Raw genomic sequence first — 72,089 nt, forward strand, 5'->3', positions numbered from 1 at the left:
AAATAAGCATTAGACTCCTTCCATATGTTAATATTTTGAAAGTTGAAAAACATCACTGATCAAAATGAATTGGACGAAAGCATTAAAACTGATCAAGGTGTATATTTGAATAGCGGTTCATAATGGTGAGTACTAAGAGTTTTGCCGCTAAAGTGAAAACTATATCACTAAAAATGGGCATAAAATTATGCATATTTGCTGCAAAGTTTATTATAACTTGATGGGGAATAGCCAAAAGCAAATTTTCACAAAGTTTGTATTCCTTAAAATGATTTATTAAAGAAAAGTAATTGTGAAAAAAATGATTATTTTAGCGGCTAAACTCGATCTTAATACCCACCTTAACTTCTTGAAATTCAATTCACAAAAGTTCTATAATACATCTTCGGAAGGTTTTTTTTTTTTTTGGTAGAGCATTTAAATTTCGATTTTTTGGTGCTTTTTGGCCTTGGGGAGTTGGCAACACTGATCTGGTGGCTGCCAAACATATACACACTCACATAGATATGCGCTCGCATTACTACAAGAACAATAACAATGAGATGAAATGAGAATAACAAAGCAAAGGGGTTGTTATCAAAGAGAGTGAGAACTTACATTTCGATATGAAAATAAGCAAACAAAAGAACATAAAAGAAATTCAGGAAAGTACTAGAAAATGAATAGATGATTCCAACAAGTTATAACGAAATTTTATCGTTACAATTTGAAATTTAAATTAACGGAAACTAATTTAAATAAACTTAAATCTATAATTATCAAATTCGTAACACTGCCTCCCGCTTAAGCCTGTTCGTCCCGAACAGGCACCGAACCTGTTCCGTATGGAGCCAATCGTTCCAGATGTACAACTTTCATCTTTGATCTAGGGCTGTCGTCCTTCTGAATCCGGTATACAACATCATTGATCTTCTTGATGACTTTGTATGGGCCTTCCCACTGTGTTTGCAGTTTGGGACACAATCCTTTCTTTCGTTGCGGGTTAAATAGCAGAACCAATTCTTCTTCTTGGAAGCCCTTAGTATTTACAGCACGATCGTATCTCGCCTTCATTCTGTTGCTGACCATTTTTATTTTGTTGCGCACTGATTCGTGAACTTCTCCGAAAGTGTTTGGGATGTCGTTTCTGTTTTCTTCCATGGCGAGCTCATTAGGTTTAGCGCCGAATATCAGATCTCCAGGCAACTTCAACTCAGTTCCGAATAGAACATTGGCCGGTGTTCGAGAGGTGGAATCATGATTGGCAGATCTATAGGACAGCAAAAACTTTGGAATATGCTCGTCCCAGTCCCTCTGGCCGTTGTCCACCACTTTTCGAAGATGTTCCTCCAGGGTGCGATTAAACCTTTCTACCATGCCATCGGATTGTGGATGTAATGGCGTAGTCCTCGTTTTCTTGATACCAAGGGATTCACACATCTCTTTGAATATGGCCGATTCAAAATTTCTTCCCTGGTCTGAGTGAATCTCGGACGGCACACTGTAGCGACATATCCAGTTTTTGTTGACCACATCCACAATCGTTTTTGCCTCTTGGTTTGGAATTGCATACACCTCCGGCCATTTGCTGAAGTAATCCATGACCACAAGGACATAACGGTTTCCAGAATCACTTACTGGGAAAGGGCCTGCCACGTCCATTGCTATTCTTTCAAACGGGGCTCCAGGTCTATATTCTTGCATAGGACCTCGACTTTTCCTTTTTGGACCTTTCGCCTTCATGCACTTCTCGCAATTGGCTACCCATTCAGCAATTGATTTCTGGCATCCAACCCAGTAGAATCGTTGCTTCACTTTCTCGGCGGTTTTGGTTATTCCCAGATGACCTCCACTGGGACCATTATGGAACTCCGCCAAAACGTCTCTTATTTTGGAATCCGGAACGATGATCAAATTTCGGCATCGCACCATGTCATTACACGACGCTTCATATCCAGATTGAGCCCAAAAGCAATCATGAAATCCGCTCCAATTATAACTTCGTCTACTATATCGGCCACTATGAAATCATAAGTAACGGATTTGTTAGCAATAGTTAATTTTACGGCGACCTTTCCATATACGGTTGCGGGATCCCCTGTAGCCGTGCGTAGCTTGACTCCAATCAGTGGTGTAACTTTTCCTTTTACTAAATCAGATCTAATGGTCGACTTTGATGCACCAGTATCCAACGTCAAAGTACGCTTGTCGCCATTAATAACACCCGCAATAGTTAAATTGTTATTTTTCTGTTGAACTATTGCTATGGAGATGGTGGGGCCATCGTCTGTGGGAGCCAGCTCTTGCCCCGCTGAACTAGCTCGATTTAGTTTAAAGGTGACTCACTTGACTGTGGGGTCACCTTCTTATGGCTATTGTTTAATGGAGATGGTGATGTGGATCTTGACCGTTTGCGTCGTGCTTTGCATTCTCGAGCTAGATGTCCCGGCTTATCACAGTTATAACATTTGATCCGGGATTTATTTGCCTCTTGCTTCATTTCTTGCATTGCCTGCTTCATGGCCTCTTTCATCGACTCAATAACGGACTTTGATTCGTCACACTCTGTCTCTACTTTACGTACCTTGTGAATTTGAGGCCGCGCTAGCAATCTCGCAGTCTCCTGTGCAAGTGCGAATATTACTGTTTCAGCGAATGTAGCCTTTTGTGACGCATATGTCGCACATTTTATATCTGGGTCTCGAATTCCATTGACGAAGGTTTCAATCTTTATGCGGTCCACAAGAGGATGACTTTCACCTGGGTATGTCAAAAGCACTAGCCGCTCAACTTCTGTTGCGAAATCTTGTAGGGTTTCATTCGATTTCTGGATTCTTCCTCTCAATTCCATTCTGAAGATGTACTGCTTGTGCTCTCCACCATACTTGCGTTGAAGTGCCGCTATTACTTCATTATAGTTATTTCTAGAAGAAGCGGGAATGCTTTGTATCACATCAGTAACATTGCCCTTTAATGCCAATAGAAGTTCAATTGCTTTATCATCGTCATTCCACAAATTTCTACAAGCAACCATTTCGAATTGGAATTTGAAGACATCAAATGACGTTGAGCCATCGAAAACAGGAGTTTTGATTTTTGAGCCCTCGATGACGCTGGACCACCTTTAATTTCCAGCTCTGACATTTTTTTCTCGATGCGCAGAAACTTCTCATCATGAACCATAATTTTCTCATCCACGGAAAGAACTTTCTTATCCAATTCTATAATTTGACCTTCTATATGGTCCATACGTTTCTCCATGCTTTCAGAAATTTCTTGAAGTTTTTCATTGAGAATTCTAGAATTTTCGTCCATCTTTTTTGAATTTTCGTCGAATTTTTCTTCCAATTTTCTAGAATTTGCTTCAATTTTTAGAGCATTTATTTCGAGAAGTTTTCTTGAATTTTCTTCCATTTTTAGAGAATTTGCTACCAGTTTTCTAGAATTTTCTTCCATTTTTCTAGAATTCTCATCCATGATTTTTCTAGAGTTTTCCTCCATCATTTTGCTCAAAACACTGAGCATTGATGTGTAATCCACAACACTCGAAGCCACAGACGGAGTTTCTACACTGCTGGTGTAGATATAATCAAACTCATGCGTCGCAATGTCCATATTACGCCGTTCAAACTCTTCCAGTAGACGCTTTTGAAGCTGGGCCTTATTGCCTGTTGTCGGCAGCTCCAGTTTACTCAATTCCTTTTTTAAGTCTTCCACACGAAGCTCATTAAACTTCATTGTAGATTTTTTTTTCGTTATTTCACTTCCGACACCAATTGTTACGTTTTTATATTTAGGCGTTTTTAATTACCCGACAATTAAAACACAGTTCTTTTAAATAACGACAATCTACAATTTATTTACTATGACTTCACACTTTACAATTCGTTCACACTGAAGCTATTCGTTTGACGCTTTAATTAAGACTGACTCGTTAGCAATTCAATTCAATTCAATTTATTTCCATCTTCAATTATTTAAATTAATTATTACATAAAAACTTATGTGCTAATTTCATACATACGTACAAACAAAATAACTCTAGCATACGTTAGTATTTATATAGAGATACAGTATCGAATTAGAAAATATATGAATTTGGTAGGCCAGCCAAACCCATATGTGGAAATTATTATCTCATCTTGCCTGAGACCTATTGCTCCTATTTTAAATAATTAAATTTTCTGGTAAAAATGGAAAAAATCCAGAATCTATTTATCGTGTTTTTGTTATTTTAATAATATAATATAAAATTCTACTTACATACTAATTGAACAAAAAAAAGGATAAGGTATTTACAAAAATTAGAAACTTAAAAAGGGTAAAACAAAAATAATAACGTATTTACAAAACAAAACCTAAAATACAATTCCCATAAAGGTTTATTAATGATATTTTATGTATATACTAAGTCATTAATATCAAAGGAGCCGAAGCGCCTATGGTAAAATAGCAAACTGCCGTTATTATCATATAATATTCCTTTATTATTTAGATTAATTATCGATGCAGGAGGCAAATATCCACCCGATATCATCACCCTATCAAATATTTGTGGTTCCATTTCACATTCTCTCACTAATCCATTCACATGGGTAGGATATCTAGTAACATGATCGATGGCAGTCCTCATCATATGATGGTCTATACACTCCAGCTCACTCCGCTCATAAATCAACCTGTTAGAAGGCCTTGTCCAAACCCCGTTTTCGTCTTGTGTATTCCTTAGCTCAAGGCAATACTTCAAGATTTTTCTCTCCAAAATCATGACTCTTTCCATTTGTTTAGACGAGACAGAGAACCATATAGGGAAAGCATATGTCATTGTTGGTCTTATAATTTGCACATATACACTCTTAGAAAAATATGTTTTTCATATGTTCCGATATAAACAAAATGTGTTTCGGGCACAATTTTAAAACACAATATATTTAAGTGCAAACATGTAATGTTCCTAAACTAACACTAAATGTTTGGGACATCTATGTTAATATGTTAGAATATATTATGTTTGGGGCATGAATGTTTCATAAAAATCATATGTGTGAATGCAAACATGTATAAATTTACAAATTTCGACTAAACATACATATGTTGTGATATTTTATTCAAAGCGACAGAGAGAGTATAGAGAAAGAAATAGAGATGGAAACCGGGAGAGTTGACAAAAGATATCAACATAACACAGCGAAAGAATCAAAAGAGAACAATTTCTGTGAAACCGCTTGTATGTTGTTTCAGAAAACTGTTTTCTGATAAGGCAAAAAATTTGATATGCTTAACTTTAAATATTATTTAATTTGAATAAAGAGAATGGACATTCGGAACCAAAAGAATAGACATTTGAAAAAAAGCCTGTGTTTTCGCCTTGAGAGCAGCATTTTATGTATGTGTGGACATGTGTTTTGTTTATCATTTTGGCATTATGGGCACAATTTTTTTCTTGGTGCGTTAAAAGAAATGAGGGGTCTTCATAAAAATAACGAAAGGATACTATACTCTTTTTAGAGTTGGGACAGTAAAATGAAATAAGGAGGAAATAGTGAAAAATTACACAGTAAAATGTATAAAAACAAAGTTTAGTTCCTAAAATGTATAAAAACAAAGTTTAGTTCCACCTTCAAATATAAAAGCGGGCATTAAGTTCGAGTTTTGCAGCTAAAATAATTTAAAAATTGTATTTTCTTTAAAATGAATTATTAAAAAAAATAAAAGGCATTTTAGACCGATGGTGTTAAATGCTAGTAAAAAACTGCTCACGCCTAAATAAATTTATATTATAAAATTATTTATGTATGTTTATACTCGACTCCACGTTCTGCTTTTGTTAGTTTTTGAATTCCTTCCAAATTTTAAAGTTTTGTACCAAAAACAGTTTTTTGTTACAAAATTGTTATTTTTGCAATAAAAAATAATATTTTATCCAAAAATCAGTCAATTTCGTTTATATCAAGCACTGTTACTGACTATAAATCTTTAATAACCCACATTTCGAAGTTTTATTATAAAAATTTAATATAGTATATATATAAATGTGTAAATAAAAAAAAAAAATAAAAAAAAAGTGTTCGGTCGGAGCAGGGATTGAACCCACGACCCTTTGCATGCAAGGCAGAGATGCTAGCCACTGCTCCACGTGGCAAACAAATGTATGTTTCTGTTAAATAATGTTATGTTTGCATGGGCTCGTGGGCGCTGCAAACTATGCTATATAAATGTAACTTATAACGATAATTATCTGCTGGTGACCATAACAGCTACGTAGCCCAGTGGATAGTGTGTTGGCTTACAAACTGTATGGTACTCGGTTCGATTCTCCGTGCAGGCGAAAGGTAAAACTTAAAAAAAATAAAAAAGTGAATAATTTCTTCAACATTATTTGTATTACAGAAAAAGGTGCCAAGAATTAAAATATTTCGTGGAAGTGAAAATAACGAGTATGTTAGGGAATGAGCACAATCGTCTTTGGGAAAAATTCTTCCAAGCATATAATATTTTTGGGCTCAAAATGTTTCCAAACATATAATATGTTCACATAAAACAAACATATTAATGTTTCGGCAGTATCCAATAATATATGTGCTTCCTGCAAAATATGTTTGGAACATATGTTAAAGAGGCGATTTTTTTTGAGGGTGTAGAGCCAATTTCACTGTCTTATCCAAGTCCCTTTTTTTCGATAAGCACATATGTAGTGACTGGAAAGCCGCCCTGCGATTATTTACCACTTGATCTATATGTTTTGAGAAAGTCATATCCTCCTGAAAGACCACCCCCAAGTATTTTATTGTGCTAGAGTTCTGTATAATGTTTCTACCAATTGTTATCCTAGGTACGTATGTCCTGGCGTTTCTATAGAGCCTACCATGTCTACCCTTGAAAATAATTGCCTTGCATTTGTCAATATTCAATTTCATTCTCCATTCCTCAAAATATTGACGAAGTACTTCCAAATAGTCCACAAGCCTCCTTTCAGCGATCCTAGTTCGAGCATGAGTAGATGTCACCAGTATATCATCAGCATATACTAATAAAAGTTCTCCTGTTGTCGGCTGTGGAAGATCCGCCAGATACAAATTATACAAAGCAGGGCCAAGTACTGATCCCTGTGGCACTCCAGCTCGAACTATTCTAGGTTCAGATGAAGATTCTTGGACTCTCACCGAGAATGATCTACCTTCTAGATAGGATTTCAATATTCTAATGATTCCCGGGGAAAATCCAAAATTCCCCATTTTCCCCAACAGTCCTTGCTGCCAAACACTATCAAAAGCCTTGCTAAAGTCAAGACTTACCGCAATTGTAGCACTCCTATCATTCAGTCCCCTAGTAATTCTGTCCGTCAAAACCGTTAGAGCGTGTTCTGTCGATGTCTCTTTTCTAAAGCCAAATTGGCAGTCCAATAGTATATTATTGTCCTCAATGTGGTCATTCAGTCGCTCTAAAATCGCTATTTCAAACAATTTACCCATGCTGCACAGCAATGAAATTGGTCGGTAGCAGTTCGGGTCTGTAGGGTCCTTGCCCGGTTTCAATATCGGCACTATAATAGATTTCCTCCAGCTGTGTGGAAAATAACCCATATTAAAACAGTGATTAAAAATCACTGTCAAAATTTCAGCCAAATGCCCACCAGCACGCTTAAGAACTCCTTTTATTATTAAGCCTCCTTAGGTAATTCTCCATTTCACCGGTCTTTATCAGTCTCAATGGTATATTTGGAGAATCATGAATAATCGTTCCATCAGCAAAATATCCCTGTCCAAATGTAACTAACGGTGTACTAAAGTCAGTAATGTTCTCATTTATCTGGCCATCAATGTCTGAGACACCCCGTTGTACATTTAAAAATCCGTCCGCTAGCAGTTCTACCTTTTCCTGATCTGCGACAATAGTTTCACCCTGTCCATTGATTAATACATTAATTTCACCATTATTATCAGACCTGCCAATAATAGCCTTTATTTTCTTATGCATATATCTATCCCTCGAGATACCTTGGAGTTTACCTAGGAGATGTCTATTTTCAAAAATTCTAATTCGGTCCTGAATAATTTTGGTCATATTCCCAATTACAGCCTTAAGCGTGCGGTATACCGTCTCGTCCATTGTCCTGTACAATCGTCTTCTCATTCTCTTTTTTTGTCGTATGAGGTCCATAATGTCCGCAGGTAGATCAGGAAATCCATCACCTCTGGGATGAAATTTCCTGATTGTCTCGTCCATGACTGTCCTAAAGGCACCCGTCAATCTAACAACAGCACCATCGATTTCCCGAATAGAAACATTACGATCGGTAGGTAATATTTCATTGCCAATTTCCTCAGCCAACCTCCTTTTAAATCTTGTAATGTTCATTCGGGAAAAATCGAATACTTCTATCTCATTGTTAGATTGAAGGGCACCCCTGTCTGTTTCTAAAAGGACAGCCATATGGTCCGATTCATAGTCCAATGTCCGTAATCCTGTTCCCATTGTCAGTGGTCTAATTCCTAATGAGGTGATGAACATATCTATATATGATCTTGATGTTGCCGTACACCTTGCCGGTCCATTCGTAGGACGTATCATTAGTGAAGGACTCATATCCAACCACTGCCTCAATACTCTGCCACTTGTGTTAATTACGTCACCACCCCAGTCAGTATGTTTTGCGTTAAGGTCAGCACCTATCACCGCCTCATCATTACCCACTAGCATTTCTATAGCATTTAAGCTATTAGAAGTTAGTGTTTCTGATGGCCTAAGGTACAGTGACATGAAAATAATATGTCCCATATTTCGTCTAACCCTAATTGCAGTGGCCTCAATACCACCAAAATCCACCTGCAACCTCTCTCCCTTCCATTTTTCCGATAAACAAATAGCCGTTCCCCCTCCAGCACGATCGGCACGCCGATCTTGTCTAAAGACTTTATAACCAGGCAATGTCAGAATGTGCCTATTTGATAGCTTCGTTTCTGCTATCAAAAGTACATCAGGTTTATAATTTTTTAAAAATAACATCAAATAGCGTCTCCTGTCAAGAGACACTATCGAGTTTGCATTTACGAAAATACATTTGAGCCTAGTCATAAAGTCTTAGGCTGAGAAGTAGGCCAAAAGTGCCCTGTAGTCTTTCATCGTCTGTCTTAAAGTGTTTGTAGGTGTCTACAAAAGAATTTATCCGTTTCATGCAAGTCACAAAGTCTTTTCCTATAAGTCGTTTCAATTCTCCATCAAACCAGCCCATAGCCGTTTCAGCCTGTTTCTTATAATTCAAACTAGCCTCAGGCGTAACCCTCATTTCATCAATTCTAGATGGTTTCATCATCGTCCCTTTAGTCATATCCGCGTATGTCGCCCCGTCACGTACATATGCAATATTGTTTTCCGCCCGTTCTCTAATATTCACACTATTTGCAATACTAGTAGTCTTTCTATTCTCAATTCGTTTCAAGATTTCAATTCTTTTGGGGCAGTCCTTAGAACTGGCTACATGACCCTCCACATTACAGTTTGCACAACGAACCGGAATTCCTACTCTCTTCTTAATTTCCCCAGTAATGGGATCCTTTTCTACGGTTTCCTGTAAATTCTCCTCTTTCGAAGGAATTTTACAATTCCCAGCCCCATGTGACTGAGCACATTTAACGCACCTATATGGCATGCCGCAGTTTGTCGAAACATGACCAAATCTTTGACAATTCCTGCATTGGACAAGACCCTTGCGTTTATGTTTGCCTATTTTTACCCTATTATTAAGTATGTAGCGGAGCTGTTTAAAGACCTTCGCGTCCGACCGTCCATTCAATTGGATTATCCATCGATCATGTCCTATCTTTAACACATTTTTAACAGAAACACCGGGCAAATTTTTCTCCATTTCCCTGTCAAAATCTTCACGATCCCATGTATCTGACAATACCCTTACTATTACCGAATAGGGCTTCGACTCCTTTGGTGTATAGGTGAAGTATGATACCTTGGTATCATCTAAATACTTTCTAATTATTTCATAGTCCTTCATTGTACTCAACCTAAGACTAACTAGATTTTTATTTATAATGTTTATAGTAAATAAATTATTTCCTATTCTATCCCTAATACATCTGGTCAAGACTTTTACACTCATATTGTAAATTTTAATTTGGGGTAGGCTGGCCTTACCTTTGTTATTGATCCTCACTGACTCAATTTCAGCTTCTTCTTCTTCTTCTTCCTCTTCCATAGCTACATCTTGTTGACTCTTTTGTTGTTGTTTACCATTTGAATGTTGTTGTTGTTGTTCATATCTATCTTGTTGTAGTTGTTGTTGATATTCATTTCTTTGTTGATTTTCAATTTGTTGTTGATGTCCTTCTTGCAGAGTTTTTATTTTTGCAATAGCTCCCTTATTAATCGCCGGCTTTGCGATTACTTCCTTCTCCATCGCCATACCGAGCCCTCCGGCTGTCTCGGTAGCCAAATTATTTTCATTAGATTCTACTTTTTTATTTAACTCATTATACGCTTTAACTAATTGGTCAATTCGTTCCAAGGCTAAATCATATTGTTGCTTCATTAATTAATTAATTCAAGCTGTCTAGATAAATGATCAGCAGCAGCTTTTGTCTTCATTAGTTCATAACCATCAGGAGAATTAACATCTTTTCTTTTTCTAGTTTTCCTTTGTTTCATCATCACCTTTTGGTCATCCATATTTATACTTGATGTATCACCATCATTAAATTGATTTTCACATATTATAGTTTCATCGCTTAATATGTCGAATCTGCCTCCATTTTGCTGGGTGCCTATAGCACCTCCGCTTTCGTCTCCCATTTCTTCACTACCGCTCGTTAAAACTTTTTCAATTAGGGGTTGATTTCTCGTTCAAACTTTATTTTTCTTTTCTTTTTATATATAACTTAAACTGTTTTTGCAATTTCACACTGTTTAAGAGAATGTTCACTATTCACAATCGCACATTTTATATCTGGGTCTCGAATTCCATTGACAAAGGTTTCAATCTTTATGCGGTCCACAAGAGGATGACTTTTACCTGGGTATGTCAAAAGCACTAGCCGCTCAACTTCTGTTGCGAAATCTTGTAGGGTTTCTTTCGATTTCTGGATTCTTCTTCTCAATTCCATTCTGAAGATGTACTGCTTGTGCTCTCCACCATACTTGCGTTGAAGTGCCGCTATTACTTCATTATAGTTATTTCTAGAAGAAGCGGGAATGCTTTGTATCACATCAGCAACATTGCCCTTTAATGCCAATAGAAGTTCAATTGCTTTATCATCGTCATTCCACAAATTTCTACAAGCAACCATTTCGAATTGGAATTTGAAGACATCAAATGACGTTGAGCCATCGAAAACAGGAGTTTTGATTTTTGAGCCCTCGATGACGCTGGACCACCTTTAATTTCCAGCTCTGACATTTTTTTCTCGATGTGCAGAAACTTCTCATCATGAACCATAATTTTCTCATCCACGGAAAGAACTTTCTTATCCAATTCTATAATTTGACCTTCTATATGGTCCATACGTTTCTCCATGCTTTCAGAAATTTCTTGAAGTTTTTCATTGAGAATTCTAGAATTTTCGTCCATCTTTTTTGAATTTTCGTCGAATTTTTCTTCCAATTTTCTAGAATTTGCTCCAATTTTTAGAGCATTTATTTCGAGAAGTTTTCTTGAATTTTCTTCCATTTTTAGAGAATTTGCTACCAGTTTTCTAGAATTTTCTTCCATTTTTCTAGAATTCTCATCCATGATTTTTCTAGAGTTTTCCTCCATCATTTTGCTCAAAACACTGAGCATTGATGTGTAATCCACAACACTCGAAGCCACAGACGGAGTTTCTACACTGCTGGTGTAGATATAATCAAACTCATGCGTCGCAATGTCCATATTACGCCGTTCAAACTCTTCCAGTAGACGCTTTTGAAGCTGGGCCTTATTGCCTGTTGTCGGCAGCTCCAGTTTACTCAATTCCTTTTTTAAGTCTTCCACACGAAGCTCATTAAACTTCATTGTAGATTTTTTTTTCGTTATTTCACTTCCGACACCAATTGTTACGTTTTTATATTTAGGCGTTTTTAATTACCCGACAATTAAAACACAGTTCTTTTAAATAACGACAATCTACAATTTATTTACTATGACTTCACACTTTACAATTCGTTCACACTGAAGCTATTCGTTTGACGCTTTAATTAAGACTGACTCGTTAGCAGCATGCGAGCGCGTTTATATATGACGGTGTGGCAATACGAGAACATTCTGGTAGCACTACAATATTCTGGCAACGCCAGAACATTCTTAGACAATGCTAGAAGGATCTACGACCATTAAGTCATTCATCTGGTGGCTGCCAAACACATACACACTCACATAGATATGCGCTCGCATTACTACACGAACAATAACAATGAGATGAAATGAGAATAACAAAGCAAAGGGGTTGTTATCAAAGAGAGTGAGAACATACATTTCGATATGAAAATAAGCAAACAAAAGAACATAAAAGAAATTCAGGAAAGAACTGGCTACATGACCCTCCACATTACAGTTTGCACAACGAACCGGAATTCCTACTCTCTTCTTAATTTCCCCAGTAATGGGATCCTTTTCTACGGTTTCCTGTAAATTCTCCTCCTTCGAAGGAATTTTACAATTCCCAGCCCCATGTGACTGAGCACATTTAACGCACCTATATGGCATGCCGCAGTTTGTCGAAACATGACCAAATCTTTGACAATTCCTGCATTGGACAAGACCCTTGCGTTTATGTTTGCCTATTTTTACCCTATTATTAAGTATGTAGCGGAGCTGTTTAAAGACCTTCGCGTCCGACCGTCCATTCAATTGGATTATCCATCGATCATGTCCTATCTTTAACACATTTTTAACAGAAACACCGGGCAAATTTTTCTCCATTTCCCTGTCAAAATCTTCACGATCCCATGTATCTGACAATACCCTTACTATTACCGAATAGGGCTTCGACTCCTTTGGTGTATAGGTGAAGTATGATACCTTGGTATCATCTAAATACTTTCTAATTATTTCATAGTCCTTCATTGTACTCAACCTAAGACTAACTAGATTTTTATTTATAATGTTTATAGTAAATAAATTATTTCCTATTCTATCCCTAATACATCTGGTCAAGACTTTTACACTCATATTGTAAATTTTAATTTGGGGTAGGCTGGCCTTACCTTTGTTATTGATCCTCACTGACTCAATTTCAGCTTCTTCTTCTTCTTCTTCCTCTTCCATAGCTACATCTTGTTGACTCTTTTGTTGTTGTTTACCATTTGAATGTTGTTGTTGTTGTTCATATCTATCTTGTTGTAGTTGTTGTTGATATTCATTTCTTTGTTGATTTTCAATTTGTTGTTGATGTCCTTCTTGCAGAGTTTTTATTTTTGCAATAGCTCCCTTATTAATCGCCGGCTTTGCGATTACTTCCTTCTCCATCGCCATACCGAGCCCTCCGGCTGTCTCGGTAGCCAAATTATTTTCATTAGATTCTACTTTTTTATTTAACTCATTATACGCTTTAACTAATTGGTCAATTCGTTCCAAGGCTAAATCATATTGTTGCTTCATTAATTCAAGCTGTCTAGATAAATGATCAGCAGCAGCTTTTGCCTTCATTAGTTCATAACCATCAGGAGAATTAACATCTTTTCTTTTTCTAGTTTTCCTTTGTTTCATCATCACCTTTTGGTCATCCATATTTATACTTGATGTATCACCATCATTAAATTGATTTTCACATATTATAGTTTCATCGCTTAATATGTCGAATCTGCCTCCATTTTGCTGGGTGCCTATAGCACCTCCGCTTTCGTCTCCCATTTCTTCACTACCCCTCGTTAAAACTTTTTCAATTAGGGGTTGATTTCTCGTTCAAACTTTATTTTTCTTTTCTTTTTATATATAACTTAAACTGTTTTTGCAATTTCACACTGTTTAAGAGAATGTTCACTATTCACAATCGCACATTTTATATCTGGGTCTCGAATTCCATTGACGAAGGTTTCAATCTTTATGCGGTCCACAAGAGGATGACTTTCACCTGGGTATGTCAAAAGCACTAGCCGCTCAACTTCTGTTGCGAAATCTTGTAGGGTTTCTTTCGATTTCTGGATTCTTCTTCTCAATTCCATTCTGAAGATGTACTGCTTGTGCTCTCCACCATACTTGCGCTGAAGTGCCGCTATTACTTCATTATAGTTATTTCTAGAAGAAGCGGGAATGCTTTGTATCACATCAGCAACATTGCCCTTTAATGCCAATAGAAGTTCAATTGCTTTATCATCGTCATTCCACAAATTTCTACAAGCAACCATTTCGAATTGGAATTTGAAGACATCAAATGACGTTGAGCCATCGAAAACAGGAGTTTTGATTTTTGAGCCCTCGATGACGCTGGACCACCTTTAATTTCCAGCTCTGACATTTTTTTCTCGATGTGCAGAAACTTCTCATCATGAACCATAATTTTCTCATCCACGGAAAGAACTTTCTTATCCAATTCTATAATTTGACCTTCTATATGGTCCATACGTTTCTCCATGCTTTCAGAAATTTCTTGAAGTTTTTCATTGAGAATTCTAGAATTTTCGTCCATCTTTTTTGAATTTTCGTCGAATTTTTCTTCCAATTTTCTAGAATTTGCTTCAATTTTTAGAGCATTTATTTCGAGAAGTTTTCTTGAATTTTCTTCCATTTTTAGAGAATTTGCTACCAGTTTTCTAGAATTTTCTTCCATTTTTCTAGAATTCTCATCCATTATTTTTCTAGAGTTTTCCTCCATCATTTTGCTCAAAACACTGAGCATTGATGTGTAATCCACAACACTCGAAGCCACAGACGGAGTTTCTACACTGCTGGTGTAGATATAATCAAACTCATGCGTCGCAATGTCCATATTACGCCGTTCAAACTCTTCCAGTAGACGCTTTTGAAGCTGGGCCTTATTGCCTGTTGTCGGCAGCTCCAGTTTACTCAATTCCTTTTTTAAGTCTTCCACACGAAGCTCATTAAACTTCATTGTAGATTTTTTTTTTCGTTATTTCACTTCCGACACCAATTGTTACGTTTTTATATTTAGGCGTTTTTAATTACCCGACAATTAAAACACAGTTCTTTTAAATAACGACAATCTACAATTTATTTACTATGACTTCACACTTTACAATTCGTTCACACTGAAGCTATTCGTTTGACGCTTTAATTAAGACTGACTCGTTAGCAGCATGCGAGCGCGTTTATATATGACGGTGTGGCAATACGAGAACATTCTGGTAGCACTACAATATTCTGGCAACGCCAGAACATTCTTAGACAATGCTAGAAGGATCTACGACCATTCCCAATAAACACAGGATGAGCGTTTTTCAAATGCAACAACTTTTCAGTTTGAGGGTAAATATAATTTTCAACATAAATTCAACTTGACTTGAAATAGCTCATCTTCAATACATCTTCAAATTGTTTGCGAATTACTTCCAATTTGTCAAAATGTTGACGAAATCTTTGAAAAGGTGTTGAAGATAATATGAGAAAACTTTGACAAAACACTACCCTAAAATGCAACGAAAAAACCATGTGGTTTTCAATACTTATTTGTGCAACGAAGTTCGTGGTCAATTGCAAGAAATAAAAAAATGGAAAATTTTAGACAACCAAATAGTTTATAAAAATAGGTAAGTGAAAATAAAAAATGAAATAAAACTTTAAGGAAGTCACTAAATGTATACCTCCTTGCAGAAAACTAAAATTATGGATTCTACGTTCTTGAAAACATTAAAAAGCTGACCAATGAAAAAATGGTGGACAATTAACTGGAACTGCTTCAAATAGTTTATAATAATTGGTACGTCAATATGAAAAATTAAATCAACACTTTAAAGAAGTCACTAAATTTAAATCTATTTGCAGAAAACTAAAATCTTTGGATGCTACATTCTTGCAAACAATAAGAAGCTGACCAATGAAAAATGAGTGGCTTATCACAAGAAAAAGTTTCCAGAAACATTACAAGTGCAACCAATTAAAATTGTTAAAAACAACAAATTGTTGAAATCAACTGGATGAAAATGTGCATCACATCGTCAGTTTAATTCATATGCTATTATAAGTTTAAAATGGATATTTTGTGAATTCCTTCTGCTGGAAATCAATTCTAACACGCGGTCCAGTACGTTCCTAATTTCAAATTGCAAATGAAAAAATGAATTGCAAATGAAAAAATACGGTCCAATGATTCCACCAGCGTACAAACCACACCAAACAGTGCATTTTTCGGGATGCATGGGCAGTTCTTGAACGGCTTCTGGTTGCTCTTCACTCCAAATGCGGCAATTTTGCTTATTTACGTAGCCATTCAACCAGAAATGAGCCTCATCGCTGAACAAAATTAGTCGATAAACACATTTCGAACCGAACACTGATTTTGGTAATAAAATTCAATGATTTGCAAGCGTTGCTCGTTAGTAAGTCTATTCATGATGAAATGTCAAAGCATACTGAACATCTTTCTCTTTGACACCATGTCTGAAATCCCACGTGATCTGTCAAATACTAATGCATGAAAATCCTAACCTCAAAAGAATCACCCTTTATATTTTTTTGATAAAAATAAATAAATTATACAAAATTCATAGAATTTTGGCTTTGACTTTCAATTTGAAGTGGGGATATCATTCATACACGCTCACAAAAAATCGCTTCTGTAGCATATACTCCCAAACATATTTTGCTTCAAGCATATACATTTTTGGGTATTGCCCAAACATTTATATGTTTGATCTCTTCCAATATATAATATGTTTGAAAGCATATTGGTCTAAACAATATATGTTTGGGTAGTCTAAGTTCCAAACATTTTGTATTTTTGCATCCAAATTCAATAATGTTGTCTTCCAAAAAACAATATGTTATTATGTGAACATATAATATGTTTGGAAGCATTTTGCACAAAAAATATTATATTTTTTTTTTTTTTTTTTTTTTTTGCAGGAATAATAGATACATATTTACAAATTCATCTTAATTCTACACACCCGCGAAGCCCTTAGGCTTGTCTGCAGGATAAAGATAGATTAATAATTATTTGTATATATTTTTTGTATTTAATACTGATTGATTAAAAAATTGACTTCTACTCTTAAATCACAATGAAGTGTTTGGTACATATTTTTAATATTCAATAAGTATTTATAAAAAATTCTCTAATGCTTAAAAAAATTCTCCCAAACAATATTGTGCTCAAAATTTTATTTATTTATTTATATATTTACAATCATAATGAATTATGAAAATAAACAGGTAATATAGGTGCTAACAACATAGGTTTTCGACCTGAATGCTCAAAATTTTGTTTCTGCCCAATTGTATATTCCCCCACATCTTTCTCACTTCCACGAGATTTTTTAGTTCTTAGCACCTTTTTCTGTAATACAAACATTGTAGAAGAAATTATTCAATTGTATGATTTTTTTTATTTTAATTTTACCTTTTGCCGGACGGGGATTCGAACAGCGGACCACACAGTTTGTAAGGATCAAAGAAGTAGCTGATCAATTGCCCAAGGAAAAATAAAATGTTGATTTTGTAATAACAAGCAACAACCACCAACTTAATTCAATATCGCTCCGTTAAATAGCGCTCCAAGCTACTAAACACATATATGTTTATAGACTATTTCTAAATTAATATATGTTTGCATCCAAGCATATTATATTTACAAACATTTTATGTCCCAAACATAATATGTTCTAACATATTAACATATATGTCCCAAACATGTTATGCTAGTTTAGGAACATTATATGCTTGCACTCAAAAATATTGTGTTTAAAAATTTGTGTTCCAAACATATAATGTTTATAGCCAAACATATGAAAAACAGTCTTTTTCATCCGTGTACAAATTTAGGTTGAAAAGTATTTGCAACGATGTTAATTTTGAATTTGACTCGCATCGAAAATTGTTTGACAAATTATTGAGTAGCGATGCATTTCAATTTGAGGATAACACTTGAGATATTATTGCTAATGTGTTGAATTTCACTGTTGAGGGTAATGTCTGTTTTTTGTTGAGAACGCGATTTTCTCAACAATTTCTCAACTTGAATATTACCCCAATAAACACAAACGTTTGAAAAATGCTAAATTTCAACAATTTTTCAAACATTTTTTCAAAGAATTAGGGTAATATTCAAGTTGAGAAATTGTTGAGAAAATCGCGTTCTCAACAAAAAACAGACATTACCCTCAACAGTAATTTTCAACTTATAAGTAATAATTTCTCAACAATAATTGTTGACTGGAGAAACACATAAAATCAACATGAAAGTAATTGTTTACAAATTTGAAAATGATTACCAATAAATAAGAGAATAAAGGTTTTAAAAGTTGAATCTGATATCAAATCTAACAATTTTTTTAAAGGAAAACAATTATAAATGAATGAAAACAAAATCGTATTCGTTTAGAAATTTTATTGAAAATGTTGCAAAGTGTTATTGGTTTCAACAAAAGTTCAAATTGAAAATCATTTTGTTTGCAATAAAAAATAATAAATTTTCAGTTGAAAATATACTTCCTTGTCATATGATTTTAAGCAATATCCTACACGGAAGGCGAGAAAAGTTAAATAATTTTCAATAGTATTAAAACACAAATAATGTATTACCTTTTATTTTTCTTAAAATTCATTATTTCTGAAAATACTGACATATGGACTTATAATCGACATTTGTAAAATGATCACATTTGAAATGAAACATGTTTCTATTTTCTCTTAAATATATAGTAGAATTCATAAATTTGTACTGCATATTAATATATACATACATAGATCTTTTTTAAATATACGAATGTATGTTCATGAATATTATATATTATTAAATATACTATTAGTTTTATACTATATTATGTATCGATATTTCCATTCTATGGATGGAAGTTTTTATGTATATATTAATAAGCTCAAAGCTTTTGAAAGTACTTTGTACGAATGTTTCAATTTTTGGTTAAAACGATTGTCTTAAAAAAAATATAGAATAAAGGCATTAAGTTCGAGTTTAGCCGCTAAAGTGAAAACTAAATCAGTAAAAAAGGCATAAAATTATACATATTTGTTGCAAATTTTATTATAACTTGATGGCGAATATCCCAAAGCAACATTTCATAAAGTTTGTGTTTCTTAAAATGGATTATTAAAGAAAAGTAGTCGTGAAAAAATGAGTGATGAAATGAATGATGATTTTAGCGGCTAAACTTGAACTTAGTACTCATCTTTAAGATTATCTTTTACACTATTTTAGCACTTAAAGTGGAATAAATTCTATTAAAGCAGAATCATCGAAAGTTGATTCTAAGGATTCATTTTCTTTCCCCTTATACGATTTTCTTTTTTTAAGTCTTGTGCTTGCGTGTTGAAAAAATGAAATACAAGTTTTTTGGAATTCAACGTCATTTCCCAGCGGATATTTTTTAAAATAAACTTGCTTTATTGCAAGTGTTGTTGAAAGTGGTCGAACAGGACTCTTAGCTAGAGTACCCTGCCAAGACATTTGTTGGGCTACTTGATCGGAAATAAGACGTCTCCAGGATGTCTTTATAAAAGTGACGGAGCTGTTGAAAGTCTCGGATGAAAGTTCCTCCACAAATGCGCTAAATGTATTTTCAGAATTTTGGATAAATTTTTCGAAATCTTCAAATTGGTTCTTTGACGAGAATGGAATTTTTGGTATAACCGATGTTTTCTTGGACGGATGCGCCGATGAATTAATTAACTTTATTTCCTCCATAACTCTGCGCAACATTTTTTGGTTTGTTTCTTGAATTACTTTTATTTCTAAAAGAAAAGTTAATATTATTTATTGTTACAATGGTTACAACAAATTATCTTACCTTTTAATAATAAATGTTGTGCCTCGTGGTGGGATCGTATTTCTGAAATATATGTTTAATATGTTAATTTTGAGTTTCTTAATAGGTTTTAGAACATTTCTGAAGTATTGATTAAAGTATATACGGCCGTACTCTCAACTGTAGATTGCGTAGAAACTTCTATTATGTAATAATAATTGTTTATAGTACCTTCTACTTTTATTAGTTTTTGGTAAAGGAACACATCTAAAGGGTGATTCTTTTGAGGTTAGGATTTTCATGCATTAGTATTTGACAGATCACGTGGGATTTCAGACATGGTGTCAAAGAGAAAGATGCTCAGTATGCTTTGACATTTCATCATGAATAGACGAACGATCTGCCACAACGTCGAATTTTCAGTGAATGGGCCCTAGAAAAGTTGGCAGAAAATCCGCTTTTTTATCGACAAATTTTGTTCAGCGATGAGGCTCATTTCTGGTTGAATGGCTACGTAAATAAGCAAAATTGCCGCATTTGGAGTGAAGAGCAACCAGAAGCCGTTCAAGAACTGCCCATGCATCCCGAAAAATGCACTGTTTGGTGTGGTTTGTACGCTGGTGGAATCATTGGACCGTATTTTTTCAAAGATGCTGTTGGACGCAACGTTACGGTGAATGGCGATCGCTATCGTTCGATGCTAACAAACTTTTTGTTGCCAAAAATGGAAGAACTGAACTTGGTTGACATGTGGTTTCAACAAGATGGCGCTACATGCCACACAGCTCGCGATTCTATGGCCATTTTGAGGGAAAACTTCGGAGAACAATTCATCTCAAGAAATGGACCGGTAAGTTGGCCACCAAGATCATGCGATTTGACGCCTTTAGACTATTTTTTGTGGGGCTACGTCAAGTCTAAAGTCTACAGAAATAAGCCAGCAACTATTCCAGCTTTGGAAGACAACATTTCCGAAGAAATTCGGGCTATTCCGGCCGAAATGCTCGAAAAAGTTGCCCAAAATTGGACTTTCCGAATGGACCACCTAAGACGCAGCCGCGGTCAACATTTAAATGAAATTATCTTCAAAAAGTAAATGTCATGGACCAATCTAACGTTTCAAATAAAGAACCGATGAGATTTTGCAAATTTATTGCGTTTTTTTTTTTAAAAAAGTTATCAAGCTCTTAACAAATCACCCTTTATTATTACTAATTGTAGAGAATGCTCCTAAACAAAAAAAAAAAAAAAAAGTATATCTTGTGTTATTACATTATTGTTGCAAGTTTGTTTTTTTTTTAACTTAACATAGGCGAACATTTCCAAGGAAAAATCAAAGAGTTGTCGCGCGCATAATGATAGATCATTTTGACCTCCATGAATTAGAAGCACCAACGAAGGCGATGAAAAAGGATTGCATGGAAATGCTGGCCACAATATGATTACATCTAAGAAAACTACTTTTCTCATTGATGGGGAAAATTATTGGAATATAAAAATAATAATCATAGAAGACTTTTTGCTCTCAAAGTTATGCACAAATCCGAGATGAAAAACAAACATTTGTTCATGACAGAATGTAAAGCCTTGGCAGTTTCCCGCAGCCCATTTTGTGTCAATCTTTTCTATTCGCTGCAATAGATTCGTATGTGTATCTATTGAAGAAGTCATAGTCATATAATAATGTATGTCTATTTGGACAGCCCTAGCCCGATTTTATGTAGCCAATGTAGCTTTGGTATTGCAACATGGTATAAAAATAATTTGTGGTATGGAATCACCTGAGAGCAAATGTGAAACATCATTAAATGATAAAGAAAAAAATGATGATAGTAAATTACCAGGTGTTACACAATACTTCTCAGCGGAGGAGATTAGTTTTGTCGCTGCTAGTACCCCATACCTGTAATAATTACATCATACTTGTGCTTTCGCGGACTTAATCAAAATTTCTTCACCAATGGAAGCAGACTCAGCAGCTCCAATTCAGAAACATGTAAAGTTGGCCGACAACGATAATGATTTCAAAGAATATTGCAAAGTGCTTTTAGTATGATTCTGGTGCAGAATTGTTGTTCCTTTTCAAATACAAATAGTGAAACTTTTTTCTTCCATTGATAAAGTTGAATTTCAGAGTAGATTTTAGCTATTCGCATTATTCGAAAAGTTACAATATAAAACAAGTAAGAAAAGTCTAAAGTCGGGCGGGGCCGACTATATTATACCCTGCACCACTTTGTGATCTACATTTTCTATACCAACTGAAATACTTCAAATTTGTTATTTAAGACTTCTTAGAATAATTTTTACTTAAAACTTAAGTTGGTTAATGCCCTGGGGTGGAACACAATGTTAGTAAAAAATATGGGAAACATTAAAATATGAACCAATTTTGAGGCAACTTCGCAAAAGTGTATTTATGATTTATCGGTCGATAGATATTTATTAGAAGTATAGGGAAAGGGGAATCAGTTTTACAAATTTTCGACTAAGCAGTGGCGAATTTACAATGAATATTTTTGTATTTGGATCATTTTTGTCCAAAACAGAAATATATATGTATATATACAAGGCCGTAGCCAGGATTTTAATTCGGGGGGGGTTCAACTTTAAAAAAAAATATTCATATAATGTCATGTGTAGAAAATTTTATTTATGCATAGGTATGTATACAATATTTATATCCTGCGCCACACTGTGGAACAGGGTCCCTGCCAACATTTTTTGAATTTGGGGACTCTTTTGAGAATCCCCACTACGTCGAAAACAATCATATACGACATCAAAAACTCGTCGGAAAAGCGCCGTCACTATTGAGAAGTTGTACCACGTCAAGTTACTACAAAAATGTTTCGCATGAGTGCAATTATTAGGTGCCTTTATAGATCAATTTAGAACGACGCCAATAAGGGACCCTCCAAACAATCAGAAAAAGTGCATTTTAAGATAGTTGTGAAAGAATCATTGTGGTCGAGTAAAACACGTTTGTTTAGATATTTATTAATTTGATTAAACATTTACAAATTCTTAAAAATATAACATTTATACCACTATCGCATTACATTTAACATAATTTTTTGCATTAATGATGATGTTGAGTTACAAGTAGCGAGTTACATGTTGCTGCGTCTATCAACCAGTGTTTTTATTCATAGAGGCAGTGTGTCTGTAAAATATCTGAAAAACAATCACTTTATTCCATTTGGAAAATCACCAAATTGTTCACCAATATACCTTTCACAATTTTAAGCGTATAATCTATGTTTTCAGAACTTTATTTTCGTTTTTATTTAATTAAAATATAACAAGCTGGTTGCGCTTGGCGTTTCACAAAAAAATGGCTTTTTTAACAGTAGGGATGGCAAATTACTTGCATGTAAAGGGTGATTCTTTTGAGGTTAGGATTTTCATGCATTAGTATTTGACAGATCACGTGGGATTTCAGACATGGTGTCAAAGAGAAAGATGCTCAGTATGCTTTGACATTTCATCATGAATAGACTTACGATCTGCCACAACGTCGAATTTTCAGTGAATGGGCCCTAGAAAAGTTGGCAGAAAATCCGCTTTTTTATCGACAAATTTTGTTCAGCGATGAGGCTCATTTCTGGTTGAATGGCTACGTAAATAAGCAAAATTGCCGCATTTGGAGTGAAGAGCAACCAGAAGCCGTTCAAGAACTGCCCATGCATCCCGAAAAATGCACTGTTTGGTGTGGTTTGTACGCTGGTGGAATCATTGGACCGTATTTTTTCAAAGATGCTGTTGGACGCAACGTTACGGTGAATGGCGATCGCTATCGTTCGATGCTAACAAACTTTTTGTTGCCAAAAATGGAAGAACTGAACTTGGTTGACATGTGGTTTCAACAAGATGGCGCTACATGCCACACAGCTCGCGATTCTATGGCCATTTTGAGGGAAAACTTCGGAGAACAATTCATCTCAAGAAATGGACCGGTAAGTTGGCCACCAAGATCATGCGATTTGACGCCTTTAGACTATTTTTTGTGGGGCTACGTCAAGTCTAAAGTCTACAGAAATAAGCCAGCAACTATTCCAGCTTTGGAAGACAACATTTCCGAAGAAATTCGGGCTATTCCGGCCGAAATGCTCGAAAAAGTTGCCCAAAATTGGACTTTCCGAATGGACCACCTAAGACGCAGCCGCGGTCAACATTTAAATGAAATTATCTTCAAAAAGTAAATGTCATGGACCAATCTAACGTTTCAAATAAAGAACCGATGAGATTTTGCAAATTTTATGCGTTTTTTTTTAAAAAAAAGTTATCAAGCTCTTAACAAATCACCCTTTACTTTTTGATGTACCTTTTCATGATGGTTGAAGTGACATTTACGAGTCTGTGGTAACGATGAGGTTGAAATGGAACTTTGAAATGCTGGCAGGGGTATTATAAGTTAGTGCATATGTTTGTAACACCCAGAAGGAGACGAGATAGACACATGGTGTCTTTGGCAATAATGCTCAGGGTGGGTCCCTGAGTCGATATAACCATGTCCGTCTGTCCGTCCGTCCGTATGTCTGTGAACACATTTTTGTGATCAAAGTCTAGGTCGCAATTTAAGTTCAATCGCCTTCAAATTTGGCACATGTTCCTAATTTGGGTCAAAATAGATCCCTATTGATCGGTGAAGAAATCGGTTCAGATTTAGATATAGCTCCCATATATATCTTTCGCCCGATATGCACTAATATGGACCCAGCAGCCAGAGTTTTATACCGATTTTCTTGAAATTTTGTACAAACATAACACTTAGTCGCATAGTCAAGTGTGCAAAATTTGATTGAAATCGGTTCAGATTTAGATATAGCTCCCATACATATCTTTCGTCCGATATGGACTTATATCGCCCCAGAAGCCAGATTTTTGGCCGAATTTTGTTGAAATTTTGCACTAGGAGTACAATTAGTAGTATAGTCAAGTCTGTAAAATTTGATTGAAATCGGTTCAGATTTAGATATAGCTCCCATATATATCTTTCGCCCGATATGGACTAATATGGTCCTAAAAGCCAGAGTTTTGGCCCAATTTGGTTGAAATTTTGCACAGGGAGTAGATTTAGCATTGTAGCTATGCGTGCCAAATTTGGTTGAAATCGATTCAGATTTAGATATAGCTCCCATATATATCTTTAGTCCGATATGGACTAATATGGTCCTAGAAGCCAGAGTTTTGGCCCAATCTGTTTGAAATTTTGCACTAGGATTAAAATTAGTAGTGCCGTTAAGTGTGCAAAATTGAATTGAAATCGGTTCAGATTTGTTCTAATAGCTAGAGTTTTGGCCCAATTTGGTTGAAATTTTGCACAGGGAGCAGAATTAGCATTGTAGCTATGCGTGCCAAATTTGGTTGAAATTTTGCACAGGGAGCAGAATTAGCATTGTAGCTATGCGTGCCAAATTTGGTTGAAATCGGTTCAGATTTAGATATAGCTCCAATATATAGCTTTCGCCCGATTTACACTCATATGACCACAGAGACCAATTTTATACTCCGATTTAGTTGCAATTTTGCACAGGGAGTAGAATTAGCATTGTAGGTATGCGTGCTCAATTTGGTTGAAATCGGTTCAGATTTAGATATAGCTCCCATATATATGTTTTTCTGATTTCGACAAAAAAGGTCAAAATACCAACATTTTCCTTGTAAAATCGCCACTGCTTAGTTGAAAAGTTGTAAAAATGACATTAATTTTCCTAAAATTTTAATACATCTATATCGAGCGATAAATCATAAATAAACTTTTGCGAAGTTTCCTTAAAATTGCTTCAGATTTAAATGCTTCCCATATTTATACCCTGCGCCACACTGTGGAACAGGGTATTATAAGTTAGTGCATATGTTTGTAACACCCAGAAGGAGACGAGATGGACACATGGTGTCTTTGGCAATAATGATCAGGGTGGGTCCCTGAGTCGATATAACCATGTCCGTCTGTTCGTCTGTCCGTCCGTTACCTTTTGTGTAGACATTTTTGAGTCGATATCAGATTTATGGTACAATAGCTTTGACAAAATATTTTAATATTTTGAGAAAGTCTTTAACAACCTCATTTGCTAATAGTCTTTTACAAATGTGGCAAAACAGACATGTTCATGTGGGAAGAAAATCTCGATTTTGTAAAAGACATAGTCAAAAACAGGATTTTATTGAATTTCAAGATTTCGATTTTTTATTTCGGTAGAAAATGTTGTCAACATTTTATTTCTATGTAGAATTTTTGCAAAATTTTATTTTTATAGAAAATTTTGTAAAAATTTTATTTCTATAGGAAATTTTTGCAAAATTTTATTTCTATAGGAAATTTTTTCAAAATTTTATTTCTATAGGAAATTTTTGCAAAATTTTATTTCTATAGAAAATTTTTGCAAAATTTTATTTATATAGAAAATTTTGTCAAAATTTTATTTTCTTTAAAATTCAGTCTCTTGACAATAATCTTCCAGTGAAATTTTTGTTGAAATTTAGTAAAAAGTACCTTTCCGCTCAAAAAATACCTTTTTTGTACTTTCTTAAAAATTGTATTATCCATCCCTGAGTAACTGGCAAAGTGACCAAAATTTTTAAAACAATATGCACGTTTGGAAATATCTCTTTATTGCACTCTCCAAGTGCTTCCATCGCTGAATTAGGTAGGTTCTTTTCGCAGGTTTTGCGCCATTTCATTTACATATGTGTGTTTGGCTGTTTCGTTGTTGTTGCTATGGCCAAACAAAGCGAGCCATGTTCACAAAAAGAACAACAAACACACATAAAAAGCAGAAATAAATTTTCCAAAAATGAAATTTGTGGTGCGAGAACAAAAACAATTTGTTTTTTTCGACCGTCGTTTGACGGGCTTTTCAACTAGTATTCTATGATTTGTGCAAGTTTTATAGTTAAGCGTTTTTCAAAATAAAACCTCCAGCTTTTCTTCAACATCTTCGATAAGATTTTTTTATGCAGCTAAAAATATATATATTTTTTATATAAAAATATTCATTCATTTCGGGGGGGTTTGATCCCCCTCATCCCCCCCCCCTGAATACGGCCTTGTATATATATATGGGAGCTATATCTAAATCTGAACCGATTTCAACCAAATTTGGCACGCATAGCAACAACGCTAATTCTACTCCCTGTACAAAATTTCAACTAAATCCGAGTAAAAAGTTGGCCTCTTTGGTCATATGAGTGTAAATCGGGCGAAAGAAATATATGGGAGCTATATTTAAATTTGATCCGATTTCAATAAAATTTAACACACTTGACTTTGTTGCTAATTGTACTCTTAGTGCAAAATTTCAACCAAATTGGGCTAAAACTCTGGCTTCGGAACCCATATAAGTGCATATCGGGCGAATGATATATATGGGAGCTATATCTAAATCCGAACCGATTTCTTCCAAAATCAATAGGGTTCTATTCTGACCGAAAACACATACTTGTGCCAAATTTGAAGTCGATTGGACTAAAACTGCGACCTAGACTTTGATTACAAAAATGTGTTCACGGACAGCGGACATGGCTATATCGACTCAGGAGCCCACCCTAAGCATTTTTGCCAAAGACACCATATGTCTATCTCGTCTCCTTCTGGGTGTTGCAAACATATGCACTAACTTATAATACCCCGTTCCACAGTGTGGCACAGTGGGTGTGTGGGTATAAAAATACACAGGAAATAAGTGTATTTACACAGGAAAAAAATCGTAGTTTAACGCTAAATTTAATTTATTTTTATTGCAAAAAATTATTTGCTAGTAATTAAATGAACTTTTTTTTAAATATGTCTCAAACATTTTATGAACTAAACGTGGGTATAAAGTTCAACCATCGTACATATAATTTGAATATGAACTAAAGCTTATTGACAATAGATTTTGCATGATTTGCAATAGAATAAAACATAGAACTCACGATTTGAGATCATGTTAATTTTTTTATCATGTTCATAATTGACATTTAGACTGTCCGTTTCGTATTTAAGCAGTTATTTTTATTTACATTTGTTTTTCTTACCTTGTAATAATGAATTTCTTTGTTCTGCATGTTTTATCCTATCTTCTTCTTGATCTGAAATGACAGAAGGATAGAACACTTGTTTAGATAAATGGATATTAGTACATAAAGAAAAAACATGCGTCCATAATTTAAAATATTGCAGTTTACAATAAAAAAGTTTTAATTTTCGACGTAAAGATTGTTTTGTCGATTTGAAAATGATTCAATTATATGAAATTTTGTTTATTAAAAATTAAAAATGAACTGAGCAACAAAAAAAAAATGGTTATCATTTATGTTCACAAAGCTAATTGCTTGGTTTCGAAGTAGGTCGTTTCGAAAATGGCGAAAGATGAAGTTAGTATACAAAAAATAAAGACAACTTTCAAAAGTTAATGAAACTAAATAAATGAATGAATGAAATAAGTATTTTTACTAAATACATTCTTTGTAGGTATATATAAGTTACCTTTTTCTCTGGATCCCGTGGGAGTTTTCGCCATCATACTTTGGAGTTGGATTTAAAATATTTGTTATAAGCCATCATGTATCTTTGTGAATAAGTGGAATAAAAATAATATTATTATTATCCATATTTTCTAACATAATAATTTTTTGGCTAACATCAGTTATGAGATGTTTATATTCTTTTTGTGATAGCGTTAATTTGCAACATGATTGAATGTGAAAAAGGGATGATGTTAAAGGTTCATGAAAAAAAGGACATAAATTCTTGACTTGTCTACTAAGGATCCACACTATACCCAACTTTTTTATAATTTTCGTTATGAGGAAAATTTCATTTCCTACGCAGTAAACGTTATTCGGTTTTTTGTTAGATAAAAAAATGCTATTTGTTTTTATATATTCTGCTTCACCATCCTCTTTAATCCTTTGAGGCATTTCGTATTGTTGTGCGAAATTTATACTCTCTTCAATTAATCGGTTAAATATTTGGGCAACCACATTGTTATTTTTTTTACACTTTCTCTTCAATTTCCCAAGGTGATTTTCAAATTTAAAGGCACTTATTGTTTCTATGCTTCCGAAATTTAAAGCTTCGTCAGCTAAGTGAGTTAAACAATGAGTATTAAATGTTAGAAAAGTTTCATTATATAAACGCGGAATTTTTTTCACGAACTCATTTATGAGCCTTTTTGCACACTCATTATATTCAAGACAATCTGATTCATGCAAAAGTATTCTTATCGCAAGGCTTAACATGAGGAAATGTTCATAACGTTCCTTATCCAAAACATCATTAAGAACATACAATCCGGTGTACAATAAGAATGTTCTTAGCTCAGTAGCTTTAAAGCGATCAATTTCGTGAAGACTTCGAGTTCCTCTTGAAAATTCTTTAGGTAACTGTCGATTTAATGAAAAAAGTTTTGCATCTATCAACTGTAGTTGAGAGTTTTTCAAAGAAAATGGTTGTTTTTTCTGTTTTACCCACGCTTTTATTAACGACTTTACGACTCCAATACATACTATGTGCATATAGTCAAATGCGAAGGTTTTAACAATGTCCACAGGCAATTTTTCTAAGCATAAGGTTTCCTTTATAATGTGATGATTTGGATCATGCCGAAGACGAAAATCTTTATCGTTTCTACTGTCACAATTATTCGTCTCAAAAATCATTCTGCGGTTTAAATAAGATCCTTTTATCGTACATTTTGGACAACTGAAGTAACCAGTATGACCTTTAATGCCTAGTATATAAGAACGGGCAGGAGCATCACATATAAATGAGCGACAAGAAACTGAATAAATAGAATTATTAAATTTTAAACCAATTTCCATAAGTTCTATGAATTCTTCTACAAATTGCTGCATATATAAATTACAGTCAAGTGGTTTGGAGTCTCCGTAATAGGCACCTGCTACCAAAACATCTTCTGTTCCTTGAACGTTAATTAAAATAGGCCATAATTGCAAATTTGAACTCTTAGCGAGTGGTAAACCATCGACATTGATATTAATTTTTAAGTCCATGCCGACAAGTCTTTCTTTTCGTAACAAATCGCATAATCCGTTTGCTATTCCATAATATACGTATTCACCGTCACCCATTCTTTCCACTGGCGCTTTTTTGGGAGTTGATTTTAATGTTCTAACATCAGACGGAAGACCTTTTATGTGTGATGAAAGTAACCTTAACAAACGGTTTACAGCGACGTTGGGAACATTAAATTCCACTGCCCAATTTGCTAACTGTTCTAATATAGTAATTTCTGTAGCTTCTGTGTAAACTTCATCTTCATCAGTAGAAGCATCAGAGGAAACATATTCTGAGTCTTCTTCAACCTCCTCCAAATGCTCCACTTTTTCTGAGAAGATTTCACAATTTTCCACAAATTCTCCTGCATTTTCCGATTTGGGGTCATTATTAGTAAGAGGAACATCATCCCTTTCCAATAATTCACAAATTTGCTTCACTTCTTTTTTAATTTTTATATTCCGAGACATATTTACCTCTTAAGCCAAAAAATGCGCGCTTGGTATAAACTTTTTTTTTTTTCTTTGTTTTTTAGTTCGATACATATTTTCAAATGTTTTTCTAATTGAATGCCAGCATTTTATTAACTTGAGACACGTTTGAATTCGACTTCGGAATGGTGTTGAAATATCATTGTCTTCAAGTTGTGTTCAACTTATATTGATTTTTTGTTGAAAATCCTTCTTGCTTTCAACTTGCAACCAATTTACATTTGATATATGCTAATTTTGTGTTTATTGGGACCCTAATCCTTTGAAAAAATGTTTGAAAAATTGTTGAAATTTAGCATTTTTCTAACGTTTGTGTTTATTGGGTTAAGTCATTCATCTGGTGGCTGCCAAACACATACACACTCACATAGATATGCGCTCGCATTACTACACGAACAATAACAATGAGATGAAATGATAATAACAAAGCAAAGGGGTTGTTATCAAAGAGAGTGAGAACATACATTTCGATATGAAAATAAGCAAACAAAAGAACATAAAAGAAATTCAGGAAAGTACTAGAAAATGAATAGATGATTCCAACAAGTTATAACGAAATTTTATCGTTACAATTTGAAATTTAAATTAACGGAAACTAATTTAAATAAACTTAAATCTATAATTATCAAATTCGTAACAGTATTATAGCAATTTAAAATGGCTTCTTAATTTACTCTTATGTTTTTTTGTTAATAAAATTTAATTAAACTAAATTGGTTTAATGTACAACAATTTTTTGGCGCTGTAGATTGTTATTGCTTAAAATATTTAAAAAAATCCGAAAATTTCGGGATCCCGAAAAAATCCCTGGATTCTGTATTTTAAAATCTCGAATCCCGGGATTTATAAAAATCGATCCCGACTGACAGCCCTAATGGTGATGATGAAGCTAGGCAATGAAGGGAGAATTGTACAGACCTATTTTTCTCTCTCTGGGCAGTAACCAGTAAGACACTTGAGTTAATATTCCTCCCTAGCCTTATGAGCAGTGATGCCAATTTGGTGCTTTTTGATTTCCAAAAAGCACCAAACTGCCTTTTTAGTGCCTTTTCAAAAAAGCAAAACTTGGTGCTTTCTGGCCTTTTCATTTAGTGCTTTTTCCAAGTTGAACAGTAACATATTATCTTCTCATACACGCTCACAAAAAATCGCTTCTGTAACATATACTCCCAAACATATTTTGCTTCAAGCATATACATTTTTGGGTATTGCCCAAACATTTATATGTTTGATCTCTACCAATATATAATATGTTTGAAAGCATATTGGTCTAAACAATATATGTTTGGGTAGTCTAAGTTCCAAACATTTTGTATTTTTGCATCCAAATTCAATAATGGTGTCTTCCAAAAAACAATATGTTATTATGTGAACATATAATATGTTTGGAAGCATTTTGCACCCTAAAATATTATATGCTTAAAAAAATTCTCCCAAACAATATTGTGCTCAAAATTTTATTTATTTATTTATATATTTACAATCATAATGAATTATGAAAATAAACAGGTAATAAGGTGCTAACAACATAGGTTTTCGACCTGAATGCTCAAAATTTTGTTTCTGCCCAATTGTATATTCCCCCACATCTTTCTCACTTCCACGAGATTTTTTAGTTCTTAGCACCTTTTTCTGTAATACAAACATTGTAGAAGAAATTATTCAATTGTATGATTTTTTTTTTAATTTTAATTTTACCTTTTGCCGGACGGGGATTCGAACAGCGGACCACACAGTTTGTAAGGATCAAAGAAGTAGCTGATCAATTGCCCAAGGAAAAATAAAATGTTAATTTTGTAATAACAAGCAACAACCACCAACTTAATTCAATATCGCTCCCTGTTAAATAGCGCTCCAAGCTACTAAACACATATATGTTTATAGGCTATTTCTAAATTAATATATGTTTGCATCCAAGCATATTATATTTACAAACATTTTATGTCCCAAACATAATATGTTCTAACATATTAACATATATGTCCCAAACATGTTATGCTAGTTTATGAACATTATATGCTTGTACTCAAAAATATTGTGTTTAAAAATTTGTGTTCCAAATATATAATGTTTATAGCCAAACATATGAAAAACAGTCTTTTTCATCCGTGTACAAAAATTCAGATTAGACTTTCAAAAGCTTAAGAAACTCAACTATATTGCCAAATAGAGAATTTTATTGTTATGAAGGTGCTATAGATTCTGTTTTTAATCAATATTGGTATTTTAGAGTATTCTTTAGAAATGTCAAGGGACGAGTGACTACACGCTCACAAAAAATCGCTTCTGTAACATATACTCCCAAACATATTTTGCTTCAAGCATATACATTTTTGGGTATTGCCCAAACATTTATATGTTTGATCTCTTCCAATATATACTATGTGTGAAAGCATATTAGTCTAAACAATATATGTTTGGGTAGTCTAAGTTTCAAACATTTTGTATTTGTGCATCCAAATTCAATAATGTTTTCTTCCAAAAAACAATATGTTATTATGTGAACATATAAAATGTTTGGAAGCATTTTGCACCCAAAAATATTATATGCTTAAAAAAATTCTCCCAAACAATATTGTGCTCAAAATTTTATTTATTTATTTATATATTTACAATCATAACGAATTATGAAAATAAACAGGTAATATAGGTGCTAACAACATAGGTTTTCGACCTGAATGCTCAAAATTTTGTTTCTGTCCAATTGTATATTCCCCAAAATCTTTCTCACTTCCACGAGATTTTTTAGTTCTTAGCACCTTTTTCAGTAATACAAACATTGTAGAAGAAATTATTCAATTGTATGATTTTTTTTTATTTTAATTTTACCTTTTGCGGGACGGGGATTCGAACAGCGGACCACACAGTTTGTAAGGATCAAAGAAGTAGCTGATCAATTGCCCAAGGAAAAATAAAATGTTAATTTTGTAATAACAAGCAACAACCACCAACTTAATTCAATATCGCTCCCTGTTAAATAGCGCTCCAAGCTACTGAACACATATATGTTTATAGGCTATTTCTAAATTAATATATGTTTGCATCCAAACATTTTATATTTACAAACATTTTATGTCCCAAACATAATATGTTCTAACATATTAACATATATGTCCCAAACATGTTATGCTAGTTTATGAACATTATATGCTTGCACTCAAAAATATTGTGTTTAAAAATTTGTGTTCCAAACATATAATGTTTATAGCCAAACATATGAAAAACAGCCTTTTTCATCCGTGTATGACTGAACGCGATAAAGACGTCATTTAAACGTTTGTATTACATAGCACAAATACGAAATACTTAAATAGAGGACTTAATCAGCCCAAGTCGTGTTTTAGGACGGTCCTTGTGGCACTTGATACGACAACCATGTCCTGGGGGGTTACTATGTAACTCGATTCGAAAGTTTGAACAGCTCGAAAGTTGTATTCGATCCGAATTTTTCGAATGGGGTATTATTATTAATCCCAAATTTTCGGACTCCACTCATACCGTCCACCAACTTCTGCATATCAAGTAACACTATGACACCTTCTTCTAGCGCCGTGAACGAACATAATTTTGCTGGTCCTCCGCCTGTGCCCGAAAAATTATTTCAATTCTTTCGCAGTTTGGCCTTAAGATGGGTCTTGTGATCTTCCCAAACCTAAAAAGAAATAATTAATTTCCATTTATGGGCAAACTATCAATTGCTTACCTTTTTCCAACCGACCACTTCCCGCATTGGTGGACCGGATGCATTTAGCTCTTGTGTCAATCGAGACCATAAATTATTGGTGGCTTGTTTGGCTTCCGGAGCTTTGATGTAACCCTTAGCCAACTGCGGATGCTCCTTCATAAAATTTAGCATGATCTCAAACTGTCTTTGCTGTTTACATTTTTTGTTGGATTTTCCCTATTAAAAACATTTTTAAAAATATTAATCTACTGATATATATAAATTTAACAAATACTTACATTTTTATGCGTTTGGTGTCAACAATTTAATATTTTATTTTTTTCCGTTAACATAATATCAAACGAGTAGAAATGTTTACTTTCGAGCGACTTTGACATCTAAATTCGAAGTACATAGTGATGCATATACGAAAGTAGAGTATGAGTATCCGATAATCGGATGTGGCAACTCGAAAGTAGCAAATGTATTGGGGAATTGGAGTTAGTTGGTAGGAAAAATCCGTTTTCGTAATATTTAACTTTCGAATCGAGTTACATAGTAACCCCCCTGGAGTTAACCCAAAGACAGAAGAAGAAGAAAATTCGAAATGAAATAAATTATTCAAAAAGCTTCGACTTCGGTTAATCGGCCTCACAGAAAAGAAGTGAAATCTTGCATTTTTAATGTATGAAATGCTCCAATTAGTAATAAATATTTACTGCTGCAATTATTTATGACACTGTATCACTTTGAATTTCATGTTTTTCGATAAAATAGTCACAATAAATTGCTATTGTGAATCGAAGAAGCGTCACTTTATCCAAATACAATCTGGCAATATCGGCGCGACTTGCACTGATGAGATGTTCTGGATAGAACACCAGTGCAACAATGTTCTGGATAGCCCATACAAATGTTGCATCCAGTGCAAAAAGCAAACAGCCCTATTGTTTTGTGGTTTTTAATTTAGAAATTTATGAAATCTTAACGCAAACGACAGTACATTTGATAGACATATCGACGCAAATTTCATGATATTATGTTGACAGAGATCTCTTGAGCTTCAGTTTTGTTGACAAAACTGCGTCTTCTTTTAGATTGTCTTTCACTGAACAAGAAGGTTAAATCATGGACCCATATGATTAATTTTTTTTTTATTTCGACAAAATTTTAAGATGTCAAAATTATATGTTTATGGTGGTTGTAGCTCTACAAATGGCACTGCATAGCAAATGAATCTAAAACCAACTCACACAGTCATAGCTGGAGAATTATTCTTGATAACATATTCCAGTCCCAAAATACCACACTCATCAGTTTTTAAACTGCATCATGAACTGTTCTTGTCAATAGCTGGCGAAGAGCCAATTGACTGACTTCCATTCTTAACTCTCCTCCTGTGGATCCTATTTTCCCCTTTCGCTTCTATTTAAACAATTAAAAAATATATCGTTACTTTTATATATCTTTACTGATGATACAGATTGATTTTTGATAAAATACTCACCTGTACTTTCGAGTAAGATTATCCTATTTCGTCCTCACGTCTGTCCATGCTCCTTTAAATCCTACATCTTCGAGCTTTTTAGCCATTTCTTGATAGACACACAGAAAAAAAAATTCACGAAAAATTTTCCAATTAAAATTTTAATTGAGTTTTAAAAAATATTCAATTAAAAATTTAATTGAATCAACAATTTTTTTAATTGAAACAAAAATCAATCACAAAAATTAATAGTATCAATTAATTTTTTAATTGGACCAATTAATTTTTTAATTGACCTTCAATTAATTTTTTAATTGATACTATCATTTCTGTGATTGAAGACATTTCAATTAAAAAATTAATTGGATCAATTAATTTCGTGATTGAATCAGAAAAAAAAAATTTTTTGTGTGCATGAGAATTTTTTCTAGTACCGCGCAAATCTTCAATATATTCCTCCCACATGTCTAACAAAACATTCTCCTCCACTGACGACCACACAATACGTTGAGAAGTCCTTTTTCTTGCTAAAATTATGAGTTTTTATAAATAGTAGAAGACAAATGCAACTGCCATATTTTTAAATGAAAATTACGAAATTTTTATCAGTGATGACACTTTGTCTAGAGAAGACACTTAAAATACTCTCAAACAATAAGTTGAGACAAAGTGAAATAGGAACATTTTCCGAAGATGTTAAACATTTTTAAGACGCACGACGTCAAAATTAGTATGGAAAAATGTCAACATCTTTGGCAAATTGATGAAAGATGTTAGATGTATGTAGTGTAAAAAGCCTATTAACCCTCCAATTCCCCATTTTTTGCCATTCAATGTTAACGATCTATCAAAAAAATTTCGTATAGAGTTGTTCCATATTTTACATTTGGATTTATTTTTAGAAATCAGCTGTAGACATCTGATGGTAATAGACCATCTTTAATAGTTTCATTATGATCATAAAGTTTGAAATTAAATTTATTATAGTAGTGAATTTATTAATTATAAATAATTAAATTAAATTTAATAAAATATATATAAAACTATAAATGCTCTAGTCAGGGATTTACTTGGATTTTTCCGATATTGATGACGTCGTTGACAAATTTATATCCTGTGACAACTTCATGCTAATCGTATCAACGTCTGCTTTAACAGACTCTGTAATATCCTTTTCCAAAATCAAATCGAATTGTGTTTTAATTTCATTCCAGGCAAAGTCTACATCTTCCTCCTTGGGATCCATACCACAAATGCAGAAACGTAAGAAGTGTTGACCTCTATGCTTTGCTTGAATCAAATAGATTTTTTTTCTTTCAGTGAGAAGCCCTAAAAGATCTGTGGTCCTTTTGTTGTCACCCTTCGGACGGAAACACACCAAGCCCAAGGTACGTTTAGCAACGATTTCGAAACGTGAATCATTAAGGACATAATTTTCAAAACGTTCAGCCAAAGCCATATGTTTGCGAATATTTGCACGAAGTCCTTCAGCGCCAATGGTGCGGAATGTTATCCAAACTTTGAGAGCACGAAAACGTCGACCCAATGGTATTTGCCAATGTCGGAAATCGGGTATCTTGGATTCTCCCTCGAATTTATGCTTTAGATAAATGGGATCCACATTGAAACTGTCGACCAATTTGTTGGCATCCCTTAGCCACATTGCGGTACAATCAAAATTAACCATTAAAAATTTGTGTAGATTAAAATTCAATGAATCCACCAATTCCAAACCATTTCTAAGTTCAGCGAATTCATCCAAAGCTAAAGCGGAACCGGCGTAGGCAGCATCAACATGAAACCAAAAGTCGTATTTTTTGCAAATAGCGCCCAACGAAGGAATGTCGTCATAAGCACAGGTACCTGTAGTACCCATAGTAGCGACACAAATAAGAGGAAACAGACCCTTGGCTAAATCTTCTTCTATGGCTTTCTCCAACATTTCCCCTTTGAATATAAAGTCATCACCAGTGGGCACTAGACGCATTTTTACAGCCGCCAAAACACCATCTTTCTCTACGCAACTGTTGCTCTGATCACTGGCATAGGCTATTAATTTTCCTCTTATGTTACTTTCACTCATGTCTGGATGTTCCTTTGTCAAGCGCTTAACTGCTTGTTCTCGAGCTGCCATTATTGCCACAAGGATAGATTCGGAAGCTGAACCTTGTATCACACCACCACCAGGTCCCTCATGAGTATGAAGAAATTCTTGAGGCAATTTAAGAAATTTGGCCAACCAGTCCATAACGACGACCTCTAATTCTGTGCATGCTGGACTGGCGATCTGAAAAATAAGAAAAAAATTAAAATAAAAACTTATTATAAAACAAATAAAAATAAAATAAAACACAGAAAAAAAATAAAAAAAAAATTATCAAAATATTAATTGAATCGATATTAGTGATTTATATTACCATTTTTTATTGCAAATTAATTGGATAAAGTAATTTCGTGATTGAAAACAACGAATATTTTTTGGGTGAATTTGAATCCAATCCAATTTCAGAACAATCGGGTAAAAATTGTGGTGTCTAAATGTCCAAGAACTCAAATTCGAGAGATGATTTTGAAAATTGCGAAGCCTAGGAAGTTAAAACAAATTCAACGCAGGTCTTTGTGCACCTAAAGGACCTCCATATCTCTGAATTAGGTAAATCTCATAGGAACTGCGAGCCAAGAAGCCAAATCGGCGCACCTTTTGTTGTCCTAAAATACCTCTAGATTTTGAATTTCAGCCAAATCGGATAAAAAAGGGGTGTCTAGGCGCCCAAGAAATCAAATCGGTCTACATGGGGACTATACCAAAACATGGACCGATACACACCATATTCGGTAGGCATCTATGCGGACGTAATTACCTATGTTATGAATTTCAGACAAATCGGATAAAACCAAGAAGTCAAATCTACACTAATAGAAAAACTTACGTTCCAAAATCGTGAACTGACGGTAACAAAATGAAACGGAAACATTCACAATAAATCAAAACGGAATGTTCACCGTTTCGTCCACGGGCGTTCACGATATCATGAACGGCTTTCGTTTTTCGTTGGCCATGAACAGTTTTAAAATATCGGTTACACGTTGTTATGGCAACTCCGTCGGTTGTGCAATGCGCTAAGGCGACTGCAGGCAATTCAGGTTCGAGTCACGGTAGCGTATTTTTTATACCCTGCGCCACACTGTGGAACAGGGTATTATAAGTTAGTGCATATGTTTGCAACACCCAGAAGGAGACGAGATAGACACATGGTGTCTTTGGCAAAAATGCTTAGGGTGGGCTCCTGAGTCGATATAGCCATGTCCGTCTGTCCGCGAACACATTTTGGTAATCAAAGTCTAGGTCGCAGTTTTAGTCCAATCGACTTCAAATTTGGCACAAGTATGTGTTTTGGCTCAGAATGGAACCCTATTAATTTTGGAAGAAATCGGTTCAGATTTAGATATAGCTCCCATATAAAGGGTGATTCTTTTGAGGTTAGGATTTTCATGCATTAGTATTTGACAGATCACGTGGGATTTCAGACATGGTGTCAAAGAGAAAGATGCTCAGTATGCTATGACATTTCATCATGAATAGACGAACGATCTGCCACAACGTCGAATTTTCAGTGAATGGGCCCTAGAAAAGTTGGCAGAAAATCCGTTTTTTTATCGACAAATTTTGTTCAGCGATGAGGCTCATTTCTGGTTGAATGGCTACGTAAATAAGCAAAATTGCCGCATTTGGAGTGAAGAGCAACCAGAAGCCGTTCAAGAACTGCCCATGCATCCCGAAAAATGCACTGTTTGGTGTGGTTTGTACGCTGGTGGAATCATTGGACCGTATTTTTTCAAAGATGCTGTTGGACGCAACGTTACGGTGAATGGCGATCGCTATCGTTCGATGCTAACAAACTTTTTGTTGCCAAAAATGGAAGAACTGAACTTGGTTGACATGTGGTTTCAACAAGATGGCGCTACATGCCACACAGCTCGCGATTCTATTAGAGGTGTGCACGTGAGTAATAGTTTACTCACGCTCACGCACACTCACGACTGAAAAATCATACTCACGCACACTCACGCACGATATTTTTTTGTAGGACTCACGCTCACGCACACTCACGAAAAGAAAATTTGTACTCACGCACACTCACGCACACTCACGCACACTCACGCACGAAAACGTCGTGACTCATGAAAAATACCGTGACTCACGAAAAATATCGTGACTCACGAAAAATATCGTGACTCACGAATAATTTTATGATTAATTTACCTTACCGAAGTGTCTAAAAACATAAGCATTATTAAAATCGAGATTGCTATTAAACTCTTAACATCCCAGGTGTCACTAAAATTTTAATTGAATTTAACTCTTAAGCGTTTTATGTTGGAGAGCAGGAATATTTTCGTGAGTGTAATTCTTTACTCACGCACACTCACGAAGATATTATTTTCGTGACTCACGCTCACGCACGACATTTTGGTTTGTTAATCACGCTCACGCACACTCACGCTGTTGTCATGAGCGTGACTCACGACTCACGCACGAATCACGAAAATGTTCGTGAGTCACGACAATTTCGTGTCACGTGCACACCTCTAGATTCTATGGCCATTTTGAGGGAAAACTTCGGAGAACAATTCATCTCAAGAAATGGACCGGTAAGTTGGCCACCAAGATCATGCGATTTGACGCCTTTAGACTATTTTTTGTGGGGCTACGTCAAGTCTAAAGTCTACAGAAATAAGCCAGCAACTATTCCAGCTTTGGAAGACAACATTTCCGAAGAAATTCGGGCTATTCCGGCCGAAATGCTCGAAAAAGTTGCCCAAAATTGGACTTTACGAATGGACCACCTAAGACGCAGCCGCGGTCAACATTTAAATGAAATTATCTTCAAAAAGTAAATGTCATGGACCAATCTAACGTTGCAAATAAAGAACCGATGAGATTTTGCAAATTTTATGCGTTTTTTTTAAAAAAAAAGTTATCAAGCTCTTAACAAATCACCCTTTATATTTCGCCCGATATGGACTTATATGGCCCCAGAAGCCAGAGTTTTACCCTAATTTGCTTACAATTTTGCACAAGAAAAACAATTAGTACTATAGTCAAGTGTGCCAAATTTTATTGAAATCGGTTCAGATTTAGATATAGGTCCCATATATGTCGTTCGCCCGATTTACACTCATATGACCACAGTGGCCAATCTTTTACTCCGATTTAATTGAAATTTTGCACAGGGAGCAGAATTAGCATTGTAGCTATGCGTGCCAAATTTGGTTGAAATCGGTTCAGATTTAGATATAGCTTTCGCCCGATTTACACTCATATGACCACAGAGGCCAATTTTTTTCTCCGATTTAGTTGAAATTTTGCACAGGTAGTAGAATTAGCATTGTAGCTATGCGTGCCAAATTTGGTTGAAATCGGTTCAGATTTAGGTATATCTCCCATATATAGCTTTCGCCCGATTTACACTCATATGGCCACAGAGGCCAATTTTAACTCCGATTTAGTTGAAATTTTGCACAGGGAGTAGAATTAGCATTGTAGTAATGCGTGCCAAACTTGGTTGAAATCGGTTTAGATTTAGATATAGCTTTCGCCCGATTTACACTCATATGACCACAGAGGCCAATTTTTTGCTCCGATTTAGTTGAAATTTTGCACAGATAGTATGCGTGCCAAATTTGGTTGAAATCGGTTCAGATTTAGGTATATCTCCCATATATAGCTTTCGCCCGATTTACACTCATATGGCCACAGAGGCCAATTTTTAACTCCGATTTAGTTGAAATTTTGCACAGGGAGTAGAATTAGCATTGTAGTAATGCGTGCCAAACTTGGTTGAAATCGGTTTAGATTTAGATATAGCTCCCATATATATGTTTTTCTGATTTCGACAAAAATGGTCAAAATACCAACATTTTCCTTGTAAAATCGCCACTGCTTAGTCGAAAAGTTGTAAAAATGACTCTAATTTTCCTAAACTTCTAATACATATATATTGAGCGATAAATCGTAAATAAACTTTTGCGAAGTTTCCTTAAAATTGCTTCAGATTTAAATGTTTTCCATATTTTTTTCACTAACATTGTGTTCCACCCTAGTGCATTAGCCGACTTAAATTTTGAGTCTATAGATTTTGTCTATCAAATTCTGTCCAGATCGAGTGATATTTAAATGTATGTATTTGGGACAAACCTTTATATATAGCCCCCAATACATTTGACGGATGTGATATGGTATCGAAAATTTAGATCTACAAAGTGGTGCAGGGTATAATATAGTCGGCCCCGCCCGACTTTAGACTTTCCTTACTTTTTTTTATAAATTCGCAACCATTACATTTTCAGATCATGAACTCTGGTTGTTGTTTTTACAACGCATTTGATCATTGTCATATTGACACCTCCTGTTCTCTGTTTGACACCATATGTGGGTTAATTCACTTTCATGAACGGATCGTTTTGAAATGAGCACGCCGTTCATGATTTTTTCTAACCCATCTTCGAAACTCTGACGATACATTCTCAAAAAAATCCCTTCTGTAACATATACTCTATATATATTTTTGGAATTTGTCCAAACAAAATATTGTTTGCATTGTTCAAACATATTATGTTTACCCTTAGGCATATATATGTTAGGTGCCAATTGGTTCCCTGCCAGCATTTCAAAGTAACGACGAGTTTTGGATATCGTATACGACTGTTTTCGACGTGGTGGGGATTCTCAGAAGTGCCGTCAACTTCAAAAAATGTTGGCAGGGTTACTTCCAGTTTTTTACTTGTTGCAAAATGCCATAAACATACTTGTTGGATTACAAATATCATTCGCCATAGTTAGTTTTTCTTTATATTCTGTCGGTTTCTCTTTCTCAATCCATATATGTTTATAGACAATTTCTAAATTAATATATGATGGCATCGACACATATTATATTTAACAAGTAAGTAAAGTAGAAAGTCGGGCGGGGCCGACTATATCATACCCTAAACCAACCTTACTGAATTAGTAATACAAGCATTTGTGGTGTAACATTGATATAGGTCTGGGAGATAAACCGCAGTTGCATATTTAAGAAAATTACGGGGTAAATGTTTATGGGAGCAATGGCTCAATATGACTATAGCTCATAGTCAGTGTTGCCAGGAAAAATAGTTGATATTGCACCTACGGGGTTAGTATGCCACTAATATTGAGCCCATTATTAAATTATACCCTGAGCACTATGTGGTTTAGGGTATAAAAAGAGAAAATCGCCCAATTATTGTGGGTAATAAATCCAAGTAAAAATCGAGCAATATTCGTATGTAAGTGCTACAAGTACGTATAAATACGATCGGCTAGTACATCAAAATTTGAAATTTGAGTAACATTGGTTAATAAATAAAAGAATTTTGGCCAAATATGGGAAAATCGAGCGATGTATATATATGGAAGCTATATGTAAATCTGAACCAATTTGCATAATATTTTACGGGTTTGATTAATACTTTGTGCAAAATTTGAGTAAGATCAGTTAAGAAATGAGGCATCTATGGTCAAACATACACCCTTACAAAAAATCGCTTCTGTAACATATACTCCCAAACATATTTTGCTTCAAGCATATACATTTTTGGGTATTGCCCAAACATTTATATGTTTGATCTCTTCCAATATATAATATGTTTGAAAGCATATTGGTCTAAACAATATATGTTTGGGTAGTCTAAGTTCCAAACATTTTGTATTTTTGCATCCAAATTCAATAATGTTGTCTTCCAAAAAACAATATGTTATTATGTGAACATATAATATGTTTGGAAGCATTTTGCACCCAAAAATATTATATGCTTAAAAAAATTCTCCCAAAAAATATTGTGCTCAAAATTTTATTCATTTATTTATATATTTACAATCATAATGAATTATGAAAATAAACAGGTAATATAGGTGCTAACAACATAGGTTTTCGACCTGAATGCTCTAAATTTTGTTTCTGCCTAATTGTATATTCCCCCACATCTTTCTCACTTCCACGAGATTTTTTAGTTCTTAGCACTTTTTTCTGTGATACAAACATTGTAGAAGAAATTATTCAATTTTATGTTTTTTTTTATTTTAATTTTACCTTTTGCCGGACGGGTATTCGAACAGCGGACCACACAGTTTGTAAGGATCAAAGAAGTAGCAGATCAATTGCCCAAGGAAAAATAAAATGTTAATTTTGTAATAACAAGCAACAACCACCAACTTAATTCAATATCGCTCCCTGTTAAATAGCGCTCCAAGCTACTAAACACATATATGTTTATAGGCTATTTCTAAATTAATATATGTTTGCATCCAAGCATATTATATTTACAAACATTTTATGTCCCAAACATAATATGTTCTAACATATTAACATATATGTCCCAAACATGTTATGCTAGTTTATGAACATTATATGCTTGCACTCAAAAATATTGTGTTTAAAAATTTGTGTTCCAAACATATAATGTTTATAGCCAAATATATGAAAAACAGTCTTTTTCATCCGTGTAAGGTTATTAACATAGGGGCAAATTTGTCAAAATCGGGCGATACATATATGGGAGCTATATCTACATCTGAACCGATTTCGATGAAATTTTGCACATACAGTTAGTGCTATAGAATATTACATGTGGCCAACTTTGAGTACTATCGGTTGATAAATAAGGGTTTTATAGCAAAATTTAGAAAAATCGGGCGATTTGGATGAAATTTTGCAGACTTGAAGAGCGATGAAAAAGATTATTTTTTGCCAAATTTGGTGACGATCCGTTTGTAAAACAGCGCAACGTACCCCATTTGTCGAAATCGGGCGATACATATATATGGGAGCAATATCTAAATTTGATCCGATTTCTTCCAAATTCAATAGCGTTCGTCCTTGTGCCCAAAAAACTCCCTGTACCAAATTTCATCAAAATCGGTTAATAATTGAGACCGGAATCCTGTGAACAACAAATACATGGACAGACGGACGGACACCAAGCGCTAGATCTACTCAGGAGGTGATTCTGAGTCTATCGGTATATATTTTATGGGGTCTAAAATCAATATTTCTGGTAGGCACATTTTTTGGCAGATCAAACTTATTACACTCTGACCACTATCTGGTTTAGGGTATAAAAATATGTTATGTCCCAAACATAATATGTTCTAATATATTAACATATATGTCCCAAAGATGTTATGCTACTTTATGAGCATTATATGCTTGCACTTAAAAATAATGTGCTAATAATTTGAGTTCAAACCATATAATTTTTACACCGAAAAAATAGTTTTTTTCGTCTTTAGATTGAAAGATTTGGTCCATCTCTATAAGATCATGTGCATGAAAAGTAATGACTTAGGAAGAACTTCAAAATTTTTGAAAAAATACTTTGGGGATTTGTTGAAAAAATAGAATCGAAGTACTAACCCCAAAAAAACTTTAAACCAAAGATACTAAATCCCCAAAATAAGTCTAAGCCTATATTTGAAGTTTTTTATCTTAAACCTAAAGATTCAATATTTCAGTTAATTTAAGGACGATTTCTTTAAATCAAAAATGTGTTTCTTTACTTTAAAGAATATTTGTCCTAGTTCAAACACATACACCCTCAAAAAAAATCGCTTCTTTAACATATGTTCCAAACATATTTTGCAGGAAGCACATATAATATTGGGTACTGCCGAAACATTAATATGTTTGTTTTATGTGAACATATTATATGTTTGGAAGCATTTTGAGCTCAAAAATATTATATGCTTGGAAGAATTTTTCCCAAAGACGATTGTGCTCATTGCCTAACATATTCGTAATTTTCACTTTCACGAAATATTTTAGTTCTTGGCACCTTTTTATACCCACCACCATAGAATGGTGACGGGGGTATAATAAGTTTGTCATTCCGTTTGTAACACATCGAAATATCGATTTCCGACTATATAAAGTATATATATTCTTGATCAGGGAGAAATTCTAAGACGATATAACGATGTCCGTCTGTCTGTCTGTCTGTCTGTCTGTTGTAATCACGCTACAGTCTTCAATAATGAAGCAATCGTTCTGAAATTTTGCACAAGCTCGTCTTTTGTCTGCAGGCAGGTCAAGTTCGAAGATGGGCTATATCGGTCCAGGTTTTGATATAGTCCCCATATAAACCGACCTCCCGATTTGGGGTCTTGGGCTTATAGAAATCGTAGTTTTTATCCAATTTGCCTGAAATTTGAAATCTGGAGGTATTTTATGAACATAAAGAGGTGTGCCAAAAATGGTGAGTATCGGTTCACGTTTTGGTATAGCCCCCATGTAGACCGATCTCCCGATTTTACTTCTTGGGCTTATAGAAACCGCAGTTTTTATTCAATTTATCTGAAATTAGAAATTTAGAGGTATTGTAGGACCATAAAGAGATGTGCCGAAAATGGTGAGTATCGGTCCATATTTTGGTATAGCCCCAATATAGATCGATTTCCCAATTTTACTTCTTGGGCTTCTAGAATCCGAAGTTTTTATCCTATTTGCCTGAAATTGGAAATCTAGAGGTATTTTCGGGTCACAAAGAGGTGTGCCGAAAATGGTGAGTATCGGTCCATATTTTAGTATAGCCCCCATAAGAACGATCTCCCGATTTAACTCCTTGGGTTTCTAGAAACCGTAGTTTTTATCTGATATGCCTGAAATTGTAAATATTCTGGTATTTTAGGCTCACAAAAACGTGTATCGGATTAAGTTTTTATCGGTCCATTTGGTAATACCTCCATATAGACCGACTTCACTTCTTGAGGGTGTAGAAGGCGCACTGATCATGAAAATTGCTTGAAACTCAATGTAAAATTTCCAGATTATACTTCTACAGATTTAAGATTTCAAATCAAGACGTTATTTTATAATTTTCTTGCACACTTAGAAGAGATGTTAATGATTCCTCTAAAACTCAAACAAAAATGGTTCTTATAAATCCAGAATCTGATATAGTCTTCATAGGTAAAATCTTTAAATTTATCTTCGGGAAGTGTCCTCAAGTCCTCAAGCCCTCCTGAAATTTCAAAGGAAACCCTAATATTTGGTTCATGGTGGTGGGTATTTAAGATTCGGCCCGGCCGAACTTACTGCTGTATATACTTGTTCTCTAATACAAATAATGTTGAAGAAATTATTCACTTTTATAAATTTTTTTAAATTTTACCTTTCTCCTGCACGGAGAATCGAACCGAGGACCATACAGTTTGTAAGCCAACACACTATCCACTGGGCTACGTAGCTGTTATGGTCACCAGCAGATAATTATCGTTATAAGTTACATTTATATAGCATAGTTTGCAGCGCCCACGAACCCATGCAAACATAACATTATTTAACAGAAACATACATTTGTTTGCCACGTGGAGCAGTGGTTAGCATGTCTGCCTTGCATGCAAAGGGTCGTGGCTTCAATCCCTGCTCCGACCGTGTTTTTTTTTTAATTTACACATTTATATTTATAGTATATTAAATTTTTATTATGAAACTTCGAAATGTGGGTTATTAAAGATTTATAGTCAGTAACAATGCTTGATATAAACGAAATTGACTGATTTTTGAATAAAATATTATTTTATTATTGCAAAAATAACAATTTTGTAACAAAAAACTGTTTTTGGTACAAAACTTTAAAATTTGGAAGGAATTCAAAAACTCTAACAAAAGAAGAACGTGGAGTCGAGTATAAACATACATAAATAATTTTATAATATAAACGTAAATTTATTTAGGCGTGAACAGTTTTTTACTAGCAATTAACACCATCGCTCTAAAATGCCTTTTATTTTTCTTTAATAATTCATTTTAAAGAAAATAAACTTTTTAAATTGTTTTAGCTGTAAAACTCGAACTTAATGCCCGCTTTTATATTTGAAGGTGTCCGTCAACTCTTCGTGGACTACTTATTAATAAAGAGGAACTAAACTTTGTTTTTATACATTTTACTGTGTAATTTTTCACTATTTCCTCCTTATTACATTTTACTGTCCCAACTCTAAAAAGAATATAGTGCACTTTCGTTATTTTTATGAAGACCCCCGATTTCTTTCAACGAACCAAAAAAAAAATTGTGCCCATAATGCCAAAATGATAAACAAAACACATGTCCACACATACATAAAATGCTGCTCTCAAGGCGAAAACATATGCTGTTTGTTTTTCAAATGTCTATTCTCTTTATTCAAATTAAATAATATTTAGACTTAAGCATATCAAATTGTTGGCCTTATCATAAAACAGTTTTCCGAAACAACATACAAGCGGTTATTTTTATGAAACATTCATGCCCCAAACATAATATATTCTAACATATTAACATATGTGTCCCAAACATTTAGTGTTAGTTTAGGAACATTAAATGTTTGCACTTAAATATATTGTGTTTAAAAATTGTGCCCGAAACACATTTTGTTTATATCGGAACATATGAAAAACATATTTTTTAACAGTGTACGACTCTAATGGAGGGACGCAAATTTTCAAAATTTGTGATAAACCACTTACTTGATTTTGCTGACACTATTCACAGTTTTTTTTAGCAAACATGGAAGATGTAATGATGACACAGTCAAAAAAAGCTTACTTGTATCCAAAGATTTTGACCTTCCCTTAAGGATTTTGGTATTGATTCCTATCCAAAGATGCGGGTTATTTAAAATAAGGACATTTTTTGCGACATATCTGGCTTTAAATCTAGGATCTATAGAATTAAAATTAGGATACAGATTTCATTTATCGAATTTTAATTCTATTTATATATATTAATAAAGTATATTAATAAAGGATACTTCTTATTTCCACAAAAAAATTAAACCAAAGATGCTAAATCACCAAAATAAGTCTTAGCCTATATTTGAAGCGTTTTTATCTTAAATCTAAAGATTCAATATTTCAGTTAATTTTTAAATCAAAAATGTGTTTCTTTACTTTAAAATAAGTAAGGAAAGACTAAAGTTGGGCGGGGCCGACTATATTATACCCTGCACCACTTTGTAGATCTAAATTTTCGATACCATATCACATCCGTCAAATGTGTTGGGTGCTATATATAAACGTTTGTCCCAAATACATACATTTAAATATCACTCGATCTGGACAGAATTTGATAGACAAAATCTATAGACTCAAAATTTAAGTCGGCTAATGCACTAGGGTGGAACACAATGTTAGTGAAAAAAATATGGAAAACATTTAAATCTGAAGCAATTTTAAGGAAACTTCGCTAAAGTTTATTTATGATTTATCGCTCTATATATATGTATTAGAAGTTTAGGAAAATTTGTCATTTTTACAACTCTTCGACTATGCAATGGCGATTTTGCAAGGAAAATGTTGGTATTTTGATAATTTTTGTCGAAACCAGAAAAACATATATATGGGAGCAATATCTAAATCTGAATCGATTTCAATAAAATTTGGCACACTTGACTACACTACGAATTGTACTCCTAGTGCAAAATTTCAACCAAATTGGGATAAAACTCTGGCTTCCGGGACCATATTAGTCCATATCGGGCGAAAGATATATATGGGAGCTATATCTAAATCTGGACCGATTTCAATAAAATTTGGCACAATTGATTATAGTACTAATTGTTCTTCTTGTGCAAAATTTTAAGCAAATTAGGGTAAAACTCTGGCTTCTGGGTCCATATAAGTGTATATCGGGCGAAATATATATTTGGAAGCTATATCGAAATCTGAACCGATTTCTTCCAAAATCAATAGGGTTCTATTTTGACCCAAAACAGAAACTTATGTGTTCACAGACAGACGGACAGACTGACATTGCTAGATCGACTCAGGGACCCACCCTGAGCATTATTGCCAAAGACACCATGTGTCTATCTCGTCTCCTTCTGGGTGTTGCAAATATATGCACTAACTTATAATACCCTATTCCACAGTGTGGCGCAGGGTATAAAAATTGCTTTAGTTCAAAAGGTAGAATTACATGCCATGCGTTCAATGCGTACAATGCATCCGATGATTGAAGAGTTGACATTTCTCTTTAAAATCAAAAGCCCGAATAGTCTGTCGCAAACAGAAAAAATCAACCCTTCCATCAACGCACGGATTGACGCATGGTGTGTAATTCAACCTAAAGACATACGACCTCAATGGAGGGACGCAAATTTTCAAAATTTGTATCCTAAATTTAATACAAAAAAAAAAATTAAAGCAAAGATATAAAGTTTATAATCTTAACTTTAACTAAACTTTCATTATTTTAAAGAAATTTGTCCTTAATATCCTGGAAATTATGCACCCTAAAATTTAGGTAATCTTTAATATCGCGTAAATATTTTTTCAGTCTAAATATCTGCGATAAACCACTAAGGTGATTTTGCTGATATTATTTATTGTTTGTAACAAACATGGAGGAAATAATGATGACAGGAAAAAATGGTTCCGTATAGATAATTTACACTATAATATCATAATATTACAAATAACAAATTTCTAATAGAGTATCGTGTCTGACCCCATAGGGGTTGTCAAATTTACATATTTTGAACTTTGTAAACCTTACAATTTATTACTAACACACATTGCATAGACAACCCGTACATATTTGCATTCAAACTATTTCTGTCGCCTTTACCGTTAAATCGGAATACATTTGAATATAAAATACGGTGTTATCTCTCACAGATCATCGGAAAGAAGTTGTCAATGGTTTGAAATATTTCAAAAATAATCAAAACATATAAAGATTGCCAAAAATTAATTTATAACAAAAATATTACTTAACATAAGTAGGCAGATAACAGCTATCGCAGGTGTATTATAACACTGCACAAAACATAACAACGATAACAAGAAGAAACAAATAAAAGTGTGAAAAACGCGCCCAACACCACCAACAAACAATGAAATGAGATTTATTGATTTATCGAACTATTTTAACTGGGTCCCAAAAATATTGAAAACTCGTTTTACTGCAGGTGAAAGTGATGTGTCTGTTAATAAAGAGATGAGTTTTGATGGTCAAATTCACAGGTTGATTGGTGTGAACTCTTGTTTACAACAAGAACGAAATCATAGTACACCCAAAGAAATATGTTACACCCAAACAAAAGTTTTATCTTAGAAAATTTTAATTAAAATATTTTATTAATTGCAACATGATACAAATAAGTTAATACTTTATATAAAAGTGAACAAAATTTATTATAAAGGGTGATTCTTTTGAGGTTAGGATTTTCATGCATTAGTATTTGACAGATCACGTGGGATTTCAGACATGGTGTCAAAGAGAAAGATGCTCAGTATGCTTTGACATTTCATCATGAATAGACTTACGATCTGCCACAACGTCGAATTTTCAGTGAATGGGCCCTAGAAAAGTTGGCAGAAAATCCGCTTTTTTATCGACAAATTTTGTTCAGCGATGAGGCTCATTTCTGGTTGAATGGCTACGTAAATAAGCAAAATTGCCGCATTTGGAGTGAAGAGCAACCAGAAGCCGTTCAAGAACTGCCCATGCATCCCGAAAAATGCACTGTTTGGTGTGGTTTGTACGCTGGTGGAATCATTGGACCGTATTTTTTCAAAGATGCTGTTGGACGCAACGTTACGGTGAATGGCGATCGCTATCGTTCGATGCTAACAAACTTTTTGTTGCCAAAAATGGAAGAACTGAACTTGGTTGACATGTGGTTTCAACAAGATGGCGCTACATGCCACACAGCTCGCGATTCTATGGCCATTTTGAGGGAAAACTTCGGAGAACAATTCATCTCAAGAAATGGACCGGTAAGTTGGCCACCAAGATCATGCGATTTGACGCCTTTAGACTATTTTTTGTGGGGCTACGTCAAGTCTAAAGTCTACAGAAATAAGCCAGCAACTATTCCAGCTTTGGAAGACAACATTTCCGAAGAAATTCGGGCTATTCCGGCCGAAATGCTCGAAAAAGTTGCCCAAAATTGGACTTTCCGAATGGACCACCTAAGACGCAGCCGTGGTCAACATTTAAATGAAATTATCTTCAAAAAGTAAATGTCATGGACCAATCTAACGTTTCAAATAAAGAACCGATGAGATTTTGCAAATTTTATGCGTTTTTTTTTAAAAAAAAGTTATCAAGCTCTTAACAAATCACCCTTTAAATACACCGAAAAAAAAGTAAATTGTTTTATCGGAAGAATGAACTACCTCGCGCGAAAAATGAACTATTTTGTACTCCATGTTTTGAGATTTCCACGAAGTGTTGTTAAAACCAGGAAAATTTAGTACCATGTTGCATTTTTTAACTGCACTTCATACCATAAAAAATGAACTAAAATAAAGAAGAAAATCATTGGCGCCAAATCATGACCATTTTAACCATACAGTAGTTCATTCTTACTATTTTTGGGAATCGTACGAAAATGTTCCTTTGCTTTAGTTCATATTGAACTTCCGTGTACAGCCATTAAACTTTATACCCAAATTTAGTTCATAAAATGTTTGAGGCATGCTTAAAAAAAGTAAAATTTCTTTAAGCTGTGGAAAATGTCGAAAAAATAACTACATTTAACTACTAGCAAATAATTTTTTTCCAATAATTGTATGATCGTAGTCATAAGGAAAAACATCTGTGATATTTTAATTTAGTTTTGTAATTATTTTTGAAGTTATTTGAAATATTTGTTTAATGTCGTGGTGTTCCTGTGCCGTTGCTTTTTACAATTTAAAATTAATTTAAAAAAATATGACAAAACACTAAATATTTCAATAAAAATATCATCCCAGAAGAAGTTGGATATCACCAACGAAACGTCGGATGTAATATAAAATAAAGTCTAAAAATAACCAAAAATCAAGAATAAGAAGGTCGTACAAAAAAATTTAACAACAAAAATAAGTTAAATTTAGCGTTAGTTTTACTACGGAAATTTTTTTCTGTGTAATAATTTTTTTTTCAGCTGATTAAATAAAATTCATATTTTAAGGAAACAATTGGAGTTAAAATTATTAATATGTGTTTACCTTAAAAAATGTTAATGTCAGGCACAATTTAAGTAAAATTTACTCATATTAGAAAATTATAAACCCAATTTAAGTAGGATAAAATTAGTTTAGAAAAATATGAACTATGATTTCGAATTTAGTAAAATTGCCTACTACTTTAGTATAAATTGTTTTTCTCATATTTAATTCATGTCATTATAGTGGGCAAAAACTTATTAAAATAATAAAATGTTTCTTACAGTTGGCAAAATTTAACAAAAAAAAATAATTTTCATGAATTAAAATACAATTAAAAGGGCTATAGAAATTTTCATTTATTTTTTTCTGCAGGTAGTAGTCACAGCATATAAACCTGCCAAAACTCCAAAAACTCTGCTGAAAAAGCGAAAGCAGCTACTTTTTGTTGAAATAGCAAACATTGTCTGCTAAACTATGTTTTAGTTTGAGTGAAACAATTCTACAACAAGTATATACGGCCGTAAGTTCGGCCAAGCAGAAGCTTATGTACCCTCCACCATGGATAGCGATCCACAATCGAATTACTTGGGTTGCGGTAACACTTGCCGATGGCAAGGTATCTTAAAACTTCCTAACACCGTCTTCTAAATTGTAAGATAGTCCATACGTGGTATATATTAAACTAAAACAAGTATATACGGCCGTAAGTTCGACCAGACCGAATCTTATGTACCCTCCACCATGGATTGCGTAGAAACTTCTACGAAAGACTGTCATTCACAATCGAATTAAATACTTGGGTTGTGGTATCTTAAAACTTCTTAACATCGTTTTCTAAATTGTGAGTTAGCCCATACGTGGTATATATTAGACAAAAAAGTTATGTATAGTTAAGTCTACAAATAATTACGAATCGATATGGACTTTTTGCACGGTACGTAGAGAGCCAGAATTGAAATACGGGTGTCGCTTATATGGTGGCTATATAGAATTATGCACTTGATATGGACCAATTTTTGTGTGATTGGGGATCGATTTATCTGAGGGCTATATATAACTATAGACCGATATGAACCTAGTTAGGCATGGTTGTTAACGGCCATATATATACTAGCACAATGTACCAAATTTCAACTCACTCGGATGAAATTTGCTCCTCCAAGAGGCTCCAAAACCAAATCTCGGGATCGGTTTATATGGGGGCTATATATGATTATGGACTGATATGGACCATTTTGGCATGGTTGTTAAATATCATATACTACCACCACGTACCAAAATTTCAACCAGATCGGATGAATTTTGCTTCTCCAAAAGGCACCGGAGGTCAAATCTGGGGATCAGTTTATATGGGGGCTATATATAATTATGGACTGATATGAACCAATTCCTGCATGGTTGTTGGATACCATATACTAACATCACGTACCAAATTTCAACTGAATCGGATGAATTTTGCTCTTCCAAGGGGCTCCGGAGGTCAAATCTGGGGATCGGTTTATATGGGGGCTATATATAATTATGGACCAATATTTGCATGGTTGTTAGAGACCATATACTAACACCATGTACCAAATTTCAGCCGGATCGGATGAAATTTGCTTCTCTTAGAGTCTCCACAAGCCAAATCGGGGGATCGGTTTATATGGGGGCTATATATAATTATGGACCGATGTGGACCAATTTTTGGATGGTTGTTAGAGAACATATACTCACACTATGTACCAAATTTCAGCCAGATCGGATGAAATTTGCATTTCTTAGAGGCTCCGCAAGCCAAATCGGTTTATATGGGGGCTACATATAATTATGAACCGATGTGGACCAATTTGTGCATGGTTGTTAGAGACCATATGCTGACACTATGTACCAAATTTCAGCCGGATCGGATGAAATTTGCTTCTCTTAGAGGCCTCGCAAGCCAAATTTGGGTGTCCGTTTATATGAGGGCTATACGTAAAAGTGGACCGATATGGCCCATTTGCAATACCATCCGACCTACATCAATAACAACTATTGTGCCAAGTTTCAAGTCGATAGCTTGTTTCGTTCGGAAGTTAGCGTGATTTCAACAGACGGACGGACATGCTCAGATCGACTCAGAATTTCACCACGACCCAGAATATATATACTTTATGGGGTCTTAGAGCAATATTTCGATGTGTTGCAAACGGAATGACAAAGTTAATATACCCCCCATCCTATGGTGGAGGGTATAAAAAAGTCTGATTAAATTGACAAAATTTTCTATAGAAATAAACTTTGACAAAATTTTATATAGAAATAAAATTTTGACAACATTTTCTATAGAAATACAATTTTAACAAAATTTTCTATAGAAATAAGAGTTTGACAAAATTTTCTACATTTTCTTTTGTTGAACCAACCAGATTGTTCCAAAAACATTAACAGACTGCTTAAGTTAACGTTTTCCAGGTCAGCCAGTAATCTAAAGCTATATGCCTCTAAAATTCGCTTACGGCTTACACAAGATTCCTTTTCCTCCGCATCATGACAGCTCATACAATAGTCATTATACTTCGCACCAACATTACTTCTCAGGTAATTAGCCACATCTCTTATTGCTAATATTTCAGCTCGAGTAGCAACCATGATTATGAACTGATATGGACGAATTTTTGGGTGATTGGGGATCGGTTATATATAACTATAGACCGATATGAACCAATTTTTGCATGGTTGTTAGCGGCCATATACTAACACCACGTTCCAAATTTCAAATTCCTCCAAGAGGCTCCGGAGGTCAAATCTGGGGAACGGTTTATATGGGGGCTATACCTAAAACTGGTCCAATATAGCCCATATACAATACCATCCGACCTACATCAATAACAACTACTTATGCCAAATTTCAAGTCGATAGCTTGTTTCGGTAGGAAGTTAGCGTGATTTCAACAGACGGACGGACGGATATGCTTAGATTGACTCAGAATTTCACCACGACCCACAATATATATATATATGGGGTTTTAGAGCAATATTTCGATGTGTTACAAAGATGTGACAAAGATTATACAACCCCTATGGTGGAGGGTATAAAAATGAGCGTAACATTATAAAGCAGTATATTAAGAACAGGTCTTGTATGTGCTCAGAAATCTGAATGCTTCTTAAATTAACAACAAATAAAATGTTTTCTGATTGCATTTAGGAGTTTTTCAGCATATTAGAAGGCAGGAAAATACAAAAGAAGCACTATATTTGTTTCATCAAAATACTTTGGGTAATATTTTAAAATCTGAAACTTTTACGAATTGTAGTTCAATAGAACATGAAGTAGAAACATATAAAAACAGACACTGACTGTTGTTTTTAGCAGACATTTTTCCATGAGTGCAGGAAGAATTTTTTGAATTCAATGAATGTATTTGTTTCGGAACAATGCACATTGATTAAATTACAGTAGTTCCTAATGGTGCACTGGTAGAAAAAGTTTCGTTATATTAATGAAATGTGTCATTAAAATTGAGCCAATGAAACAAATTCATTGATATAACGAAATTTTTCGTTATTATAACGAATTTTCTGTTAGTCAACGAAACGTTTCGTACTATTAACGAACATTTTCATTGTCTTAATGAAAATGTTTCGTCATATCAATGAAAAATTTTCGTTGGCTCAATTTTAATGAAATTTTCTTTGTGTGTGTTTGAAGCTGATAGCGGTATATTTTTTTGTCAAAAATAAAAAGTTGAATTTGAGTTTTGGTAATCATCAAATTCGACTAATTTTATTTTAAACGTGTATTTGAGACATTTTCACAATTTTTTCGAATAAGCAGTGATGATTTTACAAGGCAATGGGCTAAATTTCGCCAAGATAGGATGTTCATTAAGTGAACCCACACTCAAAAAAAAGGGAACTCTCTATTTCACTAAAGCCATATTAACTTTATATTAGTTCATAGAATCATTATGTTTGGAAAAAGTTTATTTTAGTCAAATAATTTTTTGCGTATGTTAGTTAAATGAACTAAAACACGGGAAAAGGTTATACACAAATAAAGCATAATTTCGCATATTCCTAATTTCGTATTTCTTACAAAATAGTTCATTATTTCTTTAAATTTGTTAATTTTACCAAAAATGTGTCCATCGTGAACTTCGTATGTCACTAAAGACATTCTTGCAATTTTGAACTCCAAGATTTCTCTTAAAACTACAAAATTTTCTTTAACTACTGAAAAAATTTAGTTATGTCTAATAAATTTTCTTGAATTTGTCGAAAAATATTTACTTATTTTTGCCATATCGGAGTGATGCCAGCGCTTGTAATACCGTTTAGTTAAAATTTTCTAAAAAAGTTCCAAATTTTCTAAAATTAATCGAAAGTTATCTTTCCTGGTGGGTTCACTGTTTTTTCAGTGCACCAGAAACGAAAATTTGGGTTAAATATAAAAAATTAGGTTAATTTTGAAAAATTGACAAAACTATAACAAACGCAGATGTCACGCCGATTTTACATAAATAAGTAAATATATTTCCACAAATTCAAAAAAAAAAAAAAATTATCTTAGACATAATTATTTACTTCCAAATGTTAAAGAAAATTTCGTATTTTGAAGAAAAAAATTGGATGTGAAAATTGCAAAAAAGTCTTTGGTACCATTTGAAGTTCATGATGGTCGCATTATTGGTAAAATTTACAAATTTTAAGAAATTCTGAACTGTTTTCTTTTACAAGTGAAACAAAATTGTAGACAAATATTTACTTAGTTTTGTCCTATCGGCTTCTTTTATACAGATTAGTTATTTTTTTTAAATGAGCGTTTCCCTTCCTGCACTCAGAAAAAGTTTACTTGGAAGATTTTGACCTTCCCTTAAGGATTTTGGTATTGATTCCGAGCCAAATCAATACCACCTTTAAAATAAAGGAATTTTTTAGCGACCTATCTGGCTTTAAATCTAGGACCAATAAAATTGAAATTAGGATACAGATCTCATTTTCATTCTCTTTTCGCGGTTTATTAATAAAGGTACTCACGTACAAACAAATGTTAGTTTAAAAATCCAAATTATAAGGGATACTTAAAAGTAAAAAATGTTTGCTTAATTCCAAAAATAAAAACTTTAAACCAAAGACGCTAAATCCTCAAAATAAGTCTTAGACTATATTTGAAGCGTTTTTATCTTAAATCTAAAGTTTCAGTATTTCAGTTAATTTAAGGACAATATCTTTAAATCAAAAATGTGTTTCTTTACTTTAAGGAAAATTAGCCTTAGTTCAAAGACATGGGGCTTTAACGGAGGGACGCAAATTTACAAAATCTGTATCCTAAATTTAATGAAAAAAAAATTGAAGCAAAGATTATAAACTTTATTTTAATTAAAATCTCATTATTTTAAAGAAATTTGTCCTTACATTTTCTAAATTTCGCATCCTAAATTTTAGGTTACGTAATCTTTAATATAACGTAAATATTTTTTTCAGTGTGTTGGAATCACTTTTTTATGTGTGCTGATCACACTCAACGTAAATCATGAATTAGTTTATTTTATTATTCTTCATTTTATTATTTTTTTTAATAAAATAAGTGTTTAAGATTCATTATACCACACTGTGAAACAGGAGATAGACACAAGGTGTCTTTGGCAATATTGCTCAGGATCGGCTCCTGAGTCGATAATCAAAGCCCAGGTCGCAGTTTTAGTCCAATCGACTTTAGTAGTGTAGTCAAGTGTGCTAAATTTTACTGAAATCGGTTCAGAAGTAGATATAGCTCCCATATATCTTTCGCCGATATGGACTTATATGGCCCCAGAAGCTAGAGTTTTACCCTGATTGCAATTAGAATTATCGTCAAGTGTGCTATATTTGATTGAAATCGCCCACATTTTCCTTGTAAAATTGCCACTGTTAAGAGGAAAAATTGGAAAAATTTCTTAAAATCAAATTTTGCTATACATGCCCAAACAATACACTCAAAAAAGTGAACTCTCTATTTCACTAAAGCCAATTTAACTTTATTTTAGTTCATGGTATTATTATGTTTGGAGAAAGTTTCCTTTACTCTAATATTTTTTTGCGTACTTTAGTTATATTAACTAAAACCGAGGAAAAATAAACACAAATGAAACATAAAGATTAACTAAATTCGTGTCTTCCACAAAATAGTTCAGTATTTCTTTAAATTTGTAAAATTTACTACAAATGCGTTCACCATGAACTTCGTATGTCGCTAAAGACATTCTTGCAATTTTTAACTCAAATTTTTTCCTTCTCACTACAAAATTATCTTTAGCAAGTGAAAAAACTTAATTACGTCTAATAAATTTTCTTGAATTTGACGAAAAATATTTAGCTATTTTTATGATATCGGCGTGATGGCAGCGTTTGTAATACTGTTTAGTTAACATTTTCTAAAATTATTCAAATTTTCTAAACTTAACCGAAAGTTTTCTTCTCGGTGGATTCACTGTTTTTACAGTGTAGACATATAGAACCTAATAAATTGAGATGGTATCGAAAATGTGGATCCACAAATTGGTGCAAGTTATAAAGGAGTCTGTCCCGCCCCACTTTGGACTTTCCTTACTTGTTTTAATTTATTTTTATTTTTTCGGTTTTAATCGTCTATGCGGCTTTAGAAAAAATAAACTTAGTAAGCCAAAGTTAATTTTTTGAAAACAAAAAAGAAACGTAAAACGTAGAAAATTTTAACATTTTACTGATTGCAACATGATGCAAACAAGTTAATAAGTTTTGTCAAATTGAATTTTTGTCAAAAAATTTTCTGTTGTGTGAGAAATTGAAGGAAAAAATTGGAGTTAACATTTGTTAAAATATGTTTAGAGCCCGATGTATGAGGCTCACTTAGACTATTCAGCCCATTGTGATACCACAGTAGTGAACTTCTCTCTTTAGAGCTATATGAAGTTCAAGACAGACACAATTTAAGAAAAATTTACACAATTTATGAACTCAGCTTAAATATACTTCACCCATTTTAGAAAAATATGAATTATTTTCAAATTTAAAATCGTGTACTTCCTTTGTATACGACTAGTTTTCTCATTTTTAGTTCACGTCATTAAGGTATGCACAAATAAATCGGATATAAAAAATTTAATTGGTTTTTTCTGGGGGTACGAAAAAATTCTTCTTAGTTTAGTAACGGATTTTTTCTGTGTAGAGAAGGAATAAAATATATCGAACACGCACACCTCTGGTTAGTCAAAGAGAAACCTTTTCCAAATACTTAAAAATTTGACTTTTTTAAATTCAGAAAAATCTTCCAATAATTCCTTGATTATAATTTTTAAATCCATAAATGAAATAAAAACATACCCAACTGAAACCTATGACACTGAATCCATTGCATAGCATATCCCCAACCATGGCTGGAAACGAAGAAGCTGTAGGATAAAATGCATGCATATTTGGAGATTGCCAATGGGTTACACCTGGCTTAATAATCTCATCCACATCCTTTAGGACATCTTTCCAATTTTCCGACGTCTCTGGCATATCCTTCGGTAAACGATCATAAAGATAGCCAGGTTCAACCGAGGGTAGAATATCACTTTAAGAAAGAATACAATTTATTTTATCAATATTTGTTCGTAGTATCGCCAGCAAAATCATAACACTACCAGTCTCTTATATTTTCCATATAATCGGCCACATAATCCACTGCTGCTTTACCAAATTCCCTAAAGGTTTTAGCATCCATTTCGAGAGTCTTTTGTTTAACTTTCTTTTAGTAATATTTGTTTGTTTTTTTGTTTTGTTAACAATTTTCTTTGAACTGATGGGTCTTCACTTGAACGCGACTACTGAGAAACTACTGAGGTTTTTACTTGCGACCTTCAGTTTTATAAAGAGAACGTCCGATTTTTGGTAAAGAGAAAGAGTATGAGAAAAAACAGGTAGTAGATGATATGGTTATTGAAAATTCAATTTTCTCTAGTACGAGAGCATAACAAAGACATATTAACTATGGTGTAGATGGCAAACATAACGTGAATAAACACGAGTAACATTCTTATAGGGATAATTTATACACAGAAAAAAATGCTTTCGTACTTATGCTTAAATTAATTTATTTTTCATTACAAATAAACTGAACCCGATAAAAAGTATTTACTAAAAATATTTTAAAATAAAATAAAAAAATTAAATTAAGAAGACTTTTGTAAAATGTTTAGGACAAACTCCATATATACAATTTAAATTTCAAATTAGGGTTGGTACTAAGATATTTTGCTACAATAAATATAGAATGTGGTTGTCAGTGTTTTGCGTTACTTTGGTCACTCAATAATACCCCATTGACGCTACGAGGGTAGACCGTTAAATGCTTAGCGACAAGGTTCAATCCCAGTTTCGACCAAACACCAACAAGTTTTTCAGCAGTGGATTATCCCCTCTCACTAATGACATAATTTAGTGTTTCAAAGCGGTTTCACCGCAGTGTGAATATGGGTTCGGACTTGGGTATAAAAAGGAGTTCCCTTGTCATTGAGCCAAAAATAGAATTAGGCAGAATTCATTGATATTAGAGAAGTTCACCACTTGTCGTATCAAATAGAACAGTCAATTCTGAGTGCCGCACAACCATTTGTTTGCCAGTTGTCTTCCAAGAAATCAGGAAAACCAACCGCCGAAGACGTGTCACTTTTCACCACTACAATGCGACCTCACATATATCGGCTCAAACAACTGCATTTTTTAGCATTGATATATTGGGTCATCCACCGTATAGTCCTGACATTATACACAATGACTTCTTTTTATTCAATGTTTTTCGACATATGACGAAGAGATTGATGCGTTCCGAATGCATGGTTTGGAGATACCTCAACCAGAGTGGCAAAAGTGCACAGACCTTAATGGGAAATATTTTGAAAATAATAAAGCGATATTCGATGATTATTATTTGTTTTTGTTCTCTAATCCTGAAATATAAAAGGTAACTCTCGTAAAGGACTGCCACTATACCAAATCTAACCAAATTGTGACCCTTTGCTACAGACTGGCGTAGTCTAAGCACTGGACTACACTTGGCGGATGTGCTTAGAAAATATGAAGACTTTCCCACCAGCCGGAATGATAATGGCCACCGTTTTCTGGTAAGATGTGACTTGCCAGAGAACGATTGTTTATGTTATGAAGTATTATGGTCCGATTCGGCTTTACTTGTCAAAGAAGTCAGCTCAAAATGTACATCTACGATTGACCACCAGGACTCAAGCGCGGCCGATGGTCGCTCCTCACTCGTATTCATCGACCATGGGGTCAAATAAATGCCTAATATTATAGGGAAAATGTGGTAAAGACAGTATTGAAAGTCTGGGCAGACAAACATTTCTGCCATAGACTATGGATATTCGAACAGGATTCAGCGCTTTCGCACTCATTTCTACCGCACAATGGCCACTAAAATCTCCTGATCTCAAACCGTTGGACTTCTGCTCCTTGTATATTTTGGAAAGTAAGGTTGGCACTAAAAAATACCAAAGTGCGGTCATCTGAAAACGGCTCTCAGCCGGGAATATGCCAAAATATCTCAGAGCCATTATCGTGCAGCGTCGGCTTTTGCTTTGCCGGACTTTTCTTACACCTTTACACAGAAAAAAAAATTCTGATTCAATCATGAAATTGATAGAATTATTAAAAAATTAATTAATTTTTTCGACACCTTCAAATAATTTTTTAATTGGTTCGATTAAAAGTTCAATTTATTTCAATTCAATTAATCTCAATTCAATTAATTTCAAAATAAGGTAATCAATTAGTTATATATTAATAACTTTATACCTATAGATGAAGTAATTTTCTTGTGATTTTCATACTATTTAGCGTGGTTTTAAGATTCCTTCATTCATTGGGTTTGAGCCAAAATTTAATGATTTTAGTATGCATATAGAAACTAATTATTTCCGAACAGAATTTTCAAGTACATAAGTTTTTATTTGGACATATTTTTTAATTTAATTAAAATTTTAATTTTTATTGTTATTTCAGACATTTTGTGCTTTTGAACAATAAAATTGAAAAAAAATATATAGTGCTTTACTTTGTTTCATTATATATAAGCCACCCTGTATTACCAGTTAACCGAGTTAACCGGTGTTAAGCAAGATTATTTCATAGTGAGCATTTTTGCTGGACTGATTTGAATTAGGCTACAAACTACTCCATTGTATTACAGTGGTATCAACCTAAGAGAAATGTGATCAGTGTTGCGGCACTGTAGTTGCATATTTGCCATATTTTTTCAAGTGTTGACATTTTTGTACAACTACATGTCAGAAGAGAGAAGTTCACGACGGTGATATCAGAATCAGGGTTGCCATTTTGGTCCGATCAGACCAAAATTGGTTCAAAAAATTATTATGTTTTAAATTTGGTCCGCAGGTCGAACCAAATGGAATTTGGTTGATTTTGGTCAAATTTCGTCAAATCGGTAATTTTTCAAAATATTTATACAATTTTGACAAAATTTTCTGTAGAAATAAAATTTTGACAAAAATTTTTATAGAAATAAAATTTTCTATAGAAATAAAATTTTATACTAAAATAAACTTTAAAAATGTTTGTACAGATACAAAATTATGCAAAAATGTTGTAAAAATTTTATATAGAAATAAAATTTTGCGATAATTTTCTATAGAAATAAAAGTTTGACAAAATTTTCAGCAGAAATAAAATTTGGACAAAATTTTCTATAGAAATGGAATTTTGACAAAATTTCCTAAAGAAATGACATTTTGAATAAATTTCCTAAAGAAATGAAATTTTGAGAAAATTTCCTAAATAAATGAAATTTTGACAAACTTTCCTCAAGACATGAAATTTTGACAAAATTTCCAAAGAAATGAAATTTTGAAAAAATTTCTTAAAAGAATGAAATTTTGACAACATTTCTTAAAGAACATAAATTTTGACATAATTTTCTAAATAATAAATAATAAATTTCTAAAGAAAAGAAATTTTCACAAAATTTTCTATACAAATAACCTGTTCACAAAATTTTCTACACTAGTAGAAAAAATTTCGTTATATTAACGAAATGTGTCGTTAAAAGTCAGCCAATGAAACGAATTCGTTAATACAACGATATTAATCGTTAATATTACGAATTTTCTGCAAATCAACGTAAGGTTTCGTACTATTAACAAATATTTTCTTTGTATTAATGAAAATGTTTCGTTATATCAATGAAAATTTTTCGTTGGCTGATTTTTAATGAAATTTTCTTTGTGTGTATAGAAATGAAATTCCGACAAAATCGTCTATAGAAATGGAATTTTGACAAAATTTCCTAAAGAAATAAAATTTCCTAAAGAAATAAAATTTCCTAGAAATAAAATTTTGAGAAAATGTTCTATAGAAATAACATTTTGACAAAATTTTCTATAGAAATAAAATTTGGAGAAAATGTTCTATAGAAACAAATAGAAATAAAAATTTTAAAGCTTTTGGTATTCATTTACTGTATGATTAAAATAAACAATAAATACAAATTTTAAAATGGTCCGCTGGTCCAATTTTGGAAAAACGTTGGTCCAAATTAAAAACTCATTGTGGCAACTGTGATCAGAATGGACTGAATAGTCTAAGTGAGACTGAAGTATTGGGCTGCCACTATATCTGACCTACCCTAAATGCCATACTTTTTAGTACTCGTAGTAGTTCTGTACCATAGTGTTATCAAGTGGATAAATGAGACGCCTTATGATATGCAAAGATCATGTAGGTAAACCGGGTACACTAATAGAAAAAGTTTCGTTATATTAACGAAATGTGTCGTTAAAAGTCAGCCAATGAAACAAATTCGTTAATACAATGAAATTTTTCGTTATTATAACGAATTTTCGGTTAATCAACGTAACGTTTCGTATTATTAACGAATATTTTCATTGTATTAATGAAAATGTTTCGTTATATAAATGAAAATTTTTCGTTAGCCGCATTTTAATGAAATTTTCTTTGCGTGTATAGGAAGGTTACTAATCACGCATATTCACGACCGTATGTTCGTAACTCACGCACTCATACAAATGAAATAAATCACTGATGAATATTTAATTAGTCACGTTCATGATAATCGTAATAGTTCTTGTGAAAGTCTATAAAATAATGAAAGTAAATAAAATCGCGAGCATAACTAAAAATTGACCGATTAGATAAGATTTGTATTAGATAACAGTTGTTACTACTTTTTTGATTAATATGACAAATTTTGCATTTCAACGTAGAAATCTATGGTAACAGTACTGTTTAATTGAGTATTTATTGACGGTTGTTGCCTTAGCACTTATAATGATGTTTGACTGCACTTAAACTTAAATCTGAAAATTCGACTTTTCTTTTACTTATGGTCCAAAACTCCTATTGGCAGGTATAATTAGAGGTAAGCCTTTGCTAAATTCAATAACCACTTTGTAGTCGGCTTGCACGCAATATTATAGACCAAAAATGTTGCTTTTGATTCCATTTAAAATTTTAATTTATTTAATTATTTTTCGACGGACTATGATTATAAGAAACAATTCATCTTGAAAATTTGTCATAATCAATTAAAATGCTGAGATAATATTGTCGATGTGTTTTTATGCCCTCCATCACAGGATGGGGGTATTCTAACTTTGTCATTCCATTTTTAACACATTGAAATACTGGTCTCAGATCCCATAAATTATATATATTTTGGGTCGTTGTGAAATGCTGAGTCGATCTAGCAATGTCTGCCTGTCCATCAGTGGAAATAACGCTAACTTTCGAACGAAACCATCTATCGACTTCGAAAAATTATATTTCTATAGAAATTTTGTTAAAATTTTATATTTCTATAGAAAATTTTGTCAAAATTTTATTTCTATAGAAAATTTTGCCGAAATTTTATTTCTATAGAAAATTTTGTCAAAATTTTATTTCTATAGAAGATTTGTGAGGAACCTCTTAATTGAAGAGGAATATTTTGAAAAATTTACCAAAACATCAAGAATTCTACCAATATACCAAACATGATGTAGTTCGTATGGTATTTCAAATGGGCCATATCGGATTACTCTTAGGTACACAGAAAAAAATATCACCAAAATATTTCCAATTAAAAAGTTGATTGAAGTTGAAATTTTTTCTATTAATAAATTAATTGATATAATTAACTTTTGAATTAAGTTAGAAACATTAAGTTAATTAAGTCAATGATTGAATATTTAAAAATTTAATTGATATAATTAACTTTTATCAAACTAGAAAGACTAGATCAATTGGAAAAAGTGAAATTTCTTTTAATTTTTAATTAAAAATTTATTAATAAATAAATTTTTTAATTCAACTCAAAGTTTATACAAATTTATAAAAACGTTTATAAAAATTAATTTAAAAAAAATGAAATTAAAAAATTTATTGAGTTTTGCAATCAACGTCAATTGAATTTTTAATTGAATCAATTAAAAAAATTAATTGAAATTGCTAATGAAATCAATTAATTTTTTAATCAAGTATTTTTTATGCCTCATTTAAACTGTGGTTGATACTATAATTTTCGTGAGTGAAGGCATTTCAATTAAAAAATTAATTGGATTAATTAATTTTGTGATTAAATCAGAAAAAAAATTTTGTGTGTATAGCCCACATATAAACCGATCTCCGGATTTGTCTTGCAAAGCTTCTTGAAAGAGCACATTTCATTCAATCCGATTAGAAATTGGTACGTGATGTTATTATATGCCAACTAACAACCATGGAAAAATTCGTCGATATTTATACATGTCCCCCACATAAACCGATCCCCAAATTTGCATTCCATAGTTATATATAGGCTCCATATAAATCGACCCCCAAGATTTAACTCCGGAATTTGACTTGATCTGGTTGAAATTTGGCCCTTTAATCATGGCGCGGAAATTGGTTCATAATTATTTATAGATTTCTCTTTATAAACCGATGAATAACTAATTTGGCTTAAATACATATATAGGGAGCCACCGTGGTGCAATGGTTAGCATGCCCGCCTTGCATACACAAGGTCGTGGGTTCGATTCCTGCTTCGACCGAACACCAAAAAAGTTTTTCAGCGGTGGATTATCCCACCTCAGTAATGCTGGTGACATTTCTGAGGGTTTCAAAGCGTCTCTAAGTGGTTTCACTGCAATGTGGAACGCCGTTCGGACTCGGCTATAAAAAGGAGGTCCCTTGTCATTGAGCTTAACATGGAATCGGGCAGCACTCAGTGATAAGAGTGAAGTTCACCACTGTGGTATCACAATGGACTGAATAGTCTAAGTGAGCCTGATACATTGGGCTGCCACCTACCCTAACCTAACCTATAGACTGCAAGGTGGTTGGATGGACGCACGTTTCGGAATTACCACATTCCTCATCAGCATCCTCCACTTACAGCAGAACTATCAACCAATTATCAGAATAAATTCAGGCAGTTCGCTAAACCCAAAGTGCTTGTGTTTTCAAGCCATGCTGCCGTCGAACGATGTATTTGTTCGGTTTGTTTTGCGAAGCGCTGATGTTTTGAATTTTCTATAAAAATTCAAGCCATTTGAAATCGCTTTCAAGCATACTTGTGCAGACCTTTAGCTGCCACCTAACCTAACCTAACTTAACATCCATGCAAAATTTGGTCCAAATCGGTTCATAATTATATATAGCACTCATATAAATCGATCCCCAGATTTTACCTCCGGAGCCTCTTGGAGGAGTAAATTTCATCCGATTTGGTAGAAATTTGGTACGTTGTGCAAAGATATGACCGCTAACAACCATACCAAAATTGTTCCATATCGGTCTATAGTTATAAAGCCCCTACACTCTGAGAAGAGTGAACTCATTAGCGAGTTAGTATTAACTAACTAGTGTTAATATTGAACTTCTTATGTCGTTAAAGAAGCATGTACCCATAGTAAGTTCAACATTTTCCTATGGGTTAGTAATTTGTTTTAACTTTGGTCAAGTTCAAATTTGACTGTTCGAGAAAATACGTATTCCATATTATTATATTTGCTTCAGTCAATTTACGAACTCATTGGGAATTCTTAACCATTTTGCTGGTAATGGACGTAAGTTCAATTTACTTCCACTGAGATAATTTTGTTCATTAATTTAACTAACTGTGAGTAAAATTTTATGTGTGTAGATAAACCGACCCCAAATCAAATAAAAATTGGTCCATATCATTTCATAATTGTATATAGCCCCCATATAAACCGACCCCAGATTTGGCTTGCAGAGCCTCTTGGAGAGCCAAACTTTTTTCATATCGATCCAATCACACAAAAATTGGTCCATATCGGTTCATAATTGTATATAGACTAGGGTGTCCAAATAACCGGTTTTGTTTTTTTAAAGACGGGTTTCGGTTTATCCGAAAATCCCCGGTTTTCGGTTTTTTATTTTGTTCAAAACCGGTTAACCGGTTAAAACCGAAATTATAAAAATGAGTGAAAATGAGTTTTAAATATTTTTATTAAAAAAAATAAATAAAAATTCATTGTAATAAAATTAATAATTTATAGAACATTACCAGGAAATTGAATGTCGTTAAGGTGCTCCTTTTTGGCTGAGAATAGTAGTTGACTGATTGTAGATATCCGACTATAAGTTTTCTAAAAGAATTTTTTTTTCTTTTCTGAGGACCGACATTTTAGACAAACAACATTGTCTTTACAAGCAAATAAAAAAATATTTGCGACAATGATATCTTGGTATTTGAGATAAAATATCTTGCCACCGGTAACAGTTACCACAACTTAAGTAATTCGATTGTGGAAGACAATCTTTAGTAGAACTTTGGTGGAGGGTGTATAAGATTGGACCTAAACGAACTATCGACCGTATTTACATGTTCCGTGTACTTCTACATGGATATGTCATTAAGGTAAGCAAAGAATATTTAAAATAAAGAAAATATTCTCACATTTTGCAAATTTAAACTAAAATCAATTAATTTTCATGAACTATGAATTTAAAGAAACGTCGGTTATAGAAATGTTCGTTAACTTTTTCTGAGGGTGCTTGTGCAGATGGTATGGAACTACTGTTTTCTGGATCCAGCCGATTTATTCCTGTACCACAAACTAAGATTTAATTGCCTTCAAAGAGACAACTTTATCAATAAAAGAAAACTTCGTTGGTCCGAAATTTCGTTTGGGAGGAAAGAATTATTCCGTACAAAAAACGACCTAAACCTATTATAGATACATACCCAACTAAAACCAATTACATTGAAGCCATTGCAAAGCAAATCACCGACCATGGCAGGATATGATGCTGCACATGTATAATAGGCATGCATATTTGGCGAAAGCCAGTGCGTTAGTCCGGGCTTTATAACCTTATCCATATCGTGCATAATATTTCTCCAATGTTCCGGTGTATCTGGCATTTCTTTCGGCATGAGATCGCAAAGATAACCCGGTTCTACTGATGGCAAAACATTGCTTAAATAAACAAAAAAAAATATATATCAAATAAAATCATACTTGATTGACTTCATATCTGTTCCTTACAAATCTCGCACATTTTCTAGATAATTTGCCACATATTTTATAGCTTCATGAGCGAAATCTTTAAATGTACTGACATCCATTGCCTCTAATTAAATATAATAAATAAATAAAATAAAACTTTATTGTTTATACTAGGTTGATGTTACTGTCTGCAATAGCATTTATAATTTTCCGAGAATTATTGTGCTATTGGAAATAATTGAAAAATTTAATGCGGATGTACGGATAAATGATAAGAGAAACTTACATATATAAAATATGGAAATGTAGTAAAGTCATGTCATATGAGGTCACAGAAACAAAGTGTCTCGTTAATTTATGGTAGATTTATTCCATAATCTATTGTAAATTATTTACTTGGCTGGTATTTATCGGGTGGTTGCTATGTAATGCAATAATGGAAAGAGGTAGATTTTTTTTACTTTTTTAATTGTATTGTTCAAAAGAAAAAAATTCGGAAATGATATCAAAATTTAGAATCAATTTAGATTTATTCGCACTGCAAAAAATATTGTCGGGATGCCAATGATTTTATGTCCTTAAAATAGAATGCGAATTTTGCTTAGCATAGCAGGCGCATTTCTCTCATATAAAATTTTGTTCCTTATCCAAATCCGATAAACTTTTCAAGGCATGAAGTCGTTTTGTCCTTATAGTTAGATGACACCTTTTACATGTCATTTGGGTAGATATTTCATATTTTCCATTCCTACACAAAAAATCATTAAAATTGAGCCAACGAAAGTGTTTCATTGATATAACGAAACATTTTCATTACGGCAATGAAAATATTCGTAAGACTACGAGGCGTTTCGTTGATTAACAGAAAATTCGTTATGATAGCGAAACATTTCGTTATATCAACAAATTTGTTTCATTGGATCAATTTTAATAAAACATTTCGTTAATATAACCCAATTTTTCTTCTACCAGTGTAGGTACACACAAAAAAATTTCACGAAAATTTTTCGAATTAAAATTTTAATTGAGTTTTAAAAAATATTCAATTAAAATTTAATTGATTCAACTAATTTTTTAACTGAAAAAAAAAATCAATCACAAAAATAATAGTACCAATTAATTTTTTAATTGGATCAATTAAATTTTTAATTGACCTTCAATTAATTTTTTAATTGATACTATCATTTCTGTGATTGAAGACATTTCAATTAAAAATTAATTGGATCAATTAATTTCGTGATTTTTTTTTATGTGTATGCAAACCTTTTATGCGAAACTTGCGTTGATGTTTCACTTGCCATATATGCAGCTATTGTAGAAATAACATTCAATTTATATAAACCATTGACTTGGATCTCAGTTGCACACAAAAAATTTTTTTTTGATTTCAATCACGAAAATCGCGGATTCAATCATTTTTTTAATTGAAATGTCTTCAATCACGAAAATGATAGTATCAATCACCCATTTTGATTGAAAACCAACACGATTTTTAATTAAAAATTTAATTGACTTTTGTCACGGAATCAATTAATTGTGTGATTGAATCAATTAAAAACGTGATTGATTTTTAACATAAAATTCAATCACAGTTTTAATTGAATCAATTAAAATTTTAATTAATTTCGCGACAAAAATCAATCAACTATTTGATTCATTCAATTAAATAATTAATTGAAATTGGCCATAAATTTCGATCAAAAAATTTATATATTGCGACCCCAAAATCGTATTTAGTTTTTTTCTTTTGAAATAAAAGAAAATATTTGTTTCTTATAAAACATATTTAATATTTTATTATTTTTTGAATTATGCAATAGACAAATAAATTTGGTTCTTGTCATTTGTGTTTTGTTCTAACATAACTTCCAGTTGTATTTGTAAGTTATCTTAGAACAACTACACCCTCAAAAAAAATCGCTTCTTTAACATATGTTCCAAACATATTTTGCAGGAAGCACATATATTATTGCATACTGCCGAAACATTAATATGTTTGTTTTATGTGAACATATTATATGTTTGGAAACATTTTGAGCCAAAAATATTATATGCTTGGAAGACTTTTTCCCAAACACGATTGTGCTCATTCCCTAACATACTCGTAATTTTCACTTCCACGAAATTTTTTAGTTATTGGCACCTTTCTCTGTAATACAAATAATGTTGAAGAAATTATTCACTTTTTTAAATTTTTTAAATTTTACCTTTCGCCTGCACGGAGAATCGAACCGAGGACCATACAGTTTGTAAGCCAACACACTATCCACTGGGCTACGTAGCTGTTATAGTCACCAGTAGATAATTATCGTTTTAAGTTACATTTATATAGCATAGTTTGCAGCGCCCACGAGCCTATGCAAACATAACATTATTTAACAGAAACATACATTTGTTTGCCACGTGGAGCAGTGGTTAGCATGCCTGCCTGGCATGCAAAGGGTCGTGGGTTCAATCCCTGCTCCGACCGAACATTTTTTTTTTGTTTTTTTTTTGTTTAATTTAACATTTATATTTATACTATATTATTTTTTTTTAAATGAAACTTCGAAATGTGCGTTATTAAAGATTTATAGTCAGTAACAGTGCTTGATATAAACGAAATTGACTGATTTTTGGATAAAATATTATATTTTATTGCAAAAATAACAATCTTGTAATAAAAAACTGTTTTTGTACAAAACTTTAAAATTTGGAAGGAATTCAAAAACTAACAAAAGAAGAACGTGGAGTCGAGTATAAACATACATACATAATTTTATAATATAAACATAAATTTATTTAGGCGTGAACAGTTTTTTACTAGCATTTAACACCATCGCTCTAAAATTCCTTTTATTTTTCTTCAATAATTCATTTTAAAGAAAATAAACTTTTTAAATTGTTTTAGCTGTAAAACTCGAACTTAATGCCCGCTTTTATATTTGATGGTGTCCGTCAACTCCTCGTGGACTACTTTTTAATAAAGAGGAACTAAAGTTTGTTTTTTTACATTTTACTGTGTAATTTTTCACTATTTCCTCCTTATTTCATTTTACTGTCCCAACTCTAAAAAGAGTATAGTACCCTTTCGTTATTTTTATGAAGACCCCTGATTTCTTTTAACGAACCAAGAAAAAAATTGTGCCCATAATGCCAAAATGATAAACAAAACACATGTCCACACATACATAAAATGCTGCTCTCAAGGCGAAAACATAAGC

General features: G+C 33.3%; 3 protein-coding genes and 2 long non-coding RNA genes across 6 annotated transcripts; 1 reads left to right on the forward strand and 4 right to left on the reverse strand.

Moving 5' to 3' along the window:
• The first annotated feature begins 15,189 nt into the window (after positions 1-15,189).
• LOC142227539 (uncharacterized) lies at positions 15,190-16,568 on the forward strand. Of its 2 annotated transcripts, XR_012719892.1 has the most exons (4): positions 15,323-15,388; positions 15,508-15,669; positions 15,734-15,839; positions 15,905-16,568. It is a non-coding gene; the product is annotated as an uncharacterized LOC142227539 (long non-coding RNA). The 2 variants fall into 2 exon arrangements; XR_012719891.1 differs by having other exon boundaries at positions 15,190-15,669.
• A 2,058-nt stretch (positions 16,569-18,626) lies between these two features.
• On the reverse strand, positions 18,627-30,555 carry LOC142224361 (uncharacterized). The gene is made up of 5 exons (XM_075294135.1): positions 30,325-30,555; positions 28,316-28,397; positions 27,865-27,918; positions 19,885-19,926; positions 18,627-19,828 (listed from the first exon to the last, which is right to left on the reverse strand). Exons 2-5 carry the CDS (start codon positions 28,350-28,352, stop codon positions 19,299-19,301), a joined length of 663 nt encoding a protein of 220 aa, XP_075150250.1. The 5' UTR covers positions 28,353-28,397; positions 30,325-30,555; the 3' UTR covers positions 18,627-19,298.
• Positions 22,813-23,447, reverse strand: LOC142224362 (uncharacterized). Its single transcript, XR_012719128.1, has 2 exons — positions 23,077-23,447; positions 22,813-23,019 (listed from the first exon to the last, which is right to left on the reverse strand). It is a non-coding gene; the product is annotated as an uncharacterized LOC142224362 (long non-coding RNA).
• Positions 28,390-30,318, reverse strand: LOC142224563 (uncharacterized). The gene has a single exon (XM_075294349.1). The coding sequence runs from the start codon at positions 30,316-30,318 to the stop codon at positions 28,390-28,392; it is 1,929 nt and encodes a 642-aa protein (XP_075150464.1).
• A 5,802-nt stretch (positions 30,556-36,357) lies between the features above and the next one.
• amd (alpha methyl dopa-resistant) lies at positions 36,358-60,217 on the reverse strand. The gene is made up of 3 exons (XM_075294137.1): positions 60,043-60,217; positions 59,738-59,972; positions 36,358-37,776 (listed from the first exon to the last, which is right to left on the reverse strand). The coding sequence occupies exons 1-3, from the start codon at positions 60,120-60,122 to the stop codon at positions 36,556-36,558; spliced, it is 1,536 nt and encodes a 511-aa protein (XP_075150252.1). The 5' UTR covers positions 60,123-60,217; the 3' UTR covers positions 36,358-36,555.
• Positions 60,218-72,089: the final 11,872 nt, after the last annotated feature.

The sequence above is a fragment of the Haematobia irritans genome, chromosome 2 (genome assembly GCF_050003625.1).
Source record: "Haematobia irritans isolate KBUSLIRL chromosome 2, ASM5000362v1, whole genome shotgun sequence".
NCBI classification, from domain to species: domain Eukaryota; kingdom Metazoa; phylum Arthropoda; class Insecta; order Diptera; family Muscidae; genus Haematobia; species Haematobia irritans.

Coding starts and splice junctions, on each gene's coding strand:
- amd (XM_075294137.1), bottom strand. CDS start 60,122: ATGGATGCTAAAACCTTTAGGGAATTTGGTAAAGCAGCAGTGGATTAT. Junction 59,973..60,042: donor ATGGAAAATATAAGAGACTG/GTAGTGTTATGA, acceptor TCTTTCTTAAAG/TGATATTCTACCCTCGGTTG. Junction 37,777..59,737: donor GTGTCATAGGTTTCAGTTGG/GTATGTTTTTAT, acceptor CTTATTTTTCAG/ATCGCCAGTCCAGCATGCAC.
- LOC142224563 (XM_075294349.1), bottom strand. CDS start 30,318: ATGTCTCGGAATATAAAAATTAAAAAAGAAGTGAAGCAAATTTGTGAA.
- LOC142224361 (XM_075294135.1), bottom strand. CDS start 28,352: ATGATGGCGAAAACTCCCACGGGATCCAGAGAAAAAG. Junction 27,919..28,315: donor CACGGGATCCAGAGAAAAAG/GTAACTTATATA, acceptor CTGTCATTTCAG/ATCAAGAAGAAGATAGGATA. Junction 19,829..19,884: donor ACAACATTTATTATTAAAAG/GTAAGATAATTT, acceptor CTTTTCTTTTAG/AAATAAAAGTAATTCAAGAA.